We start from the raw sequence: 72,089 nt of genomic DNA, 5'->3' as shown, positions 1-72,089 counted from the left end.
AACACAAAATAAATAAATATATAAGAAATATGGTGGAAGGAAGCAAAGCAAAGCATCTGCTCTGCTATCTGATTGCTAAGCCATTGCCACAATTCTTATTAACATGTTATTGATATGTTATTGACATGTTATTGACTTGATTTTCATTTGTTTTTTAACATATACCCAAGCAAAAATTAACATGCAAGTGAAGCACAAAGAAGATATGCCAAATCCAACAACATTGATGGTACAAATTGGGGAAAACCGTTACTCTAACCCTAAACTCAAATTCCATAAATTACTCATCAAATGCTTTGCACTTATATTCATGAGTTTGTTATTATCTGTTCTCATTTTTCTCAAGCAAATTTAGTAACAAAGGAAATAATAGAGATAATCTGCACTATGCACTGCTTCAAATGTGGAAGGTTTTGATTTGAGGGCCTCCTCCAATTCAACACCATTATCTTATTCATATCATTATTGACATGTTATTGAGATGTTATTGACATATTATTGACTTGATTTTCATTCGTTTTCTAACATATACCCAAGCAAAAATTAACACGCAAGTGAAGCACAATGAAGAGATGCCAAATCCAACAACATTGATGGTACAAATTGGGGAAAACTGTTACTCTAACCCTAAACTCAAATTCCATAAATTACTCACCAAATGCTGGTTATTGAACAATCGCAAGGTATCTGTGTTATTGAGATGTTATTGACGGGGTCTTTGTGCGGCTTTGCTCCACAAATGGAACCTATCACTTCCAACGAATACGGCTTCTCTCCTTCCCCTTCCATTGCTTCGCCCCTTCACTGTTTCAGAATCCACATCTTTGCTCCTTCCACTCAAAATAAATACTTTTTCAGGGTTTGGAGAATGGAGTGGTGTTCAACCGTTGCCTTCAACCATCGTTAACCGTGGCCTTCAACCGCTTTCTCGAGCTATGGGTTTTAGAGCGATGGGTTTTTTCTGCTTCAAACTTCGAACTTGCCTTTTTTTTTTTTTTTCAGGACTGCTGATATTAAATTGGTTTGGGTTCCTCACCTACCCGATTGTACAACTTTATCTCAATTCTCCCCAACCCCTGATGAAGTCTTGCTTCAAGCGGAAGAGAGAAAACAAAAACAAAAACAAAAACAAAAAATAAAAAATGGCACCAGCCAAGAAGGGCAAGGCCAAGGCCAAGGCCAACCCGGCCGAGTCAACTCAGCCCGTAAACCCCAACAACAATTTCCCAACCTCTATTCGGTACATACCTCCCTCCTCAGTCGCCATCACCATCCACGCCAAGCCTGGCTCCAAAATCGCCTCCATCACTGGTCCTTCTTTCTCTCTCTATTTTTATATGTATTGGTCTGTGTATTTACAGAATATAATTTTCTATTTTTTTGAAATGAAGATTTCAGTGATGAGGAGTTGAGGGTGCAAATAGACGCGCCTGCAAAGGACGGGGAAGCTAATGCAGCGCTACTTGACTACAACAGCTCGGTTGGTCCTGTTTCTTTTTGGGTCATCCCTTTTCAACCTTTTTTGTTTTTTGTTTTTGTTTTTGTTTTTGTTTTTTTTTTTATATGGAATACCAAATTAAAGTTTGATTTGAGAATTCTTAGGTTCATTTGTGCATCATCCTATTATTGTTAGTGGGTTGGAGAGTTGAGTGCATTTACTTGTTTCGGGTTTTTGTGATTAGTGTGTTGTGTCTTAAGAAGATTGTGTGGTTCTTGAAAGATCCTAACATTCATTCTGATTGCTTATGTTAACTAAACTTGGGGAAGTGATGCTTTAATTTGTAATTTGTTGGTCTAGTGCTGTTGCTCTAACCGAGCTTTGTTGGGGAAGTGATGTTTTGTTTGTATCTTTTTGGTTGAGATTGTCGTTGCTTTAACCAACCTTTGATTGTGAAGTGATTTGGTCTTGCAAAGGAGAGGAATATTGAGCGAGACTAGAGAAAAGCAATGTTTTCAAAGGCGAGGCGTGAAGTGGTGATCTGAAATGAACATTAATTTATTTTAATAACAAAAATTTATAAATAATACAACACAACTAAATTATAGTGAAACAACATCAAAATATTAATTCAATTCATTCATGAGCAAAAGAATTAATAGAAACTCATAAAACTAGGGAGAAGAGGAACAAAAGAGTGGACAAGATATCGGGTAGGGTTATATCTTGTGGAACTTGGGTATAATATTAATGTTATAGTATATAATATATATATATATATAATATATATATATATTTATATACACAAGGGGTGGATGTGAGCTCTTCTAAGGTTTCCTTAAGTCTAATTTATTCTTTTCAAGATGATGTGTGGTGTGGCCAAGAATAGCCGCAGTGCAGAGTGTGAAGGGTGGATTTCTTCTTTCTCCCCCATGCATAAAATGTCTATTCCTGGACCACTTCATACCACCCGTCCATCCTATCTACACCGCAGTTAGCTAGTAAGAAAGAATGGCTTTTATAGATTATTTGGTCAAACACTGATTTGCATTTTGGGTAGATTATATGCTTCAGCTGGTGTTGTTTCTAGAGATATATTTTTGTTATCATTTTTCAGTTATTCGTCTATGACTATAAGTATGTTGAACTTCTACATTCAAATACATTCTAAAGTCGTGCACACACATATACATGAAAATATACTTCTCTACCCATCATTTGTTTATAAGTTGGCAAGATAAGGTGGCTCAGGAGCTTTGTGGCAGGGTTGGCAAATGATTTGTGACAGAACAGATTCTTGAGAAAGTTCGAAGATAAGATTAATTTCACCTTAAATGATGGGTACAGAATGAGGCCTATACTTTTGAGGGTCTAATTTGTATTATTATGAGTGAAATGTAGCATAGTTAATTTCTAGTAATTTTTTTAGCAAGAATATAAAGTTTCATATTGGGCATTCTAAGCCGTGCATCTTACTATAGAAATCCTAAAGCCTCTACACCCTACACCCGTTGCCAAATGGTTTTGGGTTGCATGCACCAAATTTGTCAATTTTCTTTTGACGTTTTAACCCCTCAGTTTATTTGGTCTGCTCAACCATTAATGTTTATGCTTGGAAACTTCAAATTCTTATTCTTTCCAAATTACAGGTTTTAGGGGTAAAAAGAAGGCAGGTTTCTATTGGTTCTGGCTCTAAATCAAGAGACAAGGTTGTTATTGTGGAGGAGAAGACTCTACAAAGTGTTTGACATCCTGGACAAAGCTTCGAAGTCCACCTAATAGAGAGAGATGAATTTGATCCTTGAATGAGACGTGAAGCTTGATTGTACTGTAGCCCTAACCGAGTCGCTTTTGTTTTTGGAAATTGTCTTGTTCATGGGCGGAACTAGGTAGAGGGCTACCATGGGCTCTAGCCCAGGTAGCCTTTTATAAAATTAAAATATATTACATATATTTTAATGTTATTCATCCCATAAAAACTTAGTAACCCACTCAAATGTAGTTTTGTAACCCACTGTCCACTCAATTTTTGTAGGCATATAATCATGTTATATTTAATTTGTTTGCTCAATTAATAAAATAATCTCTTAATAAACACATGATTTTAATTCTCAACCTTTTACTATTTATCTCAATTTGTACTTTAATATATTTCTAGAAAAACTATAGAAACAGTAAGTACCCAAACAAAAATTGGTCCTTAGATTTTAAGTTATAACAACTTTAACTAGCCCACCCATTGAAAAATTCTGGTTCCGCCCTTGGTCTTGTTGATGTTTCAGGTACTTCAAAACTGGCAGTTTGCCCTGTCTACACACAAATGACTACTTGTTTATAAATGCATCTTTTGATACACTTATACCACAACGAGTACATTACATTATTTGAATAATGAGTTGTGTTCATAATATATTTCTTGCCCTTGTAACGGATGTTCTATATTTTCCTTCATCTCTTAAACAAGCGTGAATGCCTTTAGCCTCTTATTTCCATAATATTTGGAAACTTAAGTTTCCTCCTGAAATGATAAAATCTAGATTTTGCATCGTCATTCCCTCCAAACAAACTTAACAATCGGGCACGTTTGCGCATCATTAGTCTATTCCGGGTCTTCTCTCGGTATTACAGATCCATAAAGTCTCTCCTAACTTTTCGTGATTGTACTTTTTCTCAACAGGTAAGGCACTTAATTACGTCCCCCACCTCAGTTAATATAAATAAGTACATTGGATTGGTTCTTATTGGTCCTCATTAGCTCCCTTTCATTTGTTAAAATATTTTAGTGTCTGATGGAAAATTTGGTGACACGTAATTGTTCTATTTTTCGGAATACTACCTGATGCAGTTGAAGTTATGATTATAAATCGTTAACTTTTATGTGATTTTTGGAAAAATTGTTGAACCAGTGCTGAACATCCTTCTTGTCTGAGAAGTGTACGGAAACCACCTAGTCTAGATTGCTTTAAACTAATGTTGAGGTATGTCTGTAATCTGGTCAGGCTGGTACTGATTTGTTATCCGTAACAACTCGAGGAATGATTGAGTAGCAGGTTCCATTAGCATAACGTATGCTGACGGTTTTGGAACTAGAAGCCATCGGTAGGAAGCAAGGACTTATAAAGGCTATACTGGTCAATAACTGGATGTTTGAATGAGATTGTAAAGTTTCTTTTGCTGATCTTCCATGAAAATTACGGAGTTAAGGGTATTGGAGAACAAGTCCAAAGTGCCTCGTCCGTCTGCATCCTCTTCATAAAATCAAAATAAAAAAATGCACATGAAGGGTTTGATTTGGACCGAGTCATTGCCTATAGAGAAGAAAGCGACTTAACTAGTTTTCCTTACGTCTGATTAGAAAAGTCTACAAAGTCAAGTTCACAAATTCTGACGATAAAGTTAATAAACAATTTGAACAAAAAATTTAATGGAAAATTTGGTGCATCTTTTGGACGTAAGTGATGTCAATTTGCTCACTTAATTATAAAACTAATTCTTCAGATTATAATCTCAGTCTGTGTCTAGTTAATTACATGGACGCAAAAGTCTCCGTCAACGTAAATTACATATGGGTGGTGAACTACTCCACAGAGAGAGAAGAAACAAGTACGAATTCATTCACACCATCCACCTTAAATTAAACAGAAATTCAGAATTAGAACTTCATACTGCATTGTAACCAATTTTCTGGAGTGCTGCAGAAGAAAAAAAAAACACAAAGGAAGAGGAAGACAAGTTACACTGAGATCATTTTTCGATGGCTTGCTTGGCATGCCTTCTGGCATTGGCATTTGTTGCTGCTGAAGCACAACAGATGCAGTCGAATATAAGCCAAGGCTCTTCTTTAACACCAACCACCAACTCCACATGGCTGTCACGTTCTGGTCTGTATGCCTTTGGATTTTACAGGCAAGGCAATGGCTATGCTGTTGGGATATTTCTTGCTGGAATTCCCGAAGAGACAGTCGTGTGGACTGCGAATCGAGATGATCCGCCATTCTCCAACAATGCCACCTTGCGCTTCACAGGTGACGGCCTTGCCTTGCCAACAGCAGAAGGCCAAAATTACTTGGTAAAACCTTCTAGCACTCCTTCTTATGCTTCCATGCTTGATTCGGGTAATTTCGTGCTGTACAATTCTAGTCGGGAAATAGTATGGCAGAGCTTTGATCATCCAACCGACACCCTTTTGCCCGGTCAACGCCTTTTATCAGGAAACGAACTTTTCTCTGCGAAATCAGAAGCTGATCACTCAACGGGGATTTTCCGTCTCAAAATGCAAAATGATGGAAACCTTGTTCAGTACCCTGTAGATACTCCAGACACCAGGCCTTACGCTTTTTATTCATCTTCAACTTCTGGCGCGGGAGAGAATGTGACACTTAATTTTGGTGCTGATGGCCATCTCTACTTGCTCAACAGGAATGGTACGAATATTCGGAATATAACAGAGGGAGGTCTTCCTGCTGATGAAGGAAAACTTTATCTTATGAGAATTGATGTAGGTGGGATATTTCGTTTGTATTCACATGATTTGAAAAAGAATGCAAATTGGTCAGTTCAGTGGGAGTCTTCCAATGATAAGTGTGATCCTAAAGGCCTATGCGGATTGAATAGCTATTGTGTCTCAATTGATCTACAGCCTGACTGTAGATGTCTTCCGAGATTCGAATATGTCAACCAGGGAAATCAGACATCCGGGTGCGAGAGAAATTTTGTTGCAGATGCGTGCAAAAACAGGAATGAGAATTTCACTTACACCATGGAAGAGCTGGAAAGCACAACATGGGAAGATGTTTCGTATATGAATTTGAGATTATCCGACAGAAACGATTGCATACAAGGCTGTCTGGAGGATTGTAACTGTGAAGCTGCGCTTTTTGACGGTACAAACTGCAGAAAGCAGAGGCTTCCTTTGAGATATGGTAGAAGAGACACTGGAACTTCAGACAGAGCTCTCATCAAGGTAGGTGTACCTAGAAAACCAGATACCGATCCTAGAATCGTTCAACCAGGAAACAAGAAAAAAGGTAGAACTGGCATCCTGATTATTGGTCTTTCATTTACTGCTTTTGGATCCATTTTGTTGTTGATTTCCGTGATTGTGTGGTGGAAACACAATGTCTGGGCATATAAAAGAATGAGTGCTGTGAATGGTGACCTTGAATTGAATGAGGGTGTGGCTCTGCGACGATATGCTTATGAAGAGCTAGAAGAGATGACTAATAATTTCAAGGAAGAGCTTGGTAGAGGAGCCTCGTCAACAGTTTATAAAGGGCTGATTTTGGGTACCCAAAAGCCAGTTGCTGTCAAAAGATTAGAGAAAGTTGCAGCCGAAGGGGAAACAGAATTTCAGACTGAGATCAGAGTTATTGGGAGAACCCATCACAAGAATCTAGTCCATTTACTTGGGTATTGCCTTGACGGAGCTAAAAAGCTTTTGGTGTATGAGTACATGAGCAACGGCTCACTTGCAGATGTGCTCTTCACCCGTGAAAGGCAACCATTTTGGGAAGAAAGAATGGGCATTGCTCGTAACATAGCGCGGGGGTTTCTTTATCTCCATGAAGAGTGTGATGCACAGATCATCCATTGTGACATAAAGCCTCAAAATATACTACTAGATGAGTTCATGTGCCCAAAAATCTCCGACTTCGGATTGGCAAAGCTGCTTAAGGCAGACCAAACTAGAACAACTACCGGAATCAGAGGAACCAAGGGGTATGTTGCACCGGAGTGGCATAGGAAAATGCCGATAACGGTTAAAGCAGATGTTTACAGCTTCGGAATTGTGCTGTTGGAGATCATATGTTGTCGAAGGAACGTGGATTGGAGTCTTCCTGAGGAGGAGGCTATTTTGGATGAATTGGCCTACAACTGTTTTGAGAAGGGTGAACTTGGCAAATTAGCGGGTGATGAAGAGATAGAGAGAAGGCAATTTGAAAGGATGATTAAAGTGGGACTTTGGTGCATCCAGGATGAGCCATCGCTCCGTCCCTCTATGAAGAAAGTTCTGCTGATGCTGGAAGGGACCGTGGACATCCCAACCCCTCCCAGTCCAAGTTCTTTTTTCAGTGCCATTTAAATGAATGCCTGTGTCTCAAGAGTGAAGTGGCTCTGGTTCCAAATTCCTATCTGATGCTGATATGCTTGTTGTTTTCCTTTTCTATGTACCACAACTCTATCATGTATGATATTATTATAGTTTGGCTTCCTCTTGTAATCTATATTTCTTTCATCCGTTTTACTTTGAAGAGAGGTTGATTGTTTTGGATATGAGGGAATTTGGCTTTATTTTAAATTTTCTGTGATTCCCTTGACGAGTGCACCTTCTGGCTTTATTTTAAGCTTTCTGTTGTTGAGTGCTTTTGTCTTGATGTGCATAGGAATTATTTGGTGTTTTTTTGTTCAGTTTGTCAGGAGATGAAGATTGATGTGCGTCCAAATTTTTTAAAAATTGGTTACCGGTTATATAAGTTGTCAAGTGTTTCCCTCTTTTCGGCCGAGGCAGCCGACGAAAGGAACTTTTGGTCCTTTTTCTTTTTTTGAGTGCGGGGCGTGACACCAAGCTACGAATTTGGCTTGAATGGAATGTGAGTGTATGTTGCGTCCGAGATTTGACTTTAATCAAACGATTGTTCGGCCGAGCAAAGAACCTCCTCACGGCCTAGGTTCTTTTACTACCTCGAGGTCAAGGCTTTATGTTAGCAACCAAATAATATGGAACGGGTGGAGATGAAGATTGAAGGTGAAATGTAATGAAACGAAGAACAAGTGTGTAAAGTAAAGGTACTTAAAATTAAATATAATTTAAAGATAAATGCGTAAAGTAAAGTACATAAAATAAATAACGTAAAGTAAAGTGTGTAAGATAAATAACGTAAAGATGAGAATTAAAGCGGGATAAAATAAATCAAAGCGATAAATAAACAAGGACGAAATAAGAACGATAAGAATGGTAAACTAAGTTAAACTTGAATTTAAACTTAATGAAAATACGATAACAATAAAAAGTAAAGCAATTTAAATAAACTTGAATTTAAATGACAAGAAATATAAATTGAACAAGAATTTAAACTACACTAGGAAAAGGAAGAACTCACTACACTAAGTGCTTGAAAAGTAAAATCTTAAGTCTAGGAAAAGAAAAGTGTGAGACGAAAAATAAGTTTGTTTGTCTAATGATGTGTGTCTTTTTCCTTCGTTTTGTGAGGTTTATAATGGGCTTCCGTCAGCCCATGGGTTGGCTATTAAATGGCCAAATATCAACTTTTTTAAAACTCTTTCTTTTTGAAGCCCCTTGAATTTGTGGGATCACATTGGTGGAAATATTCTGATTGCTTGATGCTCTCATGTTTTGGAATATGTTGAACTATCATCAATTTCCTTGATTTGTTTCCTTGTGAAGCCTCCATCATGTGCATATAACCCTCTGAAAATCCTAGACTCAAATAGGTGTCTTAGGTTTGATCATCCAAGCTTTCTTAGATGGCCAACTATATAAAATAATCACATTGTGATTGCCCAAAATCCCTCAATTTGGCCCATCAAAAAGACCCAATCCATATTCATATTTGTTCACTTATGCATGTTATATAAACACAAAATTAGATAAAAGAGGGCTCTATTTGGACCAAAAAGAAATCTAAAAAGCACCAGCCCAGAAAGGAACGGAGGACTGGGCTTTAATTCCAAAAAAGAGAATCCAATCTACATCAGAAGCTCGCGTCTTTTTTTGAAAAGGCAGAGTTGTAAAAAACACCAAATTAAATGGTGGTTACAATTAAGTAGATCGATAAAAGAAGAATCGAATTTGACCCAGTTTCTAAATCTTACCATTACTCTCAAAGAAGCCCAGGAACAAGTGAGCAGATTTTTTCTGGAAAACCTATTCTCAAGGAAGCCCACATGACTACCTGACTTTGAAAATTCAACAATTTCGACTAGTCACAAAGGAATTTGACAGGGAATTAATGAAGGCAGTCTTGCAGGAAGATTTCTCCAGTCTTTCACAGATAGAGAAAAGATCAAAATCCCTTTCTAACTATAGAAAAATTCGACATGCACCATTTCCAAAGGATAAGCAGACTAAATTTTCTAAAGAGATAAGTAAGAAGTAGGGAGTTGTTCATCTGCAAGATCAAAACTATCCATCACGACAGTTTGAACTCTTACAAAGAGCAGTTAAAATTAAAAGAAGGATTAGGCTTTCAAGAAAAATAGGGAAGTGATTGCCTTATAACTGACTGTTGATGGTTTACTTGCCAGAATAGATAAAACCCTTTTTTCTTTACAAAAAATAAAAGATCTTGTTTTTTGAAAATCTGCCGTCCTTTTTAAAAAGATTAAATAAAAAAAACCCACTCCAGCATTTCCCATAAATATGAGAGAAGGTGAACAAATCAGAGGACAGCCAAAACATCAATAAAAAAACCAAAAACTCAAAATGATCACTTGATCCCAAAAAACCTTCAAAACACTAAAGCAACCAGAAGGTCATTTGAGCCACAAGAAAGAAGTCACTCACAATTCAGAATCCCTAACTTCAGTTTAGACTTAGAGAAACAAGTCATTAAAAATGGGAATTCTCTCGTTACAAATTTGGTTTAGTATAAGCAAAATCAAGCAGAGTTCAGGTTTTACAAATATGAAAACCTCAACAAATTTATGGAGAGCCCTAATCAAGGTAATGTACACAAGCAGCCCAACCAATAATCATTAAGTCCACCACTACGCCTTCCGCACTAAGGAGGTTCCACTGCCCATTCAAAAAGCCTTACAGGGCTTGAAATAAATTAAAGCTCTGCCAAACTCGAACGTTAGTATCGATTTACAGCTGAAACTTGATAGTTGAAGGTGTTGATAGTCTAGTCCAAAGACAGCATACCAGTCCAAATGATCGGAGGCATCTATCCAGTAGAAATGGAAGTCCAACCTCTTTTTATCTTTTTTAGAGTTGGTTTTCCTTTTTGAGGTTTGTAAAAGGCGCTTACGCCTAAAATAGTTCACTTTCTTATCATTTATTCGCCAACTACCAGCTTTATACAAAAAATTGTGAAGTCCTCACTAGTCTGAGGCAAGAAAAGAACTTACTTGGGAGATATTCCCCACCCAAATTCACAATCACTTGTTTAGAAATTAGTAACTTGGGGCGCAAGTTATCTATTTTTTAAGAAGTCTGCTAGATTTTCATTGCTAACAGTGGCACGCCGCACACAAAACAAAGTTGACTTATTGACCAGTCAATGGTTTTCGAGACAATGGGGAGCTTTACCCTATCGTCACAGAACAAATATAAACGGATGAACACTTTGGCACGCCTGGGATTTCTCAAGTATACATACTCCTAGAAGAATTTTCTAAAGTATATGAATATTGGAAGTTCTAGCCAATATCCACGCTGTGCCATGGAAAGAGATAAACAACTGGGAAGGATCGGAGTCAAAAGAAAGTGATGCTAGGAAATCACCATGGCGTACAGAGTAGACGTTCTAGGTCTTGCTCAAGAAGGTTGAACCAGATATAGAGGTCGTGTGTTCGGCAAGAGGCCACAACACAATAAAGACAGGATACTCTAAACAACATGATACATGATGCAATGGCAAGTTAACAGTAGTTCGGTAGGACCGTGAAGTCGCTATTGCCGAATTCCAAACCCACGTGGAGAGATCCAAGCTAGACAGAGGGGAGGAACACTTCCCATCCAAGAACATGAGGCTCCACTTTGTCTAGAAGGTCCTGCACTAGTTCAGCCCTCGAATCAGCCATAACCTCTACCTGCTGGCTGCACAAATCTCACGGCCCGGTGCTCCGGCCGAGGGGATGTGCGCTAACACGTGACGCCCTTCTTTGGATGCGTGCGGTTGTGCTCGGAGTGCCAGACGGCCTACCGTAAGGCCGAGATGGTGATGAGGTTTGGGTAGAAGATGGTTAAATGATGCGCCTATTTTGAGTTCGACTCCTAATCAAACGATTGTGGCCGAGAGAGGAACTAATCTCGCCGTCAGTGCACGACCCGAGCTACAAGGCCGCTTTAGTGGTGGTGTTGGTGGCGGGTTTTAGGCGGTGCTCCGCGCTTGCTCGAGAGAGCGATGTCGTATGATATATGGGGTGAATGAGATGATAACAGAGATGGTGCTCAGGCGCCTTGAAAATCAAGGGTCGTATGATATATTGATGAATGGATTTTCCTTACAATCTACCACTACTCCTAGGAAAGCAAATAGAGGTATTAAAAGTGCATTATAGGAAAATATAATTTGCCCCGTGGGAGGCTTTTGGTTTGGTATTTGAACCCTTTGAATGTAGTCTTGAGCTTACTATTTATAGGGGGAGTCCTGAAGGGACAATCGAGGCTGAAAAGATCTGCATGGTGGAGCCTGATCGGGGGCAAGTGGGGAGTCAAATCGGCATTTGGGATCATAAAGCATGGTGGTGTGACCTCCATAAATCCCGATAAATCTCGCCACCGCCTCGATCGTGGATTCGCCCTTGGTCGTGGGAACGATTTAATGCCATGGTCTGGTGGTTAGTGATCTGACCTCAAGTTGTAAGAATACTTGTGAGAATGTTTGTGCCTAACCACTCTGATTTCCATCACCAAACCCCGACTTCACTACTTCCCTCTTCCTCGTGCATTAAATGCTTCTTGCGACTAGTGGGTTTCCTGCGATAGTCAGAGGCATTACTTTATTAAATGGGGCGTGGGACCTTGAGGCCACGTGGCGATTTGACCACAGTATCTTCGGCCGTGTCTTTTACGGCCTTCGGCTTAGGCCTATAATACCACGGTCGCGAGGCCGAGAGGATTCTGCCTTTGCAGCTTTTCTTTTGTTTTCAGAAGGCGAAATGCCTAACAAAATGTAGCCATTTCAGTTCATGAGTAGGTGCTAGGGCCGAGAGGAAGTCCCTTAAGTCAGTTTATGACCGTGATTTATTAGGCACAAACACCACCTATCCCACAACCTGTGGCCCTACGTGATCAGCCATTGACACTTCTGCCTAAGCAACTAGCTATGTTGCCCTACAGGCCTAGAAAGATGGACCCAATCCATTCCCTCCACTAGCAAGAGGCCGGATAGGCAAAGGGGAAATTAACCCCTTTGCCAACAATCATAGGAATAGACCGGGGGCAAACTAGAGGAATCATCCAGATTTTGAAGAAGAGGAAGAACACAGGGAGGAAGTTCTGCCTAGGCCATACAGAATGGAGCACAAGATTGAGAACAACCAGCCGAACAGGGGTGAAATCCACATCCTGTCAATGGTTTGAATGACATGGGGGCACTTCAGAGAATGATCAGTGGAGATGATGGAACCTGGCCGAAGAGGAGAAAGGCCCACCTACAGTAAAACCATATCCGCTCACATTGATCAGATACCTCTGTCCCCGGGTTTTAAGGTACCAAACTTCACATTGTTCAATGGAGAGGACACCCATGCTTCATTAGTTGAGCATATAGGCAGATTTTCTGTCTAGTGCATAGCCATCGAAAATAACCCTCTATTAAAACTAAGGCTTTTTGGAAATTCTCTCTCTTGACAAGCCTTCACCTGGTATACTAGCTTACCAACCAATTCAGTCCAAACCTGATAACATATGGAAAATGTCTTCCATGACTACTATTTTAGGATCTAGCTAGAAGTCACCATCTTGTGATCTTGCTGCCCTCAAACAGAGTGAAGATGAGCCTGCTCAAGACTTCATAACCAGGTTCAGAAAGCTCAAAATGAAATGTCGAATCAATATAGAAGAAAGGCACTTCATTCAAATGGCTCAAACCGCCCTTAAAATCTCTCTGAAAGAACTGGCAGACAAAGTATCTAAATATGAGGAGCTGCTCAGGGAAGAACAACAGAAGAGGAACTCTTCCAAAGGCACATACTACAAAACCTCTTCTTCTTTAGTACACCTGGTTGAGGTAGAATCAGAAGAAGACACAGAAGGCTCTAAGAAAGAGAAATTGCAGTGGCAGAAATGGCAAGGTTGAAACATCCCATCAGCTGCAATGCTCTGACAAAGCCACCAAAGGACCAAAATCCACCACCATTCATAGGAGGGTTTGTTCCAAACAAACCAACACAGAACAAGGTCTATTCCTTCAATCTAACGAAGGTTGATGCTTTGTTTGATGAGATGCTGCTATAGAAGGCAATAGAGACACCTCACAAATTGCCTAAGCCAGAGGAACTCAAGGGCATACAATATTGCAGATAACACAACTCTTGGAAACACTCCACCAGCAGTTATGTTGTCTTCAAGGATGCCATACAAGAAGGAATAACAGCAAGAAGGCTAAAACTGGCCAAGGAGAAACCTCCCTCGATAACAACAGATCATTTTCCCTAACCTCAAGTCAACATGGTCAATTTAAATTGGCTGTAATGTAAGAGAGGCAAATTAGCAGCAGAAGCTAGCCCGAGAAGTAGAAGAGTCACAAGGGATGGCTAACCAAAGGCCAAAGGCAAACATCTCAGCTGGGGTAGTTCTGTGCAGTAAGTGCAAGTGTGAAAGTGAGTTAGAAGTAACTCTGAGTAGGCAAAATCAGCCCACACCTAGCGTTTTTTTATAGGATTGGAACATCATATCAACAGGGCCTGGCCTGTCCACCTAAAGACAGAGCCAGACATAAGGACTATCTAAGGCCTACCCAACGCAGCAGAAGAATGACAGAGCAACCAAAGAAAGAAATATCAATTAAGATGCCCGGAAATGATAAGTCTTTGGCAACTATCATAGAAGGTAGATGGTATTATGTTGGAAAGAGCGATAGACCAACTCTGGAACTAACCAGAACACAGAAAAGGAGAGTTCAAAGGCAATACTATACCTTCCTCAAGAACAGGGATAACACACAGGTACTTCCAGAGACCAGTTCTACTAGAAAAGAGAAACATCTAGAAGTAGCTCCTTAGGCGTAGAAAACTACATGTCACACAAGAGCTGAAAAGACGAATCTCCGTAGACCTTCCATTAATCCTGCCTCATCCTCACTCAATTAGCTTGAACCTTCACAATCACAAGGTGAATCCGAACCTATTCCAATAGAAGGACAAGAAGATTCGACTGAAGAATATGAAGAGAAGTAGTTGGACTACGAACCATCTACAAACGACCAGATTGGGCTCCTTGAAATAGGAGAGCAAGAAGATTGGACAGAAGAATATGGGGAAGAATAGATAGAGTATGATGAAGAACTAGATGAAGAAACTGAGGCTTTCGGTGCAGAATTAGAAAGATTCTTACAGGGTGATCTAGGCATTAATATAGTGTTTATCTTGCCAGAAAAGTTTAGAGCAGTAGAAAGACAAGGAAGCACTTCGAAAGGAGACGTGCTCTCTTAAGAAAGTTTTGAGTGCAGATTGGCAAAAGTAGAGGAAGCTCAAGAACAGCAAACACTTACTGCCAAAGCAGCCAGAACTGCCATGAAAGTAGTCGCAGAATAGCTTTGCTTTTCCAAACCTACCAAAGAAATGGCCAATCATCTCAAACCTCTGTTCATAACAGCAAACTTTGGGGGTGTTCCTATTCCCAAAATAATGGTAGATGGAGTGCAACCATTAATCTTCTGCCTCATAGATTGCTGATCAAGATGGGCAGAACAAAAAAGGATCTAATTCCAACACGCTTGACGGTTACCAACTTTGTTGGGGGCATCACTAAGACTTATGGAATACTAGATGTGTACGTCATAGTTGACACCACTTCTACCACTTACAATACGCTGCTTGGCAGAGACTGGATCCGTCAGAGTCTATGTGTTCCTTTCACTTTGCATCAGCAGTTAGCTATTTGGCATGAAGAAGGTTTCATGGAAATAGTAGAGGCCGATCCACGACCATTTCTACCTTGTGTCATGTTTTTTTAGGCCAGGTATTATCATGATGATCTTGGTCCTTTCACATTCTTTGGAGTCAACCAGAACGGCCGCCCCCATGGTGTCACGACCCAGAGACTCATTGAAAATGGTCTAGCCAATTCTCTAGAGGACTGGAATAAACCTTTTGTTCTAAACCTCCAGAACTCTGATGTTTAGTCCCAATCAACAAGAAAAGGATCGAGTTGCAACAATCCGATCCATTACAAAAAGATTGTTGATATATTGGGAAGAAAGGAAGCTTTTTATGTAGAATCCACCCATCAATATGGTAGAATTCACCCATGAGAGAACTGAATAACAGGAAGAGAGTTTACACGAGGAAGTACTAGATTTTGCACCAGCAGCACTAGATGACTCTTTGCCAGAAGTGGAAGATCCATTATAGGAGATAAACTTAGGGACAGGAGAGGATCCAAGACCCACTTTCATTAGTGCATTGTTGAAAGAACCACTCAAGAGTGAAATCATTGGACTATGGCATGATTTTAGAGACTGTTTTGCTTGGCATTATCGTGAGATGCCTGGATTGGATAGGAAATTGGTGGAAGACAAGTTGCTAATCAAAGAAGGCTACCTTCCAGTTAAACAGGCCAGAAGAAGGTTGTCTATGGAAACATAACTGAAAGTCAAAGAAGAAATAGAAAGATTGGTCGAGGCAGGTTTCATCATACTAGCCATTTATGCTGATTAGCTAGCCAATATTGTGCCAGTTCTGAGAAGAAAAACAGGGGCAGTTAGGATCTGTGTGGATTATAGAAATCTAAATGAAGCATCTCCCAAAGATGAATATCCTATGCCAACGGCAGATATGCTGGTAGATAGAGCTGCTCATAATCAAATGCTATCTTTCATGGATGGCAATGTAGGATATAATCAGATTATGGTGGCAGAAGAAGACATCCATGAGACAGCCTTCATGTGTCCAGGACATATAGGTGCTTTTGAATACACTGTAATGTCTTTTGGCTTGAGAAATGCAGGAGCCACTTATCAAAGAGCCATGAATTCTATTTTCCATGACATGATAGGACATTCTCTAGAAGTACATGTAGATGATGTGGTGATTAAGTCCCCAGAAGAAGGAGATCATGTATCAAATCTGAAAAAGGCATTCTAAGAATGAGACAACACAAGTTCAAAATGAATCCCAAAAAATGTGTTTGTGGAGTTCAAGCAGGAAATTTCTTAGGGTTCTTGGTCCATCAAAGAGGCATAGAGATTGATAAAAATAAGGCCAAATTCATCATAGAAGCCCTACCACTTCGAAACAAGAAAGAATTGCAGAGTCTCTTAGGAAAGATCAACTTTCTAAGAAGATTCATATCCAATTCTGCAGGAAAAATCCAGCATTTCTCCTCCTTGTTAAGGTTGAAGCAGGAACAAACATTTGAGTGGGAGGAACAGCACCAGCAGGCTTTTAAGGAAATCAAACACTACCTCTCAAATCCACCAGTTCTATCCCCACCAAAGAGAGGCAGAACACTCAAATAATATGTTTTTGCATCAGAAGTGTCCATTGGGAGTCTGCTAGTTCAAGATAACAAGGAAAGGAAGGAACATGTAGTCTATTATCTAATCAGAACTCTGACAGAAGTAGAAAGGAAATATTCTGCAATTGCAAGACTTTGTCTAGCCTTATACTTCACTGCTGTGAAACTCAGACACTACATGTTACCATTCACCATCTGCATGATTGCCAAGACATACCTAAGCAAATACAGGTTAACAAGGCCAATGTTGAGAGGCAGAATTGGCAAATGGACTCTGGCTTTGACATAATTTGCTTTTAGATATGTTCTCTAAAGCTATCACAAAAGACAAGCTGTAGAAGATTTCCTACTAGATCATCCAGGGGAAGAGATTGAGAACATGGATTCCTTGGATATAGCAAATGCAGATCTATTGACTAGAGCTTATACTTGCCTTAACAATCCCATCTATTCAGTTCACCACACACCTTGAAAACTGTACCTTGATGGATCAAAGACTCATGTAGCCTCTGGGTGAATTGTTTTGGAAGATCCAACTAGATTTCCAATGCACCAACAATAGGGCTGAACATGAAGCTTTAATCATTGGCCTTGAAATACTGGTAGAATTAGGAATCCAGTCCGTGGAAATTTTGGGAGATATTATGCTTGTGTAAAACAGATTGCCGGAGAATATAAGTATTTGAATGCTTCGTAGAAGAACATATTATACAAAGGTTTGGCATTCCAGAGTCAATCACAACTGACAGGGGATCTTCTTTCATATCTGGGGAGATGCTAGATATGTCAGAAGCATTCAAATTTAAGCTACCTCAATCCACTCCTTATTATGCTCAAGCTAATGGACAAGCAGAATCAAGTAACAAGTTGATCATCAACTTTGTAAGGAAAATGCTAGAGAAAAATACAAAGCAATGGCATGAGAAATTATCAGAAACTCTCTAGGCATACAGAACTTCAAAGAGAGAGGCAACTAGCATGACCCCATATACTCTAACCTATGGTCATGATGCAATTTTGCCTATGGAGATAGCAGTCCAATCTCTCAGACTGCTCAAAGAACACAACCTGTTGGAGAAGACTACTCTCAAGTAATGTTAGATTACTCTTAGCAGAAAACAGGTTGTATCAAGGGCCTATAAAAAAAGAGTTAAAAACAAGAGTTTTGAAGAGGGAAAAATAGTCTGGAAAGCAATTCTGCCCTTTGGAACACACATAGCTGGTTAGAGTCTCTTGTAATCCCATTTTTTTGGTGGAGATTTGTTTCTGAAGAAGCATCCATTGATGGAGATAGGCCTCTGCCATTTCTAATGTTGGCTTAGAAGCTGCAACCATGTTCTGCACAAGGAAAGTGGCCTTGGTCTTGGTACTCAGTCTAGCCCCAAGTTTGTTCTGCCTCTCCCTCACCCAACCAGCTATTTTTGAAGTTCTTCAATTTGTCTCTCCAACTTGTCAAGAGTGCCTTGGCTTCCTTATAGCCTGCAACTATCTGGTCTAGTTCTACCTTCTGCTTTGCATAATCAGCCAAGTTAGCTTCATGAGTAGCCTTGCAGAACTCAGAGGCCTTGAAGGAGGGCTTGAGATCCTCGTAGCGGTTGTGGAGATTGAGCACATCCCTCGCCAAACCTAAGCTGAGCTCAAGGACAGGCTTAAGGGCCATATTCTCCCTATGCAGCAGGTCCAGATCTTTCATCAGCTAGTCAAAGGCCTCACCACTATCATCCAAGTCCAACTCGGTAGATTGCTAGATTTTCACTCTATCCACAGCCTCATCCACTGCCTTGGATTTAGCTTTACCAGGAGTAGAGTTGAGCTTCTCAAGTTTGTCGAGCTGAGCATCCAAATCCATGGCTTCAAACTCTGCCAACTTTGGATCAGCAAAGGAGGCCATGGTAGATGAACCTGTTAGAGAATGGATAGGCATCTACAAAAAGAACTCAGTCAGCTGTGCAAAGTCGAATAGAAAAAGAAGGACTAAGGCACAAGAATACTTACAAGAACAATAGGAGGCTTGATAGAATTGGTCACCACACCAGAGTTCCGGTAGCTTTTTCTTTTACTTGGGAAAATGGGAATATCAATTAAGAAAAACCAAAAACATATAGGATTGAGAAAGCCAGGATATGATTTAGGAAACTAGAAGTTACCTCGTATACAAGGATCTGCAATGTAATGTTCCACCTCCACTTCAGTTCTGAGCTACAACAGAAGTTTCGCTTTTCCATGGGCTCGATATGTAATGCTTTTCTTGCTCCACAGCCCCGAACTGCAGGATTGTTCTGCCTCCACATCATCAAATAAGGCCAACTCTGAGCTTATGGGCTCTGCTCTCTAAGCTTCTTGTTGTTGTTTGGCCAAGGCAATGCTTTCTGCTATTATCACAAGAAGAATCTCCTCCCGCAGACGGATAGAAGTCAGAAGTTAGAAGAAGAATAGACACAAAAGTTCATGCAGTAATAATGGAGTCTCACCTCTTCTTCAAAATCCTTGTTCTTCTCTTTTAAAGGGACATCTTCTTCTTCTTGCTCCTTCTCCTGCTTCTACACTTCAAAGGCCTCCTTAGCTCTTCATCCGCCCGTATGGCTATGGAGTTGCTGTGTTCTTCTGTGGCCTCGTACTCCACCATAGTCCAATTTCTAAGTCCTTTTGACTTAGTATGAGGGGGATGAGGACTCTCAGCTGCAATGAACAGGTGATAAATGATTAAAACAAGAGCTGAATTGAATCACGATAGAGCGGGACATAATCGAGAAGGCTCAAACTTTCAAGATTTACCCAAGTCTCAGGCTGGACAACACTATCATGGACTGGAGCAATCTTTTTTCTCTTGTTCCTTCTACCAGAAGGGGTTGCCTCAATAGCTGGTTGTTCTGCAGTGTTTCATCCTCCTCATCTTCAAAGGGAAGCTCCAAGTCTCCAGAACAATGACAGAAGTGACTGCACAAGAAACGAACAAGTTAGAAGTCAATCTAGCAGGAAAATAATAGAAGAAACAGAATGATGGAAAGCTTACCAATCACTTCTCCATCTTGGATAGCTTGTCTGCCTATGTTCTTTATCAGGGAGGGATCTGTTACAGACAAAACAAAATGTTAGACACAGAATCAAGAATCTACCTTCTATGACTTGAGCATTAAGGTCTTTAATTGTCTACACCATGAAGTTCTTGGCTTCTGCCTCTGCATAGACGGTCCAAGACTCCCAACCATCAAAAAGTACTTTGAGGCCAATACTTGAGGTAGGCAAAGGCAGACCTTGGAATCTGGCTTTCCACCAAGCATTGAATTCAGTTCCTAGGATGAGACTTTTGCCCCCAATTGATAATTTGGAGGCTTTTCACCTCCATAGGGCAGGTCTGTTAGCAGGGTTACACTCAGGAACTTATTCCTGAAGTCAATTATGGCCACTTCTTCCTCTAGTTCCTTCTCAAATAGTGTCAATCCAGTTGGAACCAAGGATATGTTCTTCTGATCATCACCTGCCATCGAGCTGCAGATCTCTCAGTGCAATGCCTAAGAACATTAGCTACTCTTCGATGGAACGCTTGGGCACTTCTGCAGACATCAAGGGAAGTGCCATCACCTGGTCTTTAGGCATAACGATGTCCGGGAACCTCACTTCGGGAAGTATACTTGAAGCCATATCCGATCATCCAAAATGCGCTAGGAGTAGAAAAGTTCGTGGACTCTCCAGAGTAGCGATGTGCATATTCTTGTATAAATGGGCTGTAACTATTGGACCAAGCCTCACATCGTGTGATTATGCAGAGCCTTTGCCAAATGCCCGTACTCGCTGCACTGCTATGGAACGGTTGGGAAGAGAAATCTATTCAAGAATAGGATGAACAACATGTGCGTTAATCTCTATCTCCTTATGTGCTGAACTTCTTCAAATAGTTTGAGAACGAGCAGTTTTGGTTGATGGTCGCAAAGTAGATAGTGAAGGGCTTGGCCAATTTCTCATGATTTTTCCTTTGGAGATAGTCACCAATAGCATCGACAGGCCTTCCATGAGGCATAAACCCAAAAATCTGAGCCATATCAAGCAGAGTTGGAGTCATTGGGCCTAGGTGGAAGTCGAAAGTGTTACTAATACAATTCCAGAAACACATAGCAACGGCCAAAAGATTCTCATCCGTTTTTATCTACTGCTTGGATAGAAGGATGGCATCATAGATTCCAGCCCTCTTCCAGTGAACTCCATTTCTTGGAAGAAGCTTATCGATCCAATCTGCCCACTTCACCATATTGTTCCTCACTTCACTAGAGGGAAAAGAGCGACTCAGGTTCTTGCTAACCCAAGTGTGGGATGCCAAGGCAGTAAGAGCTCTGGAAACACAGGGGAGCTTCAACATCATCCTTGAACAAAGAAACCATTTCAACAAGGACAGAGACGAACCAGTGAGGGCCTAGAACCCAGGTGTTTTCAAAAAGGTGAAGGACATTTTTCCAGATTCTTTTGGGCAAAGGGGTGAAGCTTGCTACGAACCTCTATGGCGTGATTATCAACACCATCTCCGGTGAGATAAGCAAGAGATCGTGAAGAAGAAGAGCCCTTGGCACAAGTGTTTGGAGAAAACATTTTTTCTCAAATTCAAACGAACAGAGGGGGATTGAAAAGGGACGAAACCAAAAAGAACAAAGGGTTTCAAAGAAAGGAAAGTTGAGACAGAGCTAGGTTTTTTACGAACAGCAATGGAGTTTAGCAAATTTTATAAATTGAGCAGGAAGATCGTGGGAGAGTGGGAAGAAAGGAGTTTTGTTCACATTTAATTAGCTGTTAGAACCCATTTCCCCATGAAGCCTAATTTAATAGGCAGACGCGCGCTAGTGCAATGGCAGGAAATGGCGCGCATCATTGATTGGTCAATCATTAAGTCTAAAACCATCTTAAAATGATTTAGACTTAAGGGGCATTGTTTGGGCCAAAAAGAAATCTAAAACGTGCCAGCCCATCTTCGCAAAGAAAGGCCCACAAAACAGAAAGGAACTGAGGACTGGGCTTTGATTCCCAAAAAGAGAACCCAATCCACATCAGAAACCCACGTCTTTTTTTGAAATGGCAGAGTTGTAAAAAATGCCAAATTAAATGGCGGTTACAACTAAGTGGATCGATAAAAGAAGAATTGAATTGGGCTCTAAATCCTACCATTACTCTCAAAGAAGCACAGGAACAAGTCAGCAGATTTTTTGTGGTAAACCTATTCTCAAGGAAGCCCATGTGACTACCTGACTTTGAAAAGTCAACAATTTCAACTAGTCACATAGGAATTTGACAGGGAATTAATGAAGGCAGTTCTTGTAGGAAGATTTCTCCAGTCTTTCATAGACAGAGAAAAGATCAAAATCCCTTTCTATATACAGAAAAATTCGGCAGGCACCATTTCCAAAGGATAAGCAGACTAAATTTTCTAAAGAGAGAAGTAGGAAACATGGAGTTGTTAATCTGGAACATCAAAACTAACCATCACGGCAGTTTGAACTCTTACAAAAAGCAGTTAAAATTAAAAGAAGGATTGGGCTTTCAAGAAAAACAAGGAAGTGATTGCATTAGAACTAACTGTTGATGGTTTACTTGCCAGAATAGATAAAACCCCTTTTTCTTTGACATTTAAAAAAGATTAAATAAAAAAAACCCAGTCCAGCATTTCCCATAAATATGAGAGAAGGTGAACAAATCTGAGGACAACCAAAAGATCAATCAAAAAACAAAAACTCAAAATGATCACTTGATCCGAAAAAACCATCAAAACACTTAAGTAACCAAAAGCTCGTTTGAGCCACAAGAAAAAAGTCAGCCACAATTCAAAATCCCTAACTTCAGTTCAAACTTAGAGAAATAAGTCATTCAAAATGAGATTTCTCTCGTTACAAATTTGGTATAGCATAAGCCAAATCAAGCAGAGTTCGGGTTTTACAAATATAAAACCTCAACAAATTTATGGAGAGCCATGATCAAGCAGAATGTACCACAGTGTAGTTCCAACTCAAGTAATCATTAAGTCCAGCCACTTCTACCCCTTCCAGATGAAGAGATTCCAATTCGCCCATTCAAAAAGCCTTCCATGGCTTGAAATAGATTAAAGCTCTGCCAAACTTGAGCGTTGGTATCGATTTACAGCTAAAACTTGATAGTTGAAGGTGTTGATAGTCTAGTCCAAAGATAGGCACACCCAATCCAGCTCGGATCAGAGGCATCTATCCAGGAAGAAATGGAAGTCCAAATTTCTTTTTGTCTTTTTAGAGTTGGTTTTCTTTTTTGAGCTTTGTAAAAGGCGATTCGCCTAAAAGCAGTTCACTTTCTTATAATTTATTCTTGGCCAAACTATCAGTTTTATACTATGAAAAATTGTGAAGTCCTCACCAGTCTGAGGCAAGAAAAGAACTTACTTGAGGAGATATTTCTCACCCAAATTCACAATCGCTTGTTTATAAATCAGTAACTTGGGGCGCAAGTTATCTGTTTTTTTAAGAAGTCTGCTAGGATTTTCATTGCTAGCAGTGGCAAACTCGTACACAAAAGAAAGTTGACTTGTCGATCAGTCAATGGTTTTTTAGACAATGAGGAACTTTACCATACCATCACGGGAACAAATATAAAACGGGTGAACATGCTCAATTTAAAGTCCTCCAGTCCGACCGCAAAGACCAATGTCCCAACCGTATATTTGTATTTATTATATATATATATATATATATATATATATACCCTATAGAACCATCAGCCCGAGTTGCAAAACTCTCAAAGACTTCAGCCTGCAGAAATTGTAGCCGCAAAAAGACCAAATCCCGGCCGCCAAGCTTCCCTTTGAGCCTACAAACCCGGCCGACCATAATCTCTAGTTGCCAAAAGGCCCAAGGCACCGGTCGAGAGATCCTTGCAGCTCGTCATGCCTCGTAGAGAAAAACTAGGCATCAACTTCAACATTCGCCGCACCTTCCAACACACCCTGCCATGAGATATCCTAGTAGTTCTTGTCGTGCCCACCGAATGTTGCAGCCCCAACCACTTTTGAGCACAGCCCAACCAGTGACTTTGAACTATGCCCGGCCTTATCTCAAACGACTCCCTTACAAGATCTCGCTCCACCTTTGCCCTTCACTTCCATGAAATCCTCAGGTGCGGTGCAAGAATCCCGGCTCGCCTTCTAAAACCTCAAGGCCCAACCTGCCACACCTTGGATTTCACTTGGCCGATAAACTCCAGCAGATTCGCCAAGCCATTTTTGAGTCTCCACTACAAATTTTTTTGCAAGAGGAGTGGCTGACCAAGGTATTTAAGGAATGCCCGGCCCACCTTTTTGAGATGTGCCATGGCCTTTGAAGAAAACACATCGGTTGCATTTTTGAGAAGGCACCATGGCCTTTGAAGAAAACATATTGGCCATCCTTTTTGAGAAGGCATCTCAGCTGCTAAGAAATCCTCCTTAGCATATTGGGTGAATTTTGACCACCCCCAAACATCAAGTTTCCGTTTTTTGTTAATATTTAACACAAATACAATTGCACAAGGGTCGTGCAATTATGCCCTTTTTGTTTTGGCAATTGGCATATGATTTGACATGTTATTTTTCAATTGAGTTTATTCTATTTGACTCACAATGACATGCTTATGAATTTCGCAATGACATTTTTATTTTTTTTATAAATCTAAAGCTACTGTTTTAGACCCTTTTTTTCTTGATAACCATTTTGGACCTTTTTTTCTTTCTTTCTGATTTCAATATGTCACCTCAATGTAGCTCTACTCAAGTTCATTATGAGTTGTTGGTTTTATTTATACGAATTATGATAGCTAGTTGTGGTTAATTCCTCTGTATTTTATGCCTAGTTTTTTTAAAATCAATTGAGGTTGATAGTTTTAATTTTTTGTTTCTTTTGTTTCATAAAATTGATGAAAAGCTTGAAAGTCTTTATCCATTAAATTTTTTCTCCTCGAGTTTTGTCTATGTAATTGGTTGAAATCAATTTCTAAAATAAGAACTATATTAATTGTTGAACTCTATGTTACATAGTTGTACTTTCGTACACATCCACGAAGTATTATACATTTATTTATTTTTCTAACATGGCCATGGATTTTATAATACATTCTTAGGATTAAAAGTCAAGAAAAACAAGTATAAAAGTAGAAAGTTTACAAGTTTTCTAGCAGATTACAAGATGTTTAGCTGTGTTTACAAGGATAATGACATAATTTTACTCCTCCAAAGGCCATTCTTACCTTGGTATTGTGTCATTTTCTTTGTCAATTGGAGTATTACAGTGTCATGGACTAGGGTGGACCATAATGTTGTTACAATTATTTTCCTCGGAATTATTTCACAACATCTACTGCAGACTTTCTATTTTTCATGAACATTCAATGCTCAGTTTGAGGTTTACAGCTTTTATATTAAACCCTTGAGCGTCTGAGCATAACTACAAATTCAACCAAATATCAATCGAAGGAAAAGGTAAAACTTAATTCCAAAATGGGTAGTTCAAGTGAAAACAAAATAATGTAACCCCCACATTTTATATGCAAGAAAACCATAAGTGTAACAAAACAACATAAACAACACATGCATAGATATTAACACCTTTATACCGGATCTGTAATCCGTGAATAATACTTCACGAAGCCCACCACTCAAATTAAGAGTTTTAGACTCTCATAAACATTCATACAAACATACAATAATATACCTACTAAATATATGATGTAATAGAATAATAATAATAAGAATAATAATAATATAAACCAATATTTACTTGTACCGAAACAATCCAAACTGTTTGACTAGTCCACATGGCACCATTCCTCAATTCACCATGTGTCTAGGGCTCGAACTCTTTCAAAGCTTGTTACTCCTACGCGCGCAGACTTTCCATCCCCTCAAGGATGTTCTGAGTTCTCATAATTTCAAAAGTACTCAATATCCGTAATCAAAATCAGATCATAATGAATTAGTGCTAACGCACTAAGCAAATCAAATATTACCTTACCATAGTCCATGCCAACCATCACGTACCCCATGCATACGCATGCAAATATGTTTTCTCGGAATTCAAATATCATAATAGGTTTATAACTCATTTACATTTCTTGATAAACAAAACAAAACTATTGCCACAATTCCATAAATGAAATCATATGAGTTTCAAAAGAAAAAGTCCACTCACAAGTAATCCCACAGATATCCGCTGCGCTGCGTAACGATATGCAGAATATAAAAATACGATTAACGTCAAGCGCTTCAAAACAGAACTATAAAACCCTAGCTTCCCGGGAGTTTCTATAGGTTTGACGAGGTCTAGGATACACGTCCTATACATTATTAGATCGCTCACGATAATACGGTTATACCCTAGGTTAGCCTATTACGATAATCCTACACGATCCATATCTCATATTTCAGTTTGAAAACGATCCAACGGTTGGGACATATCGAACTATATGCGATAGTTGGTTCGATTGTCAAACGACCTCGGAATCGAGATCCGCGAAATCCTAGCGCTCGTGACAACCTGGATCACACTAATGATACAGCTTATATGTCCAAAGCGATTAGGCTAAAATCTCATCTCAGCCCCAGACTCCTATCCTAGATGTAACACCCTATTTGGAGTCACTTTTGTTCTTGGGCCCACCCCAAAAACTGAGCGGAAGTGGCTTTCATCCCGAAATCCGGCCAAAACCTAACGAAAATCAGACCTCCTACGCTCAAAATCAATGCAATCCTATCCAACCATCAGCTAGAGCACGGAAAATAGGTATCCATACCTTATACGTCCAATTTGGTGAAGAAATGAGAGAGAACGAGCGGTTTGAAAATCGGAAAAACCACGGATAGCATTGGCTTCTGGGGTGTACGGTGGGGCCTGGCGGTCTGTTGGCACGATACCGAAAGATGCTTAAAGAAAATCTGATTTTATTTTGACAAAACCTTTTTGATTATTTACGATAAAACCTCGTATCGCCAAAACCTCTTCTACTGAACCACCTACGCAACCAAACCACTTGTGGTCCCAAAATCCTTCCGGACAAGAAAATGACCGAAAGACCCTACCCCAAGGGTAGTTTCGTAATTTCATATTTTAATTTAGTTTTACCATTCGCATTGGAAATTAAACAGAGTCGGGGTGTTACAAATTATTTCAATTATTTCACAACATTTGCAGATATTTTTCATGATTCATGAGTTAGAGGTTGCTTTATATAACTTGTAAAAAATCAATAAAACTTGGGTAACTTTATATAAATCCAATTGGCCAAACTGAAATTGTTTTTTTTTTTTTACTTGTATTAATTTTTGAACATCTAAACTTTTTTTTTTTTCCTTTTGTCATTTCTTAGATGTGAATAAATTACTATAAGGAACTAAAATACGACTACATAGTATAACTCATTTACGCATTTAATATCAATCAATGATAAGATATTCAACTTTTAAGACATAATATCAATAAATATCCACTTATATTATAATAAATATTATATGACCATACTCTGAAGCCACACTATAATTACTTCTCAAGATGATATATTATTATATAAAAATATATATGTATTAGTGCTTATTCTAAAAATAACTTTAAACAAATGTCTTATAACAAAAGATGAATCATAGCATCTTCCAATAAAAATTTCCCTTATGATCCTTCTCTGTTTTTGGTTCATATCTTCGTAATATAATTGGTTCATGTTCCGATCAATAAAAAAAATGTTATATAAGAATATATAATAATATAATACTTAAATAAACTTTATAATCAATATATAATACATAAATATGATATTTACATATAATATATACAATTTCAACTAAAATACTCGAAATTTTATATAAGTATGTAACATAACAAAATACTAAATGAGGTAATGAAGGGGAAGAAAGTAATTGAATTACCATCTCATTCACTTCTCATGTACAAAATTTTAGAATTCAAGCTAATACTAAAATAATTTGAGATAAATGTCTTAAAACTAAAACTATATATTATTTCTTGAATATGACTCATAGGATATTCAAAATATGCTTTTACAAACTTATTTCTTGCCTAAACAAATAATTTAATACATTGTCATCCTCATATTCATGTTCCCACACAAATTTCTCTTATGATCCTCCTCTGATTTTTGGTTCATATCCTTGTTATATGGGTTTCCCCTTTCCCATCCATAACAAAATTGTTTAATAAGAATATCCACTATAAATATAGTATTTACATATAATATGTATAATTTCAACTAAAATACTAAATTTTTTATATATGTATTGTAATATAATAAAATACTAAATTGGGTAATGGAGGAGATGAAAGTTACCAATCTCAAAGCTTCCCATGTAAATCCTCATTTTATAAGGACATAAATCAACATTACAAGGAATTGGTAAGTGTGAACCTTAAGGATATAAAATGGGGTCCTTATTCTAGTAAACATGATGGTTTACAAGACTAAGGACCGGTATTACAATAGTTTGGATACGAGAGTACCATAACATTGTAAGAGGATCCCAAAACTTATAAGTCACAAGATTTGGGTAGAGATTTACAAGTTTTTAAACCATGATTACAACATTAGGGTTCACCTAATCCATAATGTTGTAAATCCCCATTTACAAGGATATAGATCCACATTACAAGGAATTGGTAACTCCGGACCATGAAAATATAAATTGAGCTTATTCTTGTAAAATGAGGGCTTACAAGATTAAGTGCCAATTTTACAATTTTGGGATACGAGGGTACCATAACCTTGCAAGGAGGATCCAAAAACATGTAAGTTACACGACTGGGTAGTGATTTACAAATTTTTGTACCACGATTACAACATTAGGGTTCTCATAATCCTTAATGTTGTAAATTCTTATTTCACAAGGATATGGATCGACATTACAAGGAATTGGTAAGTGCACACCATGAGGATGTAAATTGGGGTCCTTATTATAGTACAAGATTAAGGGCCGATTTTACAATTTTGGGATATGAGGGTACCAAAACATTGTAAAAAAAATTTCCCTAAACTCGTAACTTACAATTTTTTGGTAACAATTTACAAGGTTTTGTTCCTGGATTACAACATTAGGGTTCACCAAATCCATAATGTTGTAAATCAGCCTTTTAGAAGGATATGGATCCACATTACAAGGAAATGGTAATGATGGACCTTAGCGATGTAAAATGGTCATTATTCTAGTAAAACATGCTTTACAAGATTAAGGACTGATGGTACCATAACGTCGAAAAGGAATCCCTAAACTCATAACTTACAAGTTTTTTGTAACAATTTACAAGGTTTTGCTCATGGATTACAACGTTAGGGTTCACCAAATCCATAATGTTGTATCAGCCTTTTATAAGAATATGGATCCACATTACAAGGAATCGGTAATGGTGTACCTTTGGGATGTAAAATGGGTCCTTCTTCTAGTAAACAATGGTTTACAAGATTAAGGACCAAGGGTACCTTAATGTCATAAAGAGAATCCCTAAACTCGTAACTTACAAGTTTCTTGGTAACAATTTACAAGGTTTTGTTCCTGGATTACAACGTTAGTGTTTACCAAATCCATAATGTTGTAAATCACCATTTTACAAGGATATGGATCCTCATTACAAGGAATTGGTAATGGTGGACCTTAGCGATGTAAAATGGGTCATTATTCTAGTAAATAATTTTGTTAAAAGTTTAAGGACTGAGGGTACCATAACATCGTAAAGAACTCGTAACTTACAAGTTTTTTTTATAACAATTTACAAGGTTTTGCTTCTAGATTACAACGTTAGGGTTCACCAAATCCATAATGTTGTAAATAAGTCTTTTACAAGAATATGGATCCACATTATAGAGAATTGGTATGGTGGACCTTTGGGATGTAAATGGGTCCTTATTCTAGTAAACAATGGTTTACAAGATTTAAGGACCAAGGATACCTTAACGTCGTAAAATGGGTCATTATTCTAGTAAATAATTTTGTTAAAAGTTTAAGGACCAAGGGTACCATAATGTCGTAAAAGAGTGTTCCTTATTGTTCTAAAAACAAGAATTTACAACATTAAAGAATCATTTTATAATAGGTGGGACCTGAGAGTTCCATAACATTGTAAAGTATATCCCTAATCTTGTGGGTTACAGGATTTGGGTTCCAGTTATGAGATTTCGCATGGTGATTACAACATCAAGGTTCACTTTAATCTATAATAATGTAATGGCCTAATTTACAAGGATTTACAACATTAAGGACTCATGTTGCACTATTTTGGAAATGAAGATTCCCTAAACTTGTAAATTGTATCCATAATCTCGTAGATTACAAGATTTTGGTTCTCATTTACGAGATTTCACATCTTTATTACAATTTACAACTTTGAGATTTATCCTAATACATAATGTTTCAATAGCCTAATTTACCTTTGACATAGGTCGTTTGGCAATTTCTAATCAAGTAGTCAATTTTCACAAATTAGAATGACAATTATGTGGTGCATGTTCGTCGATTACAAACTTGACGTGGATGAGTGAAAGCAAAATATGCAACTTGATGTGACTCACGATGGCATGCTTATGAATTCGTAATGGCATAATACTTAACATGTGAAAATATAATGCTTCGTAACTTTATTTATGTCAATCCGCATTTTCATTCAAATATTTGTCAATATAAAGCATGAATTATTATTTTTGATTTTTTGGTCATGATAACAACAATATAAAGCATGGATTTGTAAAATCGTGTGTATGTTATTGATTAACACATCAATTGCATAACATGTCTAAAAATACAATTAAGTTTGAATGATTTGATATTATTTATTGATTATGAATTTTGGTATTCGTATACTAACAATGCAAAAGTGCAAAAGTTGTTCCGCAAATTGGCAATTACGTATTGGGATTCCAAACGCTTGCCTCGCTGTTCAAAAAAGTAGTATGATATGACAACATTCACAAGGAAAATATAATTTCAACCAAAAAAGCGAGGAAAATATAATTGCATCCACGTTTAATCATGAGTACATAACAAAATTTATATACGTAGTTGGAGCATTAATTTAGTGGGTACACAAATAATGGCAATTGTGCAACTGGAATGCAAATGGAACTCCTTTGTTTGTCAATTGTGTGACTAGAATGCAAATGATACTATCCATTTGTCAATTCAATTGACAAATCACATATTTTATTTACATTCTCAAAATTGAAAAGGGTGTCAGTAACATGACAATAAGCATACAGTAATCTCAAAATACAACTCTATGGTACAATTGCAAACTGAAAAGGCAATTTACGTGCTTATCTCGATTTCTATTTTTTAAATTTTTTGTTAACAATAAAAATGGGAGTATACTAGTACTCCAAGTGTCATAACCGACACAAAGAAGACCGTGTTTGTAGTTTCTGCTGCATCCCTTAATGTGCTCAATTTACTTGCATCTCATATTTGTCAAATATCCATCACTATCTTTTGGTATATTGATCAATGAATTGCTAACTTTGAGAAGATTTTAAGTCTCCTACATATTTCCAACCAAAAGAAAGTAAGAAATACTTGAAGTAACATATGCATATAAGATTAAAACTTACACTAAATTATAAAACTGTTTAGCAGCTTCTATTTGTTTTAGGAAAGGATGTGACCAACCATATGATCTAAGAGAGGATGTTAGTGACTAACTAGAGGAGTAATGAAGAAGGGCTGAGATTTTTTTATTTATATTTATTTAAAAGAAGAAGAGCTGAGAAGATAGTATGTGTCTTGAAGTACTGCTCTATCAGATTTTTTTGAAGCAATGTTGTATCCAATTTTCACACACACAATTTACACAGAGTTTGCTTAAGCAAGTAGCCTAAAAGAAAAAAACTAAATAAATAAAAAAGAGAAGAAAAGAAAAGGCGAGTGTTATACTACTTCCAGATCTGATATTCTTTATCGAAAAGCAGCATACACAAAATTCTATTGTGAACATTGCATTGCCAACAAAAAAATTAATATAGCATAAGACTACACCTATCTAGAACAGGGCAAACTTTGTGGCAAGTTGCATATTTTTTATTTCATCCAATTGCCATACAACAGTCAGGTAATTGCATATGTGAAATCCAATTACGCAAACTTTAAATGCAATTGAATTAACGAAGCATCCAATTGCCAAACAGTATACAGGTAATTGCATATGTGAAATGCAATTGTGCGAACTTGAAATGCAATTGGATATGTATTGTTTGTGCAAATAATCTCGCGGGAGAATATTCGCTTCTAGATCCTTCAACCTTCGATCTTCCTTCTCTCTCTTCTTCGATTCCTGTAAAAAATACAGGAGTAAGTAGACCACACCCCGGGGGTGTTGGCCAAAGGCCCTCCGATGCCTAAGTTAGTTTGAGTGTTTGTAGGAAAACAATAGCTAAGCAAAGGGTAAGGAGTTTATGTGAACCGGGCGGCCGGAGTCGTGTGTGGTAGCCGGAGCCGTGTGGAGAAAATATGGAGAGTGGAGAGGGAGAGAGAGATTCTGGTATTTTTCTCGGGTTTAGGAGAAGGTTTTAGATGTACCTTGAATGATGAATGAGGTCGTCTATTTATAGGAGCCTCGGGGCTAGGGTTTCGTAGAGAATATGCTGAGTTTATTCTCTACCCAAATTCGTAGGGATTGAGTCGGACTTAGATAATATCTAATTTAATGATATTATCTTCTCTTTATTGAAGATAATATCTGAATTAAATGATATTATCTCTTTTTATGAAGATAATATCTGAATAAATGATATTATCTTCTCTGGATAATATCTAAATTAATGGTATTATCTTATTAAATAAAGATAATATCCCATTAATTTAGATATTTATCCCAATTAATTAATTGGCCAGATAAACTGGTTCAATTAATTAATTTAAGAGATACTCTTCTTTTCCACGTGGCGTGCCCTGATTGGAGACGAAAATATATGCTCCACAAATGCCCTCACCGCATGGCGCTTATGGCATGTAGGAGATGAAATTATTTTTTTCGAGCTCTCCAACTGTGTCTAGGCTTTATTTTGTAAGTTGGACTCCTTTGCAAATCAGATTTCCGGTAGGTGTAGGCTTATCGTTGTTGGAGTTGGATTCCCAGTAGGAATGAGCTTGTGATTCCTCCTTGACCCGGGTTGTCCAACTTGTATAAATACAGGGCTTCTCTTCACTCTTTCTCACATCGCAAACTTAACTTCTCTACTTTTTGGCTTGAGAAAGATCTTGGAGAATTTGTACTGCTTGTTGAAGAGAGGAGTTGTCGTGCATCCAAAGTAAGTCGAGCTCGTATATTTTTTCTTCATCTTCTCTTTTTTGAGGGGAGGACCAGCTGGGTAGGACCAGGCTGGTTGACGTCATGACTTGCGCGGTCGAAGGCGGTTAGGCTAGAGTGGCTAAGAAGAGGAGAGAGTCATCTGCCCGGGCGAAGAGCTCTTCTCCGAAGCGTCAATGGCTGATCCCAAGGTGGATAAGTCCAGCCCTGAAAAGGATGCAGGTGTGTTTAATCTGCTCAAGATGAATTTTCAGTCAAGTCCATCCACTTGTGCTCAGCTGGTTGATCAGATCCATTAGGTTGGCGATCTTGGTACTTTCTCAAGTCTCTTCTTGAAAAAACAAAGGGAAGCAACATTTCATCTACTTCAAAAAAGAGGTGGTGGAAGATGTCGCGGATCAGACAGGTGGAACTATTGAGAGCATCACTGATCATGCAGATGCGGAAAAGACTGCAGATCAGGGATCTCTTGCTGGCATCTCGAAGTAGATGAAGACTCCTTTATTTCTTTTCAGCTTTTGTAGTCTGCTCTTTGTTTAGAATAATTGGTCTTGTTTGACCATCTTCTTTGACCATCTCCTTTTTGTTCAATTTGCATAGTGTCCTGTGAACTGCTTGAGTGTTTCTGGGTTGATGCACATTTAGCCTACATCTGGAGACGTGTCGATGATAGTGGCCCGTTTGGCCTATGTCCATAGGCATGTCGATGTGTGTGACCTGTTTGGCCTACGTCCGGAGACGTGTGGATGAGAGTGACCCGTTTCGCTGCCACGCCCAAAACGTGTCGGCGACATTGACCCGTTGGCCTACTCGAGGCGTGCTCGATGATAGTAGCCCATTTGGCCTATGTCCGGAGATGTGTCGATGTGTGACTCGTTTGGCCTACGTCCGCAGAGCGTGTCGGCGATGAGTAACCCATTTGGCCTACGTCCCGGAGGCGTGTCGATAGCGATGACCCGTTTGGCCTCGTCCGGAGGCGTGTCGATGATAGTGGCCCGTTCGGCCTCACGTCGAGACGTGTCGATGTGTGTTACTCGTTTGGCCTACGTCCGGATATGTATCAAGAAGTGACCAATTTGGCCTACGTTGAAGGCGTGTCGATGAGAGTGACCCGTTTGGCCTCGTCCGGGGCGTGTGGATGAGAGTGACCCGTTTGGCCTACGTCCGGACGTGTCGATGATAGTGGCCCGTTTGGCCTACGTCGGGGCGTGTTGATGAGAGTGACCCGTTTGGCCTCGTCAGAGATGTGTCGATGATAGTGGTCGGTTTGGCCTACGTCCGAGGACGTGTCGATGAGAGTGACCCGTTGGCCTACGTCCGGAGGCGTGTCGATGATAATGGCTCGTTTGGCCTACGTCCGGAGACGTGTCGATCGCTTTTGTGAACACTCCATTGGAAAGAAAAGCTTTGAACTTATATTGATGTATGTGTGACTACATTGCTACTTAGAGCCTTCTCGGCCAGTGGTCTGCCCCCTTAGTGGTTGCCACACTTGCCGTCGTGAATTTTATAGAGGACCTCAAGTGTTTGAGGGTACTTTATGCAGGTGAGATGAGGGCCGGAGTATGATCTGCGAATGAGCTTGTCGCCTTGCATGTAATATCGCGGCTTTGTTGGACCTTCCTAGCTTCAGACTTATCCGTTGGCAGATTTCCATTCACTAAGTAGTCGATGATGGGGTCTTGCTAGCTAGGGTCCTCATCAATCTGCATTGAGTCGATTGGCTCTATTTCTTCGATGCTTGGCTGGTCAAGGTGTTCAACTGCCAGGATAAGCGTCTGGCCCAGGTGTCAGTCTTGATCCTAGGCTCGCCAACGCATCTGCATGTGTGTTCTCTGCTCGTGGAACTTGTTGGATGGTAAAAGTAGGGAATTCTTTCAAAAGTCCTTGGACTTTATCGAGGTTCTGGACCATTCTTGGGTGCTTTGCCATGTACTCGCTTGAGGCTTGAGGGTGATCAGCTGGGAGTCTAAGTAGATGGCCAATCTCTTGATCGATAGTTCTTTTGCTAGGCGCAATCCTGCAAAAAATGCCTCATATTCTGCCTCGTTATTTGAAGCAGAAAATCCTAGTGTGATAGCTTGTTCTAACAAGGTTCCGTCTGGGGTGATGATGACGACTATTGCTCTTGCTCTTTTGTGATTTGATGCTTCATCTACATGCAACTGCCACATGTCGTTAGGTAGGTTCGAATCGGTGGGGGAGGTGTCGTATGCTTTTTCCTTGCTTTTCGTGACCATCTTCTCTTCTTCGGCTGTCACAGAGTAAACTCTACAACAAAATTTGTTAAAGCTTGGGCTTTTATAGCATCTTTGGCTGTAGAGAAGGTCGTATTGACTGAGTTCGATAGCCGATTGAGAAGCATTAGGGCGGTGAAGGATCGATCTCAAAGGAAATTCTGTTATGACAATAATCCGGTGTGCTTGATACTAAGGCCTTAGTTTTCTCGCATAAACCACAAGTGAAAAAATGAGCTTCTCCATTTTTGGATAGCGAGTCTCTGCATCGAGGAGAGCTTTTGAAGTGTAGAATACCGGATGTTGTGCCCCAGCTCTTCTCGGATGAGAGCTGAGGACAAATGGTCGGACACATGGTAGATGTACAAGTCTTCGCCTGGTATCGGTTTTGAGAATAATGGAGGTGAACTGAGGTAAGTTTTCAAGTTTTGAAAAGCTACTTCACACTCGTCATCCCACTTGTCTTTGCGTCCCTTCTTCAAGGCTTTGAAAAATGGCCTGCACTTGTCGGTAGATCTTGAAAGGAAACGGTTGAGAGCTGCTACCCTACCCGTTAGACTTTGTATCTCCTTTGTTATGGCAGGTGACTTCATGTTGAGCATAGCCTTGATTTGATTTGGATGTGCCTCAACTCCTCTTTGGGTGACTAAGTATCCAAGGAATCGGCCGGACGAGACTCCAAATGTGCACTTGTTTGGGTTCAACTTCATGTTGTATTTTCGGAGTAGGCGGAATGTCTTGGAAAGGTTCTCGATGTGGTCTGCTCGCTCGGGAGCCTTGACTAGCATGTCGTCTACGTAGACCTCCATAGTCTTGCCAATTTGCTCCTTGAACATTTTGTTCACCGGCCTTTGGTAGGTTGCTCCGGCATTCTTCAACCCAAAGGGCATAACAGTATGTACCTCTTTCGATGATGAAGGAAGTGTTTGCCTTATCGTCTTGGCATCATGATTTGGTTGTAGCCGGAGTAGGCATCCATGAAGCTTAGCAGTTGATTTTGGAAGTTGAATCGACAAGTCGATCAATTCTTAGCGTGAAGCTGTCTTTAGGGCATGCCTTGTTAAGGTCGGTGTAGTCGACGCATACTCTCCACAGACCTTTATCTTTCTTGATTGCGAGCCATTCTACATAGCATAAGAGACTTCCTCAATGAAACTGGCAACCAGAAACTTGTCGATCTCGGCTTCAATGATGGCAACCCGCTTCGGGGACGAAGTTGCGTCTCTTCTACGCTTACAGCTTGATAGCCGGGTTGACGTGTAGGTAATGGCAGATGATGTGGGGATCGATGCCAGGCATGTCGGATGGTGACCATGCAAATACGTCTTTGTTGTTCTTGAGAAGGCTACAAGCTCTGCCTTTTCCTCCTGGCTTAGGCGCAAGCCGATCCGCGCTTTCTATCCGGCTTGTCGGGATCAAGGTACTAGCTCAACGTCCTCCTCGGGCTCCCATCCTTCTTCAGGATAGACCTCCGGACGGATTCCCTCTACTTGGTCCTGATTCTTTGATTGCTATTGGGGAGTAGTTATTCCCTTTCCTTTCTGGTTTGCTCGGCCGTCAAGAACGGGATCTGCTTTCTCCTCTGCTTGTTCTACTCCCTTTAGATTTGCCTGATTCATAGGGAGGAACTGTGTTTGCTTGCCTTTCTTTAGCCCTTGAGTTGAGCATTTCCTCGTCATTGCCTGATCGTTGTTGATTTGACCGACACTGCCCCTATGGATTGGGTAGCGAATCTTCTGATGTGTGGCGGAGGTGATGGCGTTGATCTTGATGATCCATGGTCTGCCCAGAATGCCATTGTAGGGTGAGGCTTCATCAATGACCATGAATGTTTGAGAGCCGACATTACGGTGGGGAGTAGACGTCGAGATCTATTGTGCCCACGGTAACCGCTTTTGCTATTGAAGCGATCGACTTGGCTGATTTATTGATCTTTCTCTCTAAGCTCATACATCGTTGGATGACAATGGCCAGCTGCAGGATATTGGTTGCGCGCCCTCATCCGCATGGATTCGGTCGACTATGGCCTAGCGGTGGAAGCATGTAGACCTCTTCATGGAGGTCGCCATGAAGGAAAGCGTTGTGTACGTCCATCCGATGAAGCGGCCAATTATGAACAGAGGCAACAAGTGAGGAGACAACGGACGTGATAAGTTTAGCAACAGGAGCAAAGGTCTCAGTATAATCGATGCCTTCACGTTGGGTGAACCCTTTGGCGACCAAGCGAGCTTTGTATCTCTCCAGGGTACCATCGGAAGTGTACTTGAGTTTGAAAACCCATTTGCAGCCAATCGGACGGTGGCCAGCCGGTAACGGAACTAACGACCAAGTGTGGTTCTCTTCCAGAGCTGCAATTTCGGAGTTCATAGCCTCAACCCAGTGGGGGTTGTGACGGGCCTCCTCATAAGTGTTAGGTTCAACCAATTGGGAGATATTGTTGACAAAAAAACGATGAGGTTCCGAAAAATTAGAATGAGTGACATACCGAGTGATGGGGTAGCGAGTACCTGACGTGATGGGGAAGGAACTCCTGAGCAAGCAGGCGGCATGGTGGGCTTGGTAGTCCTTGAAGTGGGGAGGGGGTTTGATAGATCGGGTGGATTTTCGCAGAGGTGGGGCGGGAGAAATGGGATTGGCGTCAGGGAGAGAAGGAGGAAGAGATTGTGGAGGGACGAAAGGGCGGAGATGGTGACGTGGCATCGAAGGATGGTGAAGATGCGGTGGGAGGCGTCGGTGATGAAGGAGAAGAACCAGAGGGAACAGGGGGCACGGGTTGGGTAAGAGATGGTGAGGGTGAATAAGTGAGGAGTGGTCGTGGGGTGAGGGGTATGGGCGGATGGGAAAAAAAGTGAGGAGAAGAAGAGGTTGGGCTTTCCTGGTCTGCAGGATAAGCGGTCATGGCTGGAGTGGGTAGAACAATAGTGTCAGTTTGTTGTTCAGGTGGTGAGGTAGAGAAAGGGAATATATTTTCGTGAAAAACCACATCCCGAGAGGAGAAAAATTTGTGTGGGCTGAGGTCATAAAGGCGATAACCCTTTTGACCAAGGGGATAACCAAAGAAAACACATCGACGGGCCCGAGCATCAAACTTGTGTTTGGGAAGGAGATTGGTAGCATAACACAGACAACCAAAAACTCGTAAAAAATAATAATTAGGAGTGTGGTGGTGTAAAAGTTCATATGGAGATTGGTGTTTGAGTAATGGTGTTGGAAGGCGATTTATGAGATAACATGCAGTGTGTAAGCTTTCTCCCCAAAAACGTAAGGGAATATTGGCCTGAAAACGGAGTGCCCGAGCCACATTTAAAAGATGGCGGTGTTTTCGTTCGACGATGCCATTTTGTTGGGGTGTATATGGACATGAGTGTTGGAAAGAGGTACCGGTGTCTCGGAAAAAAGGTTGGAGTGAAAGAAATTCACTCCCATTGTCGGCACGCAAGGTTTTGACAGGGAGATTGAATTGGGTTTTGACCCAAGAGAAAAAAGATTTTATCACCCCTTGTGTGTCTGATTTAAAATTTAAGAGATGAATCCATGTAAAACGGGTAAAATCATCCACAATAGTTAGAAAATATCGTGCACCAGTATGAGTGTGAATTTTGTGTGGCCCCCAAATGTCACAATGAATTAAATCAAAAGGTGCATGAGATGACATTGAAGTAGATGGAGAAAAAGATAAGCGAGTTTGCTTTGCTAAAGGACAAATATCACAAATATGATTGTTATCACAGATAATTTCTGGAAATTTATTGGAAAGAAATTGAGTAGGGGCGTTGGATGGGTGTCCCAGACGTTGATGCCAAAGATGGGAGGTGTGGTGAACATGATGAGCTAGATGTGGGTTTTGGGTGGCTTTGAGGTAGTAGAGCCCATTAAATTGCTTGCCTAGGCCAATCGTCCTCCCCGTATTCACGTCCTGCACAACACAAAATTTATCAAAGAAAGTTACCATACACTGCAATCCTCGTGTCAATTTGCTCACAGACAATAAGTTCACATTGAATTGTGGTACATGAAGAACACCATCTAGAGTTAAGGTGTCAGACACTGTAATGGATCCAATATTTTTAATGGCTGCTTTCCCTCCATTAGGTAAACCAACAAAATCATGTTGAGTATTGACTGTGTTGTGTGTAGGTGCAAAACATGAAATATGATCTGATGCTCCACTGTCCATGATCCAATAAAAATTTGAAAGTGGGTCATGCTGTGAAAGGTTGCAGGTTGATGTAACAATACCTGTTGCATTTGCAAGATGAGAATTACCAGGTCGATTGTGTAAAAGAGCGATCAGTTGATTGTATTCTTCAAGAGGAAAGTGGGGCTGTCATCGGATTTGACGTGGGGCCCTGGGGTTGGATCCTTTTCAGCAGTGTAAGCAGCCCGTTTGTTTTTGGGCTTGACATTCTTCCCATGGAGTTTGTGGCCCACAGGAAATCCATTAAGGAAAAAACAAGTGTCAATGGTGTGGGTGTCTCCATCACAATAAGAACATTTCGAGACTTCCGAAGTTGAGTGTGTTTTCCGTCCCGGCACGAGGGTTTCGCGCTGCCGAGTTGCCTAGGTTGGTGCCGCCCTTGGTGTTCTGAACGCACGGTTTGCATGGCATGGGATCCGGGCTGTCGATTTGTCACGCCCAGCTGCCTTTCGTGTTGGAGGATCAGGCCATGGACACGACGTGTCCGGGATCGGTGACATCATCGAATTGACCCACGCACGCTGAATAAGGTTCGTTCGCACCCATTAAAAATTGCATGACTCTCTCCTTCTCTTCTCTGGAAGCACGTGTTGTGGAACCTTCGCAAGTGCAGATGATGGGTTCATGGTATGAATCCAATTCATCCCATAAGGCCTTGAGCTTGGTGTAATACTCTGAAACCGAAAGATGGCCTTGTCGATGTTCGGCAATTTCTTGACGGATTTGGTAAACCGAGTCGTTGCCTTGTGAGAACCGATCTTTAAGATCATTCCACACCATGGATGCGCTGGTGCAGTAAAGTACGCTGCTTGCGATGTCGGGTTGTAGTGAGTGCAAAATCCAGGATAACACCATATCGTTGCATCTCTGCCAAATGGAGAATTTGGCATCAGTTTTTGCTGGGGCTTTGATAGTCCCGTCAATGAAACCTAGTTTGTTTTTGGCGCTCAAGGCAATTCGCATCGAGCGACTCCATTGACCATAGTCATGGCCTTCGAGAGGTTTCGAAACTAGAACCAGACCGGGTGAGTCGGAATGGTGTAGGATAAGTGGATCAGACATGTTGATTTCAGATCCGGATGATTTTTCATCACCCATGTTGATGGGCTGTGTAGGTTGGTTGTTTGTGTGTTTGGTTTTGGTAGCGGAAGACGTGCTGGACAGAGTCACCTATGTTGGTGCTCTGATACCATGAAAGAATGTAGAAAGCTGTATATATTGTATTGATTCCTTGAGATCGCAATGTACAAGATTTATACAGAATGAAAGTTCTATTCTAAGTAAGCATGGAATCTATTCTAAGTATGTAAATCACAATAGGTGTAATGACCGTAAACTTAGCTAATTACTAAGATTGAGGCAATCACAATAGTTGACCAATTTCTTCCCTTTAACAAGTCACCTTCAGTTAGAATTTTACGCAAACCATTTTTGATAGCATAGGCTAGGCCATCACGAAGGGCTAGACATTCCGCCACAGTGATTGAAACCTGCCCTAACTTCTTAGCTCCCGCAAGTCTAACATTGCCATTCCAATCCCGGATAACAAAACCAGTGGCAGCCATATGTTCACGCACCGAACCATCAAAATTGAATTTCATCCAATCGGGGGGAGGCGACTTCCACTTGATAGAGAGATCACCTTTAGGCCTCAGGGGAGGAGTGGAGTTGATTTTAAAAAAGTCTAGACCAACCTAACCAGGAACAATAAGAGCTCTAGCCAGATGGGGGGCCATGTTCTTAAAGACACAGTTGTTCAAAGCCTCCCAAATCTGCCAGCAGAGGAGGAGAGCTTTTGAGAGGATATTCAGACCATTTTTATCCTTCATGTGAGGGAGCAAATCTAGCCACTTGATGCCATCAAAATTATGATTTGAGATCGTAGGATTGATAGAGGTACACCTCCAAATATTAACAGCAAACTAACATTCAAAAAATAAATGGTTAATAGTCTCCCAGCGATTCTTACAACGGGAGCATTCATGATTAATATTAGGTATGTATTTGTACAAATGACTTCGAACTTGCAATCTTTTTCGTATGAGTAACCAAGCAAACAGCTTGACTTTAGGGGGAGTCAAGCTCCACATTTTCTTCAGCAAAGGAGTTCCTGGGTGCAAGTGGCGGAGCCAGGAATCATACCACAAGGGGTCTTAGTGTAAAAGTCCAAATAAAAATTTAGGAATGAAAAACATATTGAAAATGAAATCATAGTACTTTCATTCATAACTCATAACGGAAATAATATTACAAGCTATAATTGTCTACGACGAGGTTTCATATTTTGAAAACGAAGCATTATAGCTTCATTTTCAATACAAGCAAAAATATCTCTCTCAATATAAACAAGCAAGCTATCACTCAACCATTGATCTCCCATTTTGTTCCTAAGTGGACCCTTAACAATATTCATGACAGAAAATGCCCTCTCCACTGAAGCAGTTGCAACCGGTAAAACTAAAGACAATGTAATGAGCAAATATACATAATTGAATACTTGATGCATCCTTGTCTCCACCATTTTTTTTGCAAGATCACCAATCCCTTGCAATTGAGAGAAATCACTCATGGAACGCACATAATGAATATAAATCTCAAGTTGATCTTCAAGTGCCAAACGATCCTCATCCGAAAAGTCTTGAGGATAAAATTGAGCAAGACGAAGTAACTTTGATTTATCAAAAGCTACAAATGAATCTTTCGGACTCAAACATGCCAAACAAATAAGCAACTCGGTATTTACCTCATTAAAGCGATCCTCTAACTCCGTAATTTGCTCATCAATGACACAAATAAATAGCTCCACACGATAATGATGACGATTTGTCTTTATTGGAGCATTACGCCTTGACCTCCCTGGAAGTATAAATGCCTCTTCCATGTTAGGAACATAAATATGATGTTTTTCACAAAAAGAAGATACTTCATCAACCAATGCATCGAACCCATTATTCCTCATCCAATGTAGCTTTTCCTTGCATGATTTCACTAAAGCCATTGCATTAACAATTTCTTGATCTTTCCTTTGCAATGCTTGTGACAAATCATTTGTGAGTCCCAATATGACCTTCATCAAGAAAAGGTGAAACACAAACTCAAAGCTCCGTATTTCTCTCATTAACTTATTTGCTTCACCCGCACTTTCATTGGGATTATCATCAATAACCATTTGAAGCACATGAACCACAGATGTAAACATAGAAATGATGCTAATCAAGGTACCATAGTGTGAGTTCCATCGTGTGTCACCGGCACGTTTGAGACTTGTTTCTTGATTTAAGCCTCGCCCCGTTATAAGACAATCATTTTCAAAAGCTATCACAAGCTCTTCTTGAAGTTGCCCTCTAAGTAAATCACGCCGCTTACAAGATGCTCCAACATGATTAACCACACTATTAGCCGTTGCAAAAAAAGAGGCAATGTCTATATTCTTCTTTGCTACGGCAACAAGAGCTAGTTGAAGTTGATGAGCAAAGCAATGAACATAATATGCACAAGGTTGTTCTCTCAATATCTTTGTTTTAAGGCCATTCAACTCACCTCTCATATTGCTAGCACCATCATAACCTTGTCCTCGTAGCTTGGAAATGCTCAAACCGTTGTGAGAAAAGAATGTGTCAATAGCATCCTTTAGTGAACTTGAAGTAGTGTCGGTAACATGTTGGATACCCACAAATCTTTCAATTACATGCCCGGAGTCATCCACATAACGCAACACCATAGCCATTTGCTCTTTCACCGATACATCACGTGCTTCATCCACCAATATTGAAAAGAATCTATCTTTTAGACCATCCATGATAGCATCAAGTGTTTCAAGGGCACATGAATTCACAATTTCTTTTTGAATGCAAGGAGCTAGTAATTTGAGATTCCCCGGAGCATTTTCCATCACAACTTCTTTAACTTTATCATCATTATCTGCAAGGAATTGTAATAGCTCCAAGTAATTTCCCCTATTGCTTGAAGTGGCACTTTCATCATGGCCACGAAAAGCAAGACCTTGTCGCAATAAAAACTTAGTGCACTTGATTGATGCTATCAAACATGTGCGATAAGCCTTACGAGCTTGGTCGGAGTGTTTGCTCACTGCCGTTTCAATATGTGTAGCTTGATTCATCAAATTTGTAGCAGCTTCTCTAGCCTTATTATGAACACTCCCAACCGGTCCAACATGCATCTTAAATCTTTCTCTCCCTTTCTTCCAATTCTTAAATCCATCTCCAGTGAAAGCTTCACTACCCACTTGTTCAAAATTGGTTTTAAAGAGATAGCAATAGAGACAAAATGCCGCATCTTTAGATATACTATACTCCAACCAATCAAACTCATCAAACCATTGGGGAATGAAGCGTCGATTAATTCCCGACATATTAGTTATCGGGAAATTATGACCTCTAGGTTGACAAGGTCCTTTTTGTAGATATGATCTTCGGACCTCATCTCTCATATTAGCATCATAATCTATCATTCGAGTTCTTAATCCAGGATCCGCTTGAAGATTACCCAAAACACCATCTGACTGACTTTGTCTTGAACTTGGAGTTCTTGAACTACCAACAGTATTTGAACTATCAACATTATTCGAACTACCCGAACCCGATGATGACTTTCTCTTAAAAAACCGTTCCATAATACTTCTACATATACAAAATATTCAAAATAAATACTCACAATTTAAACAAACCATCAACATAATCAAAATAAACATGAATTGGATATTCAATTAAATTAAATATATTCTACATATACAAAAACTTGCAAAATAAAACTCACAATTTAAACAAACCATCAACATAATCAAAATAAACATGAATTGGATTTCAATTAAATTAAATATATTCTATATATACAAAAACATGCAAAATAAAACTCACAATATAAACAAACCATCAATATAATCAAATAAATATGAATGGAATTTCAATTAAATTAAATATATTCTACATATACAAAATAATGAAAATAAAAACTCACAATATAATCAAACCACCAATATAATCAAAATAAACATGAATTATGTTTCAATTAAATTAAATATATCATATATAGGGTTTAGAACTTACTTGAATTGTGAAATTTCACAATGACAATTAGCAAATATAAAGAGAGTAGCTGGCGGCACCACCACCACAGCGACGACGACGGTAGCACAAAGACACCTCAATGACGGCAGCAAGGGAGGAGATGGAGTTGAAGGCTTGGGGGGGATTGAGTTTGGAACTTAGGGTTGGAGGAGGAGAAAACAAAAGAAATTTGGGGTTTTTTGAATGAAAAAATCGATCTGTGGAGAAGGAGAGGCTGAGAGGGATACTGGGTATTCTTTTTGTTCAGACTGGCCAAAACGACGTTTTGGCGAGTCATTTAAAACATTCCACAGGGCCAAAACGACGCGTCGCTTTTGCCCAGTTGTTTTAAAAAACAGCACTGCAGCAGCCTCTCCTCCTTCTTCTTGGTGTTCTGCCTTCTTCTTTCAAGCATTCCGTCGACCACGTGGTGTGCAGCTCCAAGAGGTCGCGCCAGCAGCTCCAAGGGACCTCCAAGGCTATTTCCATGGCTTCCAAGAGGTCGTGCGACCGACGACCCCACCGTGGCTCCGCCTCTGCACAGGTGTGAGGGCTCATCCTGCAGATTGTAAATTATAAGCAGATTTAATAGAAAACTTCCCATTGGGGCTAGGCCCCCAAACTAATTTATCATGCAGAGGAGACAGAAGGAGAGGGATAGAAAGGATTTGATCCATAATATCTTCATCAATTACTTGAAGGAGCTTATCACTTTGCTAAGCCTGGTTCTGAATAAAATCTGCCACTTTAGCGTTCAAATTCAAGTCATTTCTCAAAAGCTCAGGAATTAAATCAAGCAAAGGAAAAGAGAACACCCAGTTAGCAGTCCAGAAGGGAATGGATTGACCATTGCCAACAATCCATCTACAACCTTTAAGCAAAACTGACCGAGCATCAATAATAGCCTTCCAGGAAAGCGATGAGAAGTCTTTTTTCTGATAGAAAGAAAGCAGTCTCTTTTTAAGTATTTTTTTCATCATGATTTAAGCCCACCAATTGGTAGTATCAGTCAAGCATATCCAACCTAATTTGGCTAAAGCCGCCTTATTAAAAAGAGTAGTAGATCTAACCCCTAAACCTCCTAGATATTTTGGCAGACAAGTTTCTTTCGGGGACCTTCTAATCACTCCCCTAGTAAAAAAACGTCTACAACAAGCATTCATTTCCTTACAAACTTCTTTGGGACATTTAAAATAGGAAAGAGTATGGTTAGGAATTCCAGAGACACTAGCCTTAATTAGAGTGAGATGGCCAGCTTTAGATAAAGTGTTGGCCTTCCAACCGGCAAACTTAGACCGAATTCTTTCAATTGAAAGATTGGCATTAGCAGGATCTTTCCAAAAGATAATGTTGTGGATGCCAAGGTAACGACCTAAGGTGGTCTTCTGCTGAATTTGCAAAAGATTACTTAGCATGGCTCTAACTTTTGAATGAACATTTCGAGAAAAATAAATGGTGGGCTTATGCAAGTTAATTTTCTGACCAGAAACTTTAGAGAAATTACCTAACACTGTGTTGATATTTTTGGCAGCCACGGTAGTTGCCCTAGCAAAAATAAGGCAATCGTTAGCAAAGACCAAGTTAGAGATATGATTAGCTCCTGGGGAAGAGAGCAAACCCACATTAGATTGAGGATTCCTTGCAATACAATTTAAATGCCTAATAAAAGGCTCCATGCAAAGGATAAAGGTGAGAAAGGATCTCCCTGCCTAATTCCCCTGGAAACCCTAAAGTGACCATAGGGAGAACCATTAATAAGAAGGGAAAAGGAAGTGCTAGAAACAGAGTTCATGATTCGATCACACTAGTCATTACTAATGTTAGTTTTAGGGAGAAGAGAGGCTTAGGAAAATGGTTGATATTGTTTAGGACAATAGCTTGATAATGAATAGAAAACTTTTTGAAGGAGTAACAAGATAAACTTATTTTATTGATTGAAATAAGAAGGGTACAAGGCTTTAGAGTTGATTGGATACAAGAGGTGACTGATGTGAGTTTAGACAGCTGGTGGTTTTTCAGCTTTCTTAACTTGAATACATTAGTGGGCTGTTATAGCTATATATAGAGTTGCTGAACCGACTATCTAAGTTGGCTTTTTGCTTAGTTAAGTCGGTTTGCACAATAACGACTTTGTCTAAGTAATTTCAGCCACTAGTTATAACATGAGCCTAGAATAGTCTAGTTACAATACATTATATAATTAATAAGATGTTTCTAGTGTAGAGCTCAAATTTGACTTGTCATCTTTTCTCAATTTTTCTAGACTTTTCTATATTATTCTAGTACAAGTGTGCATTATTTTTTAACACTCCTCCTTAATGCACATTTGTGTCACTCCGAGCATGCTTCATAGCAGTTCAAATTTTGGTTTTGGAAGTGCCTTAGTGAAAATGTCTGCGATTTGCTCCTCTGTCTTGCAATACTTGAGTTCAACCTCTTTGTTTGCTGAGACTTCTCGTAAGAAGTGATGCTTGATGGCGATATGCTTTGTCTTGCTGTGAAATACTGGATTCTTAGCCATTGCTATAGCAGACTTGTTGTCGCAAAGTATTTCAGTAGTTTCTATTTGGCACTCTCCCATATCTTCAAATATTCTTTTGAGCCAAATAGCTTGACATGCTGAACTTGCTGCTGCTACATACTCGGCTTCTGCTGATGATAGAGCCACAGTCTCTTGTTTCTTTGATGACCATGAAAATATTCCTGATCCAATTGTAAATGCATAGCCTGATGTGCTTTTCATGTCATCTACTGATCCAGCCCAATCACTGTCTGTGTAGCCAAATAGTCTTGGATTTGTAGTGGGCTTATACCATATGCCATAGTCAATTGTGCCTTGCAAGTATCTTAATATTCTCTTTGCTGCTCCATAGTGTATTTGACTTGGATTTTGCATAAATCTTGACAATAAGCTTGTCGAGTACATGATGTCAGGTCTTGTTGTTGTTAAGTATAGTAACCTCCCAATAAGACCTCTATAAACTGATTCATTAGCTTTACTTGATCCATCTTCTTTTCTTAATTTCTCATTGGTAATAAGTGGAGTAGCTACAGTCTTGCACCCGTACATTTTGAACTTTTTCAAAAGATTCTCAGTGTACTTTTTCTGGCATATGAAGATTCCATCTTCTTCTTGGTTTAGTTCAATGCCCAAAAAATAGTGCATCAACCCAAGGTCACTCATCTCAAATGTTTTCATCATATCTTTTTTGAACTCTTGAATTATATTTTCATTGTTTCCAGTGCAGATGAGGTCGTCCACATATAGAGAGACGATCAAGATATCAGACTTACCTTGAGTTTTAGTGTAGAGAGTAGGCTCGCTTTTGCTCCTCCTGAAGCCTGCGTTGATGAAGTACTTGTCTATGCGGCTGTTCCATGCTCGTGGTGCTTGCTTAAGTCCGTACAAGGCTTTCTTTAGCTTGAGTGCTTTATTTTCTCCTCCTTGCTCAATAAATCCTTGTGGTTGCTCCACATATATTTCTTCTTCGAGCTCTCCATTTAGAAATGCAGACTTTACGTCTAGCTGATAAATTTTCCATTTCTTTTGAGCGGCTAATGCTACCAGTGCTCTTATAGTATCAAGTCTAGCAACTGGTGCAAAAGTCTCGTTGAAGTCTATGCCTGGCTGCTGCGAATAGCCTTTAGCTACTAGCCTTGCCTTATGATTTTGTATTGATGCATCAGGATTAAATTTGGTCTTATAGACCCATTTAACCCCAATGATTTCTTTGTCTTTTGGGCAATCAACGAGTTCCCATGTTTTGTTTTTCTCAATTGTTTTAATTTCTTCTTCCATAGCTTTTCTCCAAATTTCTTCTTTTACTTCAACTTCAAAACTTTCTGGTTCTATAGTTATGAAGTTGCAAGTTTCATATATATCTTGGAGTGATCTAATTCTTGGTTCTGGTTCTGGAGAGCCTTCATGTTGTATAGCTGGAGGAGTTGTAGGTTGAGGAATCGTACTTGGAGTTTCTTCATTTTCCTCTCTGCACGGTTGTGTTATAGTTACACTTTTCTTTTCAACTTTTTCTTCCTCCCAGTTCCATGAAGCCGATTCATCAAACTCAACATCTCGGCTTATCATGAACTTCTTAGTTTTGGGATTGTAGATTCGATAGCCTTTAGATTGAGAACTGTATCCCAGAAATATACCAACTTCAGATTTTTCTTCTAGCTTGTGTCTTTTCTCTTTAGGGATGTGCACATAGCAAATGCATCCAAATACTTTGAGATGCTTTGCTGATGGCTTTATATTGCTCCAAGCCTCAATAGGAGTCTTATTTTGTAAGGCTTTTGTTGGGCATCTATTTAGCAAGTATACTGCTGTATACACAGCTTCTGCCCAAAACGTGTTTGGCAAGCCTTTTTCAAATATCATGGATCTTGCCATCTCCATGATGGTTCTATTTTTTCTTTCTGAGACTCCATTTTGTTCAGGAGCATAGCCAACTGTTAGTTGATGCTCTACCCCTTCATCTTCACAAAATTTGTTGAATTCTTTAGAGGTATATTCTTTTCCTCTATCACTTCTTAGAGCTTTAATATAGTGGCCACTTTGTTTTTCAACATGGGTTTTGAATTTTTTGAAGATATTAAACACTTCTGATCTTTCTCGCAGAAAATAAACCCACGTCATTCTTGTATAGTCATCTATGAACAGGATAAAATACCTGTTACTATCAAGAGATGGAGTCCTCATGGGTCCACAAACGTCTGTGTGAACAAGCTCCAACAAGGCCTTAGCTCTCCAAGCCTTTCCAGATGGAAATGCTTGTCGATGTTGTTTGCCAAGTTGGCAACCTTCACAGACATCATGGATCTCTTTTATGTTTGGAAGGTCTCTCATCATATTCTTTTGATAAAGAGTTTTTAGTTTATAAAAATTAAAGTGGCCAAATCTTTTATGCCATAACTATGAATCTTCTACTTCTGCTTTCATGGCTGTGGGTTTTACAAGTTGCCATTGGATAGGAAAATTTCTATTTTCCATTTTTACTTTTGTTATTATATGATTTTTATTTCTTTTATCAAATATTGTGCAGGAGTCTCTAGAAAAGTGCAGAGTATCCATTTTCAATCATTTGTCCAACACTTAATAGATTATGCTCCAGGCTAGGTACCAGTAGAACATCTTTATATATTTAGTTCCTTTATTAGTTTGGATGGAGATTGTACCTTTTCCTTTTGTCTCCACCAGTGTTCCATTTCCTAGTTTTACTTGTGATTTTACTTGACTTATCTATGTTGGAAAAGATACTTTCATCTCCAGTCATGTGATTACTACAGCCGCTGTCAATATACCATTTTTTGTTGGTTCCTTCTAATGTGGCTTGATGAGCATAGAACACATGCTCATTCTTTTCACCTTTTTTTGAGTAATTGGCTTGATAGTTCTTGGTTCGACAGTCTTTTTCTATGTGCCCAAATTTTTTACAATTTCGACATTTGGGCTTGCCACGGAACCAACAATCTTTTTCTAGGTGGTTTGTATTTTTACACAACCCGCAAGGAGGATAGTTTTTTCTTCCCTTTATTTCTTTTTTATTTCCCCAATTCTTATTGGATTTATAATTTTCTTTTCTAGAACTTTCTCCAATTTTCCTTTCCCCTTCTTTAGTTTTCTGAGACCTTAAATTTAGTTTTGACTGAAAGGCGCTTTCAACTGAATTTTCATTTCGCCTACTCAGTCTTTTCTCATAAGCTTCAAGAGAGCCAATTAGTTCTGTCACTGACAGACTAGTTAAATCTTTTGTCTGTTCAATGGCAGTAACAAGAGGATCATACTTATCAGGAAGACTAATAAGTATTTTTTCTACAATTCTTGAGTCATTAATATTTTCTCCATAGGCTCTCAATTGATTAATTATTATTTTTATTTTAGCATAATAGTCTTGTGTGGTCTCAGAATCCTTCATTTTAATATTTTCAAACTCTCTTCTCAAAGTTTGTAGTTTAACTGCACGTACCTTGGCATTGCCTTGAAATTCCTCCTTTAAGGTATTCCATGCTTCCCTTGCAGTTGTGGCTCCCATGATTCTTGGAAAAATCGTATCATGCAAGGCTTGTTGCAGGGCATATAAGGCCTTCGCATCTTTTTGTTGATCTTTCTTCAGTTGCCTCAACTGTTCCACAGTTGGGTTTTCTGGATTATTGAAGCCACTATCAACTATGTCCCATAAATCTTGAGACATAAAATAGGTCTTCATTTTAATACTCCAGAAGTCGTAGTTTTCTCCCATGAAAATAGGAAGAGGGTCAGAGTTTTGGCTAGTGGTAGACATGATGGAGGAGTAGTGAACCAACGCCCAAGGTTGATCGGAACAAGCTCTGATACCACTGTTAGTTTTAGGGAGAAGAGAGGCTTAGGAAAATGGTTGATATTGTTTAGGACAATAGCTTGATAATGAATAGAAAACTTTTTGAAGGAGTAACAAGATAAACTTATTTTATTGATTGAAATAAGAAGGGTACAAGGCTTTAGAGTTGATTGGATACAAGAGGTGACTGATGTGAGTTTAGACAGCTGGTGGTTTTTCAGCTTTCTTAACTTGAATACATTAGTGGGCTATTATAGCTATATATAGAGTTGCTGAACCGACTATCTAAGTCCGCTTTTTGCTTAGTTAAGTCGGTTTGCACAATAACCAACTTTGTCTAAGTAATTTCAGCCACTAGTTATAACATGAGCCTAGAATAGTCTAGTTACAATACATTATATAATTAATAAGATGTTTCTAGTGTAGAGCTCAAATTTGACTTGTCATCTTTTCTCAATTTTTCTAGACTTTTCTATATTATTCTAGTACAAGTGTGCAATATTTTTTAACAACTAAAACCAAATTGAGCCAAGCGGCCTCTAATGAACCTCCAGTCAAGGAGGTCATAGACTTTTTCAAGGTCAAGCTTAATGGCCATAGCTCCTCTGTTACCTTTCTTTCTTTTAAAGTCATGAAATAATTCATGAGCAACAAGAATATTATCAAAAATAGATCTACCTGGAGCAAAAACGCCTTGGTTTTTGGATATGCATTTTGAAAGCAGAGGTCTAAGACGATTTACCAAAATTTTGGTGATAATTTTGTACAAGACATTGCATTAACTAATAGGCCTATACTGTTAACAGTCTCCAGGGAATTAACTTTAGGAATAAGGGTGATATTGGTATGATTGACATCCTGTAGAGGAACATTATTGATAAGGAACTCATTAACTAGGTCCTTAATCTTATTCTTAGTATTCTTCCAACATTTTTGGTAGAACACTGCTTGCAAGCCGTCAGGGCCAGGGGCTTTAAGGGTGATGCAAGGCCCAACAACTTGAAGAAAATTACTCATTATAAGAGGATTTGGAGTATGATCAATAGTGAATCTAAGCTTGAAAGCTTGAATAAAGGTATGGTGGAGAACATCACCCTCAACCCACAACCCATTAGGATCCCCAAAGCTTGAGTGTGAAAGTATTTAGTGTTCTTGTCCCCAAGTTGAAGCCAGTTAGCTCTTGCTTTTTGGGCATAAAAAACTTCTTCTTGATCAAGCAAAGTCCTTAGATCAGTGTTTAACTTGAGATCTTTATCTAACTGATAAGAATTGTAGGGGTTTTGGGCTAATTGTTCCTGGGTTAAAAGTAAATCCTCTTGGATTAATCTAATCTTTTGGAACAAGTCCCCAAAGACTTTTTTTTCCTAGGATTTTAGTTTGTGCTTAAAAGTGTTACAGCAGGATTGAATTTTCTGGGCAGCATTCGCACTATAGGAAGCATTCCAAATTTGGTAAACCACTTTGTCAAAGTCTCTATGGGCTAACCACATGGCCTCAAACCTAAAGGCTTTGGGGACGCTTCTAGGGGTATCGTTACTATTGAGGAGAATGGGACCATGGTCTGATCTTAAGATAGGCAGATTTTGGAACTCACAGTTAGGAAAAAGTGTCAACCAATCTGGGCTTGCAACAGCCCGGTCAAGTCTTTCAAAGATAACAGAGTTATCATGATGCCCATTGCACCAAGTGAAAGAAGCCCCAGAAGCATTCATAGAAACAACTTCACAGTCACTTAGAAGTTTATTAAAGTTCATCATGGCCTGGGTAATCACATGAGGTCCATGTGTCTTTTCATCTAAAGAGCAAAAATTGTAAAAGTCACCAATCAAAATCCAAGGATATTGGGCATGGGTTTAAGCGACCTAAGATCATTCCACAGGGTCGCTTGTTTGGCTTTTTGAGGGTAGGCATAAACGAAAGTGTTTATCCACGCCTTCTTAGTAGAAAGATATTGAATCTCATAGTTAATATAACGCTCATGATAATTCAAAATACTAATATTTAAGACAGAAGGATTCCACATCAATATAATCCCCCCACATTGTCCTACAGAGGGGATACAAAAGTTGCTAGTAAAACCTAATCTCTAGACCAAACGATCAGCTTGATCCCGAGTGGCCCTAGAATCCAGAATACAAAAAACATCCAAACATAAAGTACTAATATAAAAGACTGATTGGATAACAAAGCCATGCCAGGTACTGCCTCGGCTATTCCATACTAAGATCTTCATGGGATGGTTGTGTTATTATCATGGACAGAGGGGTGAAAAACCCCCAGAATTTCAACACTTGGTTCTAACTCCTCCTGGACTTCTTCAAAGAGTTCTCTGGTTCTTTTCTTAGGGCTCTTAAAGGCAAAAAGCATCATAAGAGCTATAAGCTTCCTGAGATAGGCTTGGTTCCTCCACCAGTTTCTTCCCTTTGTCCACTCCACTCGGCCCAGCATCCTTAAAGAAAACTTTAGGGTTCGGATCCAAGTTCCCTTCAGTGATTTTAATGCCCCTAGCCACTTCAGTAAAGGTTCTACCATCTCTCATTGCTCCTTTGGTTTTCCCTTTGCGACTAGACATCACTGCCCAGCCCACATCTTTCTCTACATTATCCTGCATATTACCACATCCTCTGCTTCTTCACCAATATCATTCTTATGAACATCCTCAACAGTAATGGATTGAGGGGACACAAGAATCACATCATCCTGAGGTTGATCATCCTCATCCAAAACATGGTCCCTTGGAAAGACCTTAGGTTCGTTATTCAACCACTCCACTTGAAGGTAGTTTTTGTTGGAAATCTTAACTTATAGAATGGTGGAAGAGAAGATGAAGGAGAGGATGGAGAGAGAGCACGAGACCGAGCTAGCCAGCGAAGAGATAGAGTGAGGTATTGAGAGAAAGAGCCAGATGCCTAGAGAGAAGAGGAAGAGCAAGTGAACAATTTCATACCTAAGGGGTGGCCGGAAACCACCGTTCTTAGCTTTGCAAAACTTGACGTCAGCTGTTCTCTCTCTCTTCCCTTCCTTTCTTCATTGCTCTCTCTGTTCTCTCCCTCTTTCCTTCCTTTCTTCTGTTCTTGAATAATCAAACCCTCATCTTAACAAACCCAACTGAAGAAGAGAGAGCAACTATGGAAAAAATTCAGATCATGCCAAGAAGAAGAGAGACACGAGTCGTGCTTAGAAGAAGAAGAGATTGAAGTCGCAGGAGAGCTTTCTTTCTTTTCGTATTTCTCTTGTTACTTTTTTCTATTTTTTTACTTGCAGCAACCTATTTAACCGGTCACTCTCTATCAATGGTGTAGATTACCCCACATCCCACAATAGCTCATCCAATGGCCCATATAATTGACGCATCTATTGTAACAACCCGGTCCTTAATTAATATTTAATTATTAATTTATTCCAATAAAAGACCACTATACCCCTAGAATATTTTATTAGTTTAAAAGATGACTTTTTGACCGGGAAGGAATTTTGGGATTTGAGTTATACCATTGCGTAGAGCGCAGCGAGATGAGTCCGTAGACACGTAGTGGACTCAAATCGGAGTTGTAACGAAGGAGTTACGATTAAAAGAAGTTCAGTGGCATAACCGTAAATATTTCAAACTTTAGTTTTTAAAATCCAGAAAAACCCAGATTTTTCCTCTCTCTGGAACTCGACCAGCCGACTTTAGGAGAGGATTTCTCTCAGCTCCGAGCACCAATTCGAGGAAGACCGGTGCCAAACGAACCACCTCACTCCCCTCTTTCAATCTCAGCCCATACCAAGATCGATCCACCGTCGTGGTTGCGGAAACTGCCACAAAACCAAATTTGGACAGCTTTTTGATGGAATTTCACGAAGCTCGTTCGGACACCTCCGGCCACCAAATCGGACGAGTGAGGTATGGTTTTCTAGCTATTTTCCATGCTCTAGCTTCTGGTTGGGTACGATTTAAGAGGTTTCAAGCATAGATTGTTCCATTTTTAAGTTAGGTTTCAGAAGATTTTCGGGTCACTGTTTTGGCCACTTCCGGCCAGTTTTTGGGGTAGGTCCAAGAACAAAAGTGGCTCCAAATAGGGTGTTATACCTAGGGTAGGAGTCTTGAGCCGTGGTTTAGAGTTTTTCCGGCGGAGTGTTATCGCTTTAGGCACCACACGCTGCCGACGCATGTGGAGGCGTGTGGGCAATAGGGTGGGGACCAGAGTCAGCCCTAGAATAATCTCTTAGTCCCCACGAGCGCGTAGGATTTTGCGGATCTTAATTCGGATAACGTTTGAACTCCGAATGGATCTCGCATAGTGAGTGATTCTCGGGTTCAGCAGGTTTGAACCGTTGGATCATAATCATGTTCTAGTATGTTGATCTAGGTAATTTCAGGACCTTATAGCATTTAATGGATCGTAAAATGGAGTCTTGGATACTCGTAATGTCAGCCATAGAGTGAGGTTTACAGAAAAACAAACCAATGTGTCAGAACAGAGGAAAGAACTACGTGTGACTTGATCCTCAAGAAGGGTAGGCAGCCTACGAGCTACTGCGCAGCCACGAGTTAGGGCCTCGTGGTTGTGTTATTGTTTTGTGGCATTTTGGTCATTTACGACCCACGATTACTGTGTCGATTTTAAATGTGTTTCACCGGATTCCAAAGTGGAAATTGGATCAGGTCATTTCATCTATGCATCTAGCGCATGGTAGAATATGAGGGAATTTGGCTTTATTTTAAATTTTATGTGATTCCCTTGATGAGTGCACCTTTTGGCTTTATTTTAAGCTTTCTGTTTTTGAATGCTTTTGTCTTGATGTGCATGTGAATTATTTGGTGTTTTTTGTTCAGTTTTTCAGGGATATTGGTGCAATAGCACCTGAACATGTATATAGGAAAGAACTCTTCGAAATGAGAAGTGTTGACGAGTTCTTATTTAGTTAGGATTTTGATTACTTACTATGTTAAGATTTTGGTTACTTACCTATTTGTCTAGTCTTATTATAATTGAGATTTATTTCCTATTGCAATTTAGTTCTATTTTCTATATTATTTAGGGTTAACACATCTTTGTATTTTTTTATAAATACCTCTAGATTAGAAAAGAATACACATATGGGCATAACTGAATATTTGCCCTACTTCGTTTGACTTGGTATCAGAGCTAGGTTCTCTTATGACTTGTGCTTGAGTTCTCTTTGCAAAGGATATGTTTATTGACGTATCCCCATTACCTTGAAGTATGAAAATATTGCCTATTTCTTCGCTCCAACGACCCATTCTCTTCAAGGGGAGATGACAAGACCTACCCCGAATCTCTCAGAATTACAAACAATAAAGCTCATCCACATTATTTATCTGAACCCCTAGCCCTGGGTTCCTAGAAATATGCGCACCAGCTTTAGAGTCATTTTTATGTTCACAGTAGCTTTTCCTAAGGTTTAGAGCAATCTAAAAGTGCCTCGGGACTTAAAAGCGATAAGGTCCCAAAAAAAGTCAACCTAGGACCCCGTGGGGTCCACGACCTCAAGGTTCCGATCCGGAAGTTCCTAAAAATTCCCATATGCCTAGGACACATGTCCCGAGAGTTTGGTCTCTATCGGACGGTCGGATTGCTCACGATCAGGCGGTTACTATAAACCTAACCCTAGAGTGGGCATTTTCGGAGTATCCAGGACCCTAGAGTGGGCATTTTCTGAACATATCAAACTCAAAAATCGCACAATAGGCGAAATCCGTTTGAGATTCACACGATATCCAATTTGAATTCTGAGCACACCTATGCGCTCATGATGACACAGGGATCTCATCAAGATAAAATGTGGCCTCATCACCTTGCCCACGCGCCGCCACGCACGCCGGCAGTGCGAGGGTGTATAGAGTAATTTCCGGCGATCGAAAAAACTCCACATTTGTAGGCTACGCTTCCTACCACATCTACTCCTCGAGGCAGGGATCATTTTATTCAACCACAGGAAAGTCTAATTTGGGTGGTTGATGGGTATATTTTATATTATATATTTAACCCCATTCTTTGTACATTTTGGTTAATATTTTGGAGGAATTTTGATACTTTGCATTATATTTCCAATATAGGACTTTCGATTTACTCTGGAGCAAAACATAAACAAATGGATGAATTTTGGAATAATTCCAGTTGGAGGACGTACGTGAGTCACTTAGCTTGATCGTATCAAAATTTCAGATTTTTCTACTAAGCGGTTATTTTCTGGCAATAAGATAAAGGAGCAGTGTGCTGTGCTGGAATAGTGACGTTTTGGGCTTTGATTGCATTTTTGGAGCCCAAGATGACTTTGGATGGGTTCGTGGCCTTCTGGAGAAGTGTTCGGAATATTTTTATCTTTAAAACAAGCTATCTTGGGCCAGATTTGAAGGAGATTTGATGCCAAAACGTGGCTGGGCAGATTGTGGGCAGATTGTGGGCAGATTCTCCTAATCCAATTTGGACTTTATCTCCTAGTATTATTTTATTTTAATTTAGTTTCCTTATGGAGAATGGGCAGCTCGGTTTTAGGAAGTAATTAAGTTGGTTTTCAGAACAATTTTGAAGGACTTCTTTTTGGCTTTTGGAGCAATTGCTAGGGTTTTGGGTTTTCGCGACGTTCAGGTGTTGTCATTCTTGTTCATTTGAATGATATTTTCTTGGATTTCACTTATGAATATGCGTAACTAAATTTCTTTTGCTTGAGTGAAGGCTTGAACCTTGGCATGAATATGTGATTTTTATTTAATTGCTTATGATTGAGTGCATGCATACTTTGAATTGTTAATCACTGTTTTAAACTATCTAATTGTCTTAATGCTTGATCACCATTAGGATCTTTAGAAAAGTAATTAGATGCAAATTTGGTCGGAAGGTTCCTTGAAATTGACGCTGGCTTCTTGTGATTAATAATTGTAATTTCACTTAAGATGAACACCACGTCTTAAGAGTTGCATGGTTTTTCAAAGGGTTTTCATAGAACTTAGTGAGTCCCTCATGTTCATATTTGATCCAAACGTCCGGACAGGTTGCATGTTGGATATACGTTCTATATTGGAGGTTCCAAGTAGAATATAAATTAAGAAAACCTAACCTTCAAAGTGGCATGTGCTAATCATAAGTAATTGGTAGAAATTCATAGGATTGCTCGGTGATGGTGGAACCCAAGTGCTTTTATAAATTGGTTTTTGAAACTCTTTCATACAATCGTATTTGTTTTTGTTTAAAATTTGTTGTTTTTAGTATCACACAAGTTCATATTCATCTTTTTCTACATTCAATTTTAGGTAGTAAATTAGAAATTGTTTTCATATAAATTGCTAAATAGTCCTTGAGGAGAACGATCTTGCATGAGCATCTATACTACAATAGCCTTGCATTCTTGCAAGTATTTTACTTGATTTTAACCATGTTTACACTAGTACTAAAAATTCTATCAAGAAATTGGCGCCGTTGTCGGAGACTATTTTAGACCATTTTTGTTTAAATTATTTCTAATTTATTTTTATTTTTATTTTTGTCAAGAAAAAAAAATTGTGAACAGTTTCGTTTCTGCTTCAGATTCTGCAGATCGCATGGTCCAGACAGATCAGAACTGCACAGATTGCACAGATTTGATCCGTAACAGAGCGCACTCGCATAGCTTAGCAAAGAGAAGTTAATTGGGCCTGAGACTGCTCACTGCAGGGCACTTTTTTAGTAGTTGTTTGCAGCACGAGGGTAACATGGCGTTAGAATTACCTGCAGCAGTGCAGACCACTCAAAGAGTCGTTGGCAGCCCATGCCACTGATGTCCCCCATTGCATTGTGTATCCTAAACAACAAGAGGGTGATTCGTTTGAGATCAAGCACCATATGCTTGAAATTCTACCTACTTTTCGGGGGCTGCCTAATGAAGATGAGAACATACATACTGCAAAATTTATTGTGGGTTGCAAAAATATTTTGATTCGGGGTTTTTCTACTGAAGCTATTAAGTTACGTCTTTTCCCTTTCACTTTGAAGGACAAGGCGGAAACTTGGTTGTTCACTCTACCTGCAAATAGCATTACTACTTAGTAGCAGTTACACACAAAATTCCTGAACAATTATTATCCAGCATCCAAGACATTGAATTACAAGAGGGAGATTCTGACATTCACACAGAAGCCTAATGAAGAGTTTCATGAAGCATGGGAGAGATATACAGAGATGTACATAAAGTGTCCACATATTAATATTAATTCAGATACACTGATGAATATTTTCTTTGATAGACTTAATCCGACATCTAAGAGCCATATTAATGCATCAGTTGGAGGATCGTTGTCAAATAAATCTGCAAGGGAGGCATTGAACTGTTTGATATGATTGTTTGGGCCAAAAATTGACACATCCAGCCCAAGGCCCATCAGAACAAACAAAGCTGAGTTGGGCCTCACAGGCCCAACATAATAGGAAGAGGGAGTCCAGACCAAGAGGGAACAATCCCACATGGCAGCCTCGGGATAAAAGTCAGCAATGGCGAAGTCAAGGTATGAAAAGTCGCAAAGGCAGCCTCAAAATGAAAAAGTCAGCAATAACAACTGCCATAGAAGAAGTGATCAAGGGTTCGTGACATCAAGAAGAATCAAGATTAAGTCCCCTTATACTGAGATTTTTCTGTCTTTACAGAGAAGGTAAATCTCCCAAGATAGATACGCAGTTACAATCTCGAGAGAGGATAGCAGAGGTGAGCTGTCCGTAAGGGCAGCTGAAAACAGGAAGTGATCACCTATCCGAAAGCCTATCAGCGAATTGAAGAAGAGGAGGAAAAGGGGGAAAATATCTTTGCGCCCAATAAAAAAACACAATCACCCTACTCCAGAGAAGAAACAGTTTTTCTATAAATACAAGGAGGAGTGGACAGGGTAGAGGACACTCAAAAAACCAGAAAATCAATCAAAAACAAAAACTCAAAATGACTTCAAAACACTGAAGCAACCAAAGCTCATTGAGCCAAGACACAAACAAACAACTCAACCAGAAGCTCACTTGAATTCCAAGTGAAAACCAGCTTTAGATTAGAATTCCCAAGGTTCAGACTTAGAAAATAAGTCATTCAAATTTCACAGGCAGTTTCTAGCCCACTGAAGTCCTCGAGAATAGCCACTTCGCCCAAGAAGCCATAGCTCGCCCACTCAGAAGCTTCACAAAAGCCTAAAGTACATTGAAGCTCGCCAGAATCAACCTTTGGTATCGATTTAAAGTTGAAACTTAGCAATCGAGTTGTCAACATTCCACTCCAGACATTTCAAATTCAAATGACAGCCGGACATTTCAAATTCAGCCTGTAATGAGCCTCCCATCCAGCAGAAATGGAGTTCCAATTGTATCTTCATCTCTAGCATGAGTATTTATTGTTATAGTTTTGTAAAGGCGCTTCACTAAAAACAGTTTAAATTCCATCAACCATTTTGGCCAGAACATCCTGTTTATACTGAGATAAATTGTTAAAGTCCTCACCCGTCTGAGGCAAGAAAAGAACTTTGCCCTTCCATCACAGGAGTGAACGCCAAACGGGCAAACAATGATTGCTACAGAATCTCAAAGAATAGGCAATGTAACATTCACGAGAAAGGGGCATTTTTTAGTTATCAGTAAGTTCTCCCAACATGTTTGCACAAATGGAAAAAATGGAGAAGAAAATTGATATTCTTTTACAACAAATTGCAAATTCTACACAACAGCACCCACCTACATCAACATTTAGCACTATCTGCAGCATGGCTACACATGACATAATGGGTTGCCCGCATAGAGACTCTTACCTAGAACTTGTTGAACAACATGTCAATATAATGAACAAATTTCAAAGGCCTAGGAATGATGCATATGCCACTCATTACAATCCAGGATGGAGGGATCACCCTAATTTCAAATAGGATGACAATCAGAATAATGCAAAACCATTCCATCATGCCCAAAAACCTTTTGTTCCCTCCAAACCATCTCTGGATGATCACCTTGCTAAATTGGCAGCAACAACTCAATATTCATCGAGGGAAACAATCAAAGATTTCAAAATGTTGAAGCATCAATTAAAAGTTTGGAGCAACAATTTGGACAACTAGCTCCACAGATTTCGGACAGAGAAAAAGGAAAATTTCCTAGTCAAACAATTCCTAATCCAAATGGACGTGAAGATTGCAACTTTGTTCGGACTTTACGGTATGGAAAAAGTTATGACAATCGTGCAAATAACATTGAAAAAAAGCAGCTGGCAGCGGAGGATAATGCAGAAAATTTTGCAACAGCAGAATCTGCCAAAACTGCAGAAAAACATAATTTGGCATATCCAGAAACTATTCAAAAACAAGTTCCTGAGCATGTTTATGAGGCCCCAATTCCATATCCATAACGTTTGAAGCCAAAAGCAAAAGATGAACAACTCATAGACTTTATGCAGACATTATCTAAGGTTAAAATCAACATTCCATTGCTGGATGCGATCAAGAAAATTCCATCATATGCTAAGTTTTTTAAAGAAGTTTTTAGCAGCAAAAAGAAGCTTTCAGATTTGGACAAGGTCGTTCTGACAAAACAATGCAGTGCAGTTTTGCTACACAAACTGCCACCTAAGAAAAAATATCCAGGGAGTTCTAATATTTCTTGCACTATTGGAAATTCTAGTTTTAAAAGTGCTTTAATTGATTTGGGTGCAAGTATTATTTTGATGCCTTTTTCTATTTTCCAGCAATTGGGGCAAGGAGATTTAAAGCCTACATCAATTATACTTCAACTGACTGACCATTCAATCACTTATCCAAGAGGTATTATTCAATATCTAATTATAAAGGTTGATAATCTTTATCTACCGGCAGATTTTGCGGTTCTAGACATGGACGAAGACCTTCAAACACCTATGATTTTGGGAAGGCCGTTTATGGCGACAACTAGGACTTTAATTGACAGGGAAGCTGGAACATTGACTTTACGGGTTCAAGACCATTCTGTGGTGTTTAATTTGTTTGAGATAGTGAAACGTCCTGCTGAACAGCAAGAATGTATGCGCATTGACATGGTAGATGTATGGTTCAAGACAGCTTTTATGCGCTCAAAAACAGATCACTTGTCGATGTTTTACAAGGGAACTTGAGATAGATTTTGAAGATGAAGGTGTTCTTGAGTACATTCACGCATTGGATAGTCTACCCACACTGTTGCCAAAGTTCAGGAATGTGTACGAGAGTTTAGGGGAGACCAAACAACCCCTTAAACCATCCAAACAACAGCCACCAAAATTAGAGCTGAAGCCTTTACTGAACATCCAAATATGCATATTTAGAAGCTGCAGAGATGCTACCAATTATAATTGCAGCAGATTTAACACCTACAGAGGAAGATAAATTGCTTCGGGTGTTGAGAAAATATCAAGATGCATTGGGATGGACAATTGCGGACATCAAGGGAATCAGCCCAACACTATGCACAGAATATTAATGGAAGACGATGTGAAGCCAACCGTTGATGCTCAACGTTGCCTTAACCAAATTATGAAAGAGGTGGTCAGAACATAGGTTATGAAATTACTTGATGCAAGTATGATTTATCCTATTTCTGACAGTAAATGGGTTAGCTTGACACAAGTTGTGCGTAAGCGAACCGGTATCACAGTGGTAAAAAATGATAACGATGAGTTGGCTCCTACAAGATTGACAACATGTTGGAGGATGTGTGTAGATTACCAAAAGCTTAATACAGGAACAAGGAAAGACCATTTTCCATTGCCTTTCATTAACCAAATGTTGGAAAGGTAGGCTAGACGTGCTTTTTATGGTTTTCTTGATGGGTATTCTGGGTATAATCAGATTCCAATTGCACCAGAGGATCAAGAGAAAACTACTTTCACTTGTCCATTCGGTACTTATACTTATCAGAGGATGCTGATTGGATTATGCAATGCACTTGCTACTTTTTAACGTTGTATGATGAGTATTTTTTCTGGCTTGTTCAAAAATATTGTTGAAGTTTTTATGGATGATTTTTCTGTTTTTAGGGATTCATATGATCAGTGCTTACAGAATTTATCATTAGTTCTTGAGAGATGCCAAGAGACAAATTTAGTGCTAAACTGGGAAAAGTGTCATTTCATGGTGAAACAAGGAATTGTCTTGGGTCATTCAATTTCTAGCAAAGGCATTGAGGTTGACAAAGAAAAGATTGAAGTTATTGCAAAGCTGCCTCCCCTACATCAGTAAAAGGTGTGAGATATTTCTTAGGACATGTAGGTTTTTATCGTCGGTTCATCAAGGATTTCTCCAAGATTAGCCGACCTTTGTGCAATTTATTGGCTAAGGATGCACCATTTACCTTCGATGAGGCCTTTTTAGAAGCGTTCAACAAGTTGAAATCACTCCTAACTTCGGCACCCATCATTGCTGCACCATATTGGGATTTACTATTTGAACTAATGTGTGATGCATCAGATTATTCTGTTGGGGCAGTTTTAGGGCAGCGGAAAGATAAGCTTCCCCATGTCATTTATTATGCAAGTCGTACTCTCAATGATGCACAGTTTAACTATGCAACTACAGAGAAGGAATTATTGGCAGTTGTGTTCGCACTAGAGAAATTTCGATCTTATTTGGTTGGGGCTAAAGTAATTGTCTATACGGATCATGCTGCACTAAAATGCTTGTTGTCTAAGAAGGATTCAAAGCCTAGATTGGGTTCTTTTACTTCAAGAATTTGACCTAGAGATTAAAGACAATAAGGGCAGTGAGAATGTTGTGACTTATCATTTATCTAGATTAATTATTCCAGCAACTACGGAGGTAGATTCTCTGCCATTGAATGAAAGTTTCCCAGATGAACAGCTATTTGCTATCCAACTTGATACACCTTGGTTTGCAAATATTGTCAATTATTTGGCTACAGGTGTGGTGCATCTAGATTTTTCCTACCAACAGAAAAAGAAGTTTTTATCTGATGTGAAGCACTATTTCTGGGATGAACCCTACTTATACAAGTATTGTGCAGACCAAATTATTCGCAGTGCTTTAAAGTTTGCTCATCACTATGCTTGTGGAGGAAATTTTGGGCAGAAACAGAGAGCAGAGAAAATCCTACATAATGGGTTATTTTGGCCAACATTTTTTAAAAATTCACAGAATTGGTGCAAGGCATGTGATAGGTGTCAAAGGGTCGAAAATCAATCCAGAAGGAATGAGATGTCCCAACAAAGTATCCTAATTGTTGAACTATTTGATGTTTGGGGTATTGATTTCATGGGATCATTCCCATCTTCCAACGGAAACCAATACATTTTAGTGGCTGTGGAATATTTTTCAAAATGGGTCGAGGCCATTGCAACACCAACCAATCAAGGATCAGTGGTCCCGAAGTTCCTCTAGGGGGTTATATTTCCACGTTTTGGAATTCCACGCGTTATTATTAGCAATGGAGGGAAGCATTTCATTAATAACCCGTTTGTTAACCTATTGGCAAAGTATGGGATTAATCATCGCTTCGCTACACCATACCACCCACAGATATCTGGCCAAGTTGAAGTTTCAAACAGAGAAATCAAGCGTTTATTTTGGAGAAAACAGTGAGCTCTACACGCAAGGATTGGAGTTTAAAACTAAATGATGCTTTGTGAGCATATAGGACAACTTATTAAACTCCTGTTGGGATGTCACCATTCCGACTTGTTTACGGAAAAGCTTGTCATCTACCTATGGAGTTGGAGCATAAAGCTTACTGGGCCATTAAAGAGTTAAATTTTGCATATGACTCAGCTAGGGAAAAGCGAAAATTGCTGTTAAATGAGCTAGAGGAAATTAGTCAAGATGCTTATGATAGTTCTTGCATCTACAAGGAAAAAACTAAGGCATTTCATGGCGGTCAAATTTTACGGAAGGAATTTCAGCCAGGACAAATCACTAATGAAGCTAAAGGCAACACATTTAAGGTGAATGGTCACAGGCTGAAACCCTACGTGAAGACATCCTTTGACACTGCAACCGAGTCATTGACTCTGAAGGAACCAGCGATTTGACCACCAGACTTCTGCAATGTCTAGCTACAGACTTAAAATAAAGCGCTTATTGGGAGGCAACCCAATTTTTCTAAACTCTTTATTTCGTTTATTTTCAACATTAAAAAAAAATTAAAAATTAAAAAAACAATATTTGTGCTATTTTCTTTCTCTAGATGTTTTTATTTTCACTCTACTCCTAACACATCATTGATTCAACGCAGGATCCTATGCTGGAATCCTGCACCTAGCAGCAAGTCTACATTGTGAAAGACATAACAATCATCAAGATTCATCAAAACAAAAATCCTATGCCGAATCAGATCTGTACAAGTCTACACTTGAATCATGCACCCAACAGCAAGTCTACCAAATCTTCAACAACAAAACTTGCAGGGATTCGATATTATACCTACTCCCAACTTGAAGATTGACTTGCTCGCTGCAATCTGCTAATCTCCACGCATTATTTTCAAGGTTGATGCAACTCTAAAATTGAAGCAGATGACAACAGATATGGATGAGTATCTCAAGACAAGGCAACGAAGTCTGCAATACTCACTCTTATTCTTAATTACTTTCAACACAAAAATACCCAAATTGAGACCCAGTTACGAGCAAAACGCGAAGCTTACCGTTAACCAAGCTTAGGAACTTCGAGTGTATGTGGTGTTGGGGTTGCACTCGGTCTGGGTTAGCTCGTAAGTGTTTTATTCATCTATTGAACAGAGAAGAGAAAATTTGAGGCTTCTGACAGAGTGAATGTGAAGCAGAGTGGAAAAGGCGATGATGACCCAAGAGGGGTCCTTGCTATGAGATCTACACAGCATTCAAATTTGGGTTGGGAATCCAACAGATGGCGTCAATTCAAAAAAACAATAACTTAAAACAGAGAAAAAGAATGAGATGTCGGTTTTTGATGTAAGAAGAGCTTTGGGTTTGAGAGAAAAGACGGCGTAGCAGAGGAGATGGAGTGGACAGCTTTGTGAAAAGGAACCGACACCGCAGCTATTACCCCAAGATATTGTATCTGTTGCTCAAATACGACACAAGTGTGGACTTGTCCGAGTCAGTCAGCGCCTCTTTGCAAATTCGTAGCTGGTCCCTACCTTCGAATCCCCAAGGTATCTAATTTCCAGGTATTTTATTTCTTATTTATTTTCTTTTATTGTTTTTCTCATTTTCTGTCTTATTTTATTTTCTTTTATTGTTATTCTCGTTTGCTTTCCTAGTTTCTTGTCATAGAGTGTTTTCTTTATTTTTTATTTCCATTTTCAAGTATTTAGTTGTTTAGTCTACACTTGTTTCTTTTGTCTATTTTCTTTTGGGGGTGGGAAAATAAAAATTTAGATTTTTAAATTTTTTGGGTCTTGTCTAGAATTTTCATTTTTAAGTTAATATCCATAGATTATTTTAAATGTTAGAACAAATGGACATGGTGAAGATCAATCATACTGTAGAGTCTTTTCTATTTATTGTTGCTTAGACACTAATTCATGAATTATACTTTGAAATTTGCACATCACACCAACATGGTTTGTGGGGAGTGATATTGAAATACTTACTTTTTGTCTAAGTGTGTTTTAATTTTTGTTCAATATAAATAAAGTTAGTTTGTGTTATCGAGTAATAATTGTCTCACCAGAGGCTTTGCCTAGTAATCGGGCCAATCCTGCGTAACCAGCAGTGATTCTCGAGTCAAACGGTAGAGTTTTGGCATGAGGCAGGATGGTTAGTTGGTTCCGTAGCCTTTTCAACTTGAGTTAATAAGTCCTTAGGGCTTAGGGGTGTTCAACACCCAGTGCACTAATGCTTTAGTGGTTTGGGAGTCATTGACCTAAAGCTCCCTATAAGGGTTGGATCGAAAGCTTAAAGGAACCGACATTGCACAACCACCACTATTACTATAAAAAAAAATCAAAATCAAAATATAAATAATAATAAAAAAAGTGTGAAGTAAGTGTGTGAAGTATGAATAAAGGGGATGAGAGGTAAGGATTTTAGTCGAGTCTCCTTAACTATGATTGTTCACTTTACACCGAAGGATGTTTGTGAGTTCTTTTCTAATTGATTCTAAATAGCTTAGACTTTGTGGTGGGATTAGTTGGATCTATTGAATAGATGTTCTAGTTTTTAAACTTTGCTATGGATTGCAACTTGAAAATGGAAATTTTACCTTGGTTAAGTGTTAGCCAGCTGTCTAGTCTGTTAAGTTTTTATTTTTGTTGAGTATTGTTTTGCCTGAGGACAAGCAAAAAGCTAAGTTTGGGGGTATTTTGATGGGTATATTTTAGATTATATATTTAACCCCACTCTTAGTACATTTTGGTTAATATTTTGGAAGAATTTTGATACTTTGAATTATATTTCCAATACAAGACTTTCGACTTACTCTGGAGCAAAACACAATCAAATGGACGAATTTTGGAGTAATTCTAGTTGGAGGACGTACGTGAGTCACTTAGCTTGATCGTATCAAAATTTCATATTTTTCTACCAAGCGGTTATTTTCTGGCAATAAGATAAAGGAGCAGTGTGCTGTACTAGAATAGTGATGTTTTGGACTTTGATTGCATTTTTAGAGCCCAAGATAACCTCGAATGGGTTCATGACCTTCTGGAGAAGTGTTCGGAATATTTTTATCTTTAAAACAAGCTATCTTGGGCCAGATTTGGAGGAGATTTGGGGCCAAAACATGGCTGGGCAGATTGTGGGCAGATTCTCCTAATTCAATTTAGACTTTATCTCCTAGTATAATTTTATTTTAATTTAGTTTCTTTGTGGGGATTGGGCAGCTAGGTTTTAGGAAGTATTTAAGATGGTTTTCAGAACAATTTTGAATGACTTCTTTTGGCTTTTGGAGTAATTGCTAGGGTTTTGGGTTTTCGCGACTTTCAGGTGTTTTCATTCTTATTCATTCGAATGATATTTTCTTGGATTTCAATTATGAATATGCGTAACTAAAATTCTTTTGCTAGGGTGAAACCTTAAACCTTGGTATGAATATGTGATTTTTATTTAATTTCTTATGATTGAGTGCATGCATACTTTGAATTATTAATCACTGTTTTAAACTATCTAATTGTCTTAATGCTTGATCACCATTAGGATCTTTAGAAAAGTAATTAGATGCAATTTTGGTCAGAAGGTTCCTGAAATTGACGCTGGTTTCTTGTGATTAATAATTGTAATTTCACTTAAGATGAACACCATGTCTTAAGGGTTGCATGGTTTTTCAAAGGGTTTTCACAAAACTTAATGAGTCCCTCATGTTCATATTTGATCCGAACGTCCAGACGGGTTGCATGTCGGATATACGTTCTATGTTGGAGGTTCCAAGTATAATATAAATTAGGAAAACCTAACCTTCAAAGTGGCATGTGCAAATCATAAGTAATTGGTAGAAATTCATAGGATTGCTAGGTGATGGTGGAACCCTAGTGCTTTTATAAAAGGAAAATTAGGTATTAGACATAATTAAGTTTACTAATTAGGAAGTGAGATATTAGGTATTTTAGTTTGGGTTTTAATACTTAATAAAAAATAGCTATTTTAGATTAGGCCCAAGGCTGGCCCAGATTCGTAATGGGCCACTTAAAAATGTCAAATAAAAAGACAATTCTACCCTTTTCTCTTAAAAAGCCTGGCCCATCTGTAAACATACAAATTAAATGACGCTTTTGCCTCTCAACGTTTAAACGACGCGCGAGTTCTTCTCTTTCGCTCGCTTTCTTCTTCGCAGCCGGGTTCCGCCATTGAGCTCAATTTTCTTGTAGGTTTTGCTTTTATTTTCTTCGCTTTTCGCTACGCTTTCGCTTGATTTTCGCGCCAATGACCGCGCTTTGGGTGATTTCGCCTCTTTAGTTCGGTATTTCGAGCTCGCTTTGTGGCTCGATTTTGCGGGCGCGATCTTGTGGCGCTCAATGCTAAACCCTATATTCTTCGCTTCGTGATCGATTTGATTTTAAGCTGCTTGGTTGTGGAGATTTTTGCGCCTTAAGTTTTGAGGTATGAGTACTTTAGAACCTGTTTTCGTTTATGTCGACTTGTATGTTTATGGAATTTAGTTTTAGTACTTTTATCGTGGTTTCCTTTTGGTTTCTATTCGAATTGTTTTGATTTTCTGTCATAAACTACATCTGCTCATAGCTTGTTCGATAATTCAATTTCAGAATAATTTTTGCAAGTATATTGGAATGTTACAACTGCTGACCTACTTAAATGTGATTTGATATTAGTTTTAGTACTTTGATTATGCCTTTACCTTTTGAGCAAGAGGTGCAGATTTTGACCGTAAACTGCAGCAGTAGCTTGTTGAGACTAAACCGCAGCCAGCTTTCTTGTTCGATAATTCAATTTCAGAATAATTTTTGCAAGTATATTGGAATGTTACAACTGCTGACCTACTTAAATGTGATTTGATATTAGTTTTAGTACTTTGATTATGCCTTTACCTTTTGAGCAAGAAGCAGATTTTGACCAGAAACTGCAGTAGTTTCTTGTTCGAGACCAGAAACTGCAGCTAGTTTCTTGTTCGATAATTCAATTTCAGAATAATTTTTGCAAGTATATTGGAATGTTACAACTGCTGACCTACTTAAATGTGTTTTGATATTAGTTTTAGTACTTTGGCAGAAACTGCATTGCAGTTTCTTGTTTCATAATTCGATTTCAGACTAATATTTGGAAGTCTATTGGAATTTTACAACTGCTCATGTACATTATTTACTGATTTAAATTGTTTTCTGTTTTTGTTTGTTGTTTTGTTTGCATTTTCAAGGCTAATGGAGGTGTGTGTCATTGCCAAGTGCACATATAAGTCGGAAACCATTATGTTTTCAGTTTCATCAGTCATCCATGGTTGATATTTTGAAGACTTTGTGTCTAAGGTTTAAGGGTTTGCAGTTGGGTTGTTTTACGTTACGGTATTCGCTGCCCAGTTATCCGAGTTGTTTTCTAGAAACGGATAGCAATTTGGACATGATGAGGTCATTTTTGTTTGTATCAAATGAGAAGAGTGTTGATATTTTAGTGAAGGATTTATGCGGGAGAAGTGAATATAGTGGTGATTTTTGTGCAAATAAGGAGTTGATAGCATCCGAAAAGGGCGAGTCGTCAGAGTTCTAGTATCTGTCGAAGACAGAAATGAATTTTTGGGCAGGTCGAAGAGAGCAAGTGCTAAGCCTTTGTTGTCGAATGAGTGGGAGACGTACATACATCATGTAGAGCAGAAGTTTGACGGTGGTGCAGAGAAGTTCTGTTCGAAATTGTGCAAGTACGCTCTTGAAGTAAGATTTAATTTTTTATATGCCGCAATGACAAGAAGCGGGTGGTTGCTATTTGTTCAATAAGAAATTGAGGGTTGTAGCTGATGCGTGGTTTATGCTTCTCGCAGAAGCTACCGCTGTTTTATAATTCGGACATTAAATAATGTGCATACATGTGTGGGTCGGATACGGGAATCAAAGAGTAAGATGATGAAGTCTCGTGTGGTGTCCTCCTCATTGTGGACAGAATTCGTGCAAAACCAGAGCTGAAGCCAGTTGAGATTATACACGAGTTCAAAGATTATTATGGTATAGACATTTCATACTACCATGCATGGTTTGGCAAAGAGTTAGCTAAATTGAACGTTCACGGTGATGAGTCGAAGTCCTTCAACGAGTTAGTGTGGTATGCGACGCTGTAAAGGAAACTAACCCCGGTTCTCTCTGCACTCTTGAATGTGAAGCTGGAATTAATCGCTTTAGACGGTTTTTTGTGTCGTTTGGCGGTTGCATTGCTGGATTTCAATATTGCATACCCTTGTTGTTCGTTGATGCTATGTTTTTGAAGAGCAAGTACAAGGGGCAGCTTCTCTGTGCTTCCGGAAAGAATGGAAATCAAGGTATGGTTACTGTAATGTATTGCAGATTCCATTTGTTGCAATTTTTTTAGCAGAAACTGCTTGTTTCATAATTCGATTTTCTTAGTAAGTTTTGTATGTCTGTGGGAATGTTGCAACTGCTCATGAACTTAAATGTGTTTTAAACTTAGTTTTAGTACTTGGCTCATGGATTTGCCTTTTGGTTTCCTTTCAAATTTGAGCAGATTTGTTTTCAAAAACTGCACTACAATTTCCCTTTTTTGCTTATACTTGTGCTCTTGGTTTTGTTTTGCAGGGTTTTATCCTCTAGCTTTTGGAGTTGTTGATTCTGAGACAGAGGAGAATTGGACTTGGTTTCTTCAACATTTGGCTTCTATTTTGCTACCGATGGGGAGAGTGGTGACCTTTTTTTCGGATCGCAATCAAGGTTTGTTAAATGCAATGGGGTTTGTGTTTCCTGGATGGCCTCATTCTTACTGTTACTATCACCTCAAACAGAATTTGATATCGAAAGTACCCGAAGTCAGGTTATGGGAAATTGCTCCAGGACCGTGTTATCAATTTATTTAGTAAGTGCGCATATACTGTTACAGAGGAAGAGTTTACGGTAGCAATGGAGGAGTTGGTGATTGTTGGGAGTTCGAAAGTGAAGACATTTATATCTGATTTGTCTAGAGATCACTATGCGAACGCATATTTCAAAGGAATGCGGTATGGGGAGATGGCAAATAGTTTAGCGGAGTCATTTAATAATTGGGTTGGTGTGTTTCGAGATTTGCCGGTGCTACCTTTGATAGAAGGGATTCGACAGAAATTGATGGTATTGAATTGTCTTTAGTAATTCTGCTTCTACCGATTTTTTGATGGTTTTCCCTTTTCTCCGAAGTGCCTTATTCTGAAGGTAGAAGTGTACTTATCATTGACAAGTTTAACAGATTTTCCTTCATTTGGCAGTCCTAGAATCTGACTCACTGCATTGCCTGTGATCTTGAATGCTTCGGTGCCAAATTTGAAGGACTTTGTATCCGGATCAAATTTCTTGAGCAGCTGTACTAAGTCAAGGTCTGACTTACTCATGTTATTCATGTCGATTCTCTGGTTGTAAAACAGCTCAATCAAGTTCCAGAATGGGGTATTCTTGAGAAGCTTCTTCTGCCTTTCATTGAGCTTGTCTTTACATCCGTAATGATGCTGTTGAAAGCGCTGCAATTGCACCAAATTGACATAGTCTGGTGCTTTGCTTTCCGATCATAGTTTGGCTTTGACTTTGGCTTTGGTTTACTCTTTTGAGCCATCATTTTGAATCTTCGCTTTGGTTGGTTTTGAGCTTCTCCTTTTGTGGTGACATTTCTTGTGCCATT

At 39.1% G+C, this 72,089-nt stretch overlaps 3 protein-coding genes, 1 non-coding gene and 2 pseudogenes across 5 annotated transcripts; 2 read left to right on the top strand and 4 right to left on the bottom strand.

Moving 5' to 3' along the window:
• The first annotated feature begins 1,079 nt into the window (after positions 1-1,079).
• On the top strand, positions 1,080-3,289 carry LOC148920804 (uncharacterized; annotated as a pseudogene). The gene is made up of 3 exons (XR_016124541.1): positions 1,080-1,311; positions 1,392-1,480; positions 3,088-3,289. The product of XR_016124541.1 is annotated as an uncharacterized LOC148920804 (transcript).
• A 1,801-nt stretch (positions 3,290-5,090) lies between these two features.
• LOC103331230 (G-type lectin S-receptor-like serine/threonine-protein kinase LECRK3) lies at positions 5,091-7,649 on the top strand. The gene has a single exon (XM_008233850.2). It carries the CDS (start codon positions 5,193-5,195, stop codon positions 7,518-7,520), a length of 2,328 nt encoding a protein of 775 aa, XP_008232072.2. The 5' UTR covers positions 5,091-5,192; the 3' UTR covers positions 7,521-7,649.
• A 10,149-nt stretch (positions 7,650-17,798) lies between these two features.
• Positions 17,799-18,729, bottom strand: LOC148920803 (uncharacterized; annotated as a pseudogene).
• Positions 18,730-39,581: 20,852 nt separating this feature from the next.
• On the bottom strand, positions 39,582-40,850 carry LOC107881349 (uncharacterized). Its single transcript, XM_089044171.1, is given in 4 exon segments — positions 39,582-39,855; positions 39,903-39,987; positions 39,989-40,009; positions 40,011-40,850. Coding segments are annotated over 4 exon segments (957 nt in total). The 5' UTR covers positions 40,604-40,850; the 3' UTR covers positions 39,582-39,597.
• A 909-nt stretch (positions 40,851-41,759) lies between these two features.
• On the bottom strand, positions 41,760-44,138 carry LOC103334593 (uncharacterized). Its single transcript, XM_008237565.2, has one exon. It carries the CDS (start codon positions 44,136-44,138, stop codon positions 41,760-41,762), a length of 2,379 nt encoding a protein of 792 aa, XP_008235787.2.
• A 14,837-nt stretch (positions 44,139-58,975) lies between these two features.
• On the bottom strand, positions 58,976-59,082 carry LOC148920802 (small nucleolar RNA R71). The gene has a single exon (XR_016123434.1). It is a non-coding gene; the product is annotated as a small nucleolar RNA R71 (small nucleolar RNA).
• Positions 59,083-72,089: the final 13,007 nt, after the last annotated feature.

Source organism: Prunus mume, linkage group LG1 (assembly GCF_029339155.1).
Source record: "Prunus mume cultivar Tortuosa linkage group LG1, ASM2933915v1, whole genome shotgun sequence".
Classification (NCBI taxonomy): domain Eukaryota; kingdom Viridiplantae; phylum Streptophyta; class Magnoliopsida; order Rosales; family Rosaceae; genus Prunus; species Prunus mume.
This window is presented reverse-complemented; position numbering and strand designations above follow the sequence as displayed.

Coding starts and splice junctions, on each gene's coding strand:
- LOC103331230 (XM_008233850.2), top strand. CDS start 5,193: ATGGCTTGCTTGGCATGCCTTCTGGCATTGGCATTTGTTGCTGCTGAA.
- LOC103334593 (XM_008237565.2), bottom strand. CDS start 44,138: ATGGAACGGTTTTTTAAGAGAAAGTCATCATCGGGTTCGGGTAGTTCG.